At 40.2% G+C, this 57,810-nt stretch overlaps 2 protein-coding genes across 3 annotated transcripts; one reads left to right on the top strand and one right to left on the bottom strand.

Annotated features, from left to right (window-relative positions):
- Positions 1 to 2,558: 2,558 nt before the first annotated feature.
- foxj1b (forkhead box J1b) lies at positions 2,559 to 7,459 on the bottom strand. 2 transcript variants are annotated; one of them, XM_084740939.1, is made up of 3 exons: positions 6,615 to 7,459; positions 5,801 to 6,457; positions 2,559 to 4,002 (listed from the first exon to the last, which is right to left on the bottom strand). In XM_084740939.1, exons 2-3 carry the CDS (start codon positions 6,380 to 6,382, stop codon positions 3,115 to 3,117), a joined length of 1,470 nt encoding a protein of 489 aa, XP_084597065.1. In that variant the 5' UTR covers positions 6,383 to 6,457; positions 6,615 to 7,459; the 3' UTR covers positions 2,559 to 3,114. The 2 variants fall into 2 exon arrangements, with proteins under 2 accessions (XP_084597065.1, XP_084597066.1); XM_084740940.1 differs by lacking the exon at positions 6,615 to 7,459 and having other exon boundaries at positions 5,801 to 6,459.
- Positions 7,460 to 15,389: 7,930 nt separating this feature from the next.
- On the top strand, positions 15,390 to 40,714 carry ubald1a (UBA-like domain containing 1a). The gene is made up of 3 exons (XM_084740848.1): positions 15,390 to 15,688; positions 16,391 to 16,450; positions 39,272 to 40,714. The coding sequence occupies exons 1-3, from the start codon at positions 15,581 to 15,583 to the stop codon at positions 39,593 to 39,595; spliced, it is 492 nt and encodes a 163-aa protein (XP_084596974.1). The 5' UTR covers positions 15,390 to 15,580; the 3' UTR covers positions 39,596 to 40,714.
- The last annotated feature ends 17,096 nt before the right edge of the window (positions 40,715 to 57,810 follow it).

Genomic DNA, 57,810 nt, shown 5'->3' with positions numbered 1-57,810 from the left:
GTGCATTCAGAGCAGTCTGAAAGTGCTTTGCTCTCAGGGATCACTTCTTCATACATTTACCTCAATCTTTTAACACTTTGGCACTGGTAAATATCTATGTTTGACAGAAAATAAGGAAAAGCATTATATATGATGCATCAAGACGTGTTGATTATCATTTTATAGTTGAATTATAGTCCTTTGAAACAGAATCAAATCGTGATGTGTCAAGAGATTCCCACCTTTAATTGTGTTTATATCACAATGTATTGTCTCAAAACTGACTAGAGTTGAATACACAGTTTCATCAAACATGTTTAATGTTAGAGCTAGAATTGGCTATTGTGTAATGCATTAGGCTAAATTATATTGTCCAGCTGTTATGCTATTATATCTGCCCCCTGTATGGTTCAAATACCAAGCAAGTCCAGGCCTGCCTGTGCTGATTAATGATAAACCCTGATAGACCTTTTTATCTCTTGATTGCACACACTGAGCTCTAAGTCAAACAATAATCCTGAGCCCAGCTGTATACTGCTCTCCAACATGTGTTGGTGCTTCCCAATGACAACAAGTGAATGCAACATGTTTTTGTTATTGTTCTTTCTTTAATTGACACCATTTATTGCATCAAGGCATGATTGCATTTTTAAACAGCCTTAAAAAAGTACAAATGAAAATAACATGGTAAGATTAAAGAGTTCGTATCAAACTTGATCAATATGATACAATAAGAAAATCTGGCCTTTAACAGTTGAATTTTTCTGCTCATCAATCATTTGTCCCCTCAAACCAACAGTTATTATATTCTCAAACATATTTTGAAATTCAGATTTGTGAAAACAAACGATACAAATAAAAAAAAAGACACCAAAGTAATCAATAAGGACAAAGGGAAATCCATCACCCAGTGATAGAAAACAGAGCTCTTTTTTCTTAATAATCAACACAGAAACACCAATGAACTGCATATTCCTTATCAACAAATTTGGCGAAATATAATCAAAAAATGCCCAGTTTTGCGTACAGTATATTTTGAAAGAAAAACAGTATTTTTAAACAAAGAAAAAAAAAATTATTGCAGTGTTCATTGTTCAAAAAGAATCTGATATGGAAAATTACAGCATATGCATCACTTTCATTACGGTCAGTAAACTTTAGAAAACATCATTTTAATACGATAAAAAATAAAACTAAACATCCTGAAAAAAAGCCGTCTTGCTTTCCTAAAACTGCTGCTGCCTATCAAAGTGCATAATGTTTGATTTTCATGACTGACGACAAGAAGGTGATCGATTTCCTCCTCTTTTTGCTTTGCAATACATAACTGTAGACAAAATGGCAAATGTTCCTGCCTAGCTTCATGCTATATACTTTAGTGAATATATATTAAATTGACTATATAACAGAGTCATAAATGACTGATTTCTAATCTCAGACTATGAATTTAAAGTTTTCTCGTTATCCATCCTGATCTGATAGCTTCAATGAGATGAATGGCTGATTTCACTGCATGTTAGTAAAAAAAAGGTTTAATGCTAATGTAGCAAAATAGAATTCTGCATGTCTTCTCGGTCCAGTGCTTGTTTGTGGAGAGTGCTTTGAAGGAGGGTGGTTGGGTTTTATGCACTTTTCTTCTGTCATCATTTCATCAAAAGCCCCGGAGCGACTATAGCTGCAGTGCAGTCCAGTTCAGCACTCATCTCAACACATTCTCTCATTATCAGCTGCCTGACATTTGAGCAGTTCCAGAAAATCCAACTGAAAGGATGATCATTTGTCGTGTTTCCCTTGCTGCCATTCATTCTACAGAGTGCCATAATTCCCCACAGTCCACACGAAACTTTAATTTAGTTTATAAAAGTTTCTCTGCTGTATTGTCACTTCACTGTGCCTGATGGATCGGTGTTGCGTCATGTTACCCACTGCTTCATGTCAATCACCTGACACCCTTAGGAAGAAATGGGCATCTATGCCAGGAATTAATCTCAAATTTTTCAGTCAGCTCAATCTCTTTTTTTTTAAGGGAATCGTTGTTAGCTGGGTTCACAGCTCCAGTTCATGATAGGTTTGACATGATCATGTTTGTATTTTGACAAAAAGGACAATAAATGTTACAAAAAATAAATTACAGATGCAGGGACCCTTCCTACGGCCCTGGTTTTCTTTGTGCACCAATAACAGTTAGCAAACCTGACACCTTGGTCAACTTTCTCCTTTCCTATAAAAGAAAACATATTTGTTGGCAAAATGGTGGCTAACTAGCTGGCTAACGAGTGATGTAGATTTGTTAGCTAGTTTTGCTAACATTAGCTAACTTAAAATGTGTATGTATGTAACCAAGGTCAATCATGACCCTTTCTATGATTAATTATTATTGTATATATCCTTGAGCCAAGACAAGCTATTTAAAAATCTGTGATGTCACCAGAATGTGAAGTCAATGGGCAGAGTGAGAACTCGCGGGCAGTGACCAGGGGGGAAACTGCTACTATATTCAGTGGCCCGTAAAACCAGGAATTCAACCCGGAAGATAGAAAATGTTTTTGGAGTTTGTTCCATGCAAGCAGCTTGACTGAATGGGCACTATCTTTGTGTATTTTATCTAGTTCATTATTATACATCTATGGTTACCCAGGAACATACTGCTAAATGATAGCTAACTAGCTACCTAAAGACTGATATATTTGAGGTAGCTAGTTAGTTGACACTAAATAACTCACTAATAATTGATGTAGAGTAGCTAGCTATTAAGCTAGCATTTTGCTAACATTAGCTAATATAAGACATGAATGTATGTGGCTTTTACAGGTCTCCAAGCAATATCTTTTAACCACATTCAGAAAGTGGTTTTCTTTCAACATAGATGAGCTCATAGCATATCTAAGCACAGGAAACCGGAAAGGAAAGGAGGAAAGGAAAGGGGAAAGTTGACCGAGGTACTGCACTATCGCAACTGCTATTGGAACACAGAAGAAAACAGGTCAGGACTTAGGAAGGGCCAATTGCAGAATGATTGGAGGGAATGCAGAAGTTCTAGCTGATGTCCTTTTTGGGGTAACGTAGGGCTGGACAAGTAATCAGAGATGTTCAGGTCACTGGGGCTAAATAATTAGGAGTCAATGAGGTCAAAGGTCACAGATAGGCTTCCACTCGCTCCCATGGCTGCATCTCTGTGAAGAAGCCCTCACACAGGCCAAAGCCTTGATCCAGAGTCAGAGGAATGGCCTGTGCCTCTTCTTTGATCTCCTCCCAGGGCTGCAGCACCGCCTCCTCGGGCTGCTCCGGGAACAACGCAGAGGGCTCGTCGAACTGCTGCAGGTGGTGGTGGTGGCTGTGGAGCATCTGATCCTGCTCCAACTGTTGCGGATGCGGCTGCTGCGGCACGTGGAGCTCCCCCATACTGACCGTGCAGTCCATGGTGGTGGCGTTCAGGTCCATGTAACCGTAGGATTGATGGTGGTTGAGGTGCTGGCCCTGACCCATGATGTCCCCTCCTCCTGTGCACCACCTCCCCAGCCCCGCCGAGTGCTGCCTCCCCTGCATGGACACCTCCATCTCGCAGCCCAGGGAGCTCAGCGCTGTGTTGATGTCCAGATCCTCGAAGGTGCTACAGTTCCCGCTGAGAACGTCATCGAACACAGACGCCAGGTCAAAATCCCCTCTCAGGATGTCTGCTTTGTGGGCCTCCGTTGCCAAAAGAGGAGACTCGGTTGCCCTCATTGCCTTGCTGCTGTTCTTAGATGGCGCGTGCTTCCGTTTGACGCCCACCTCTGGGTAAGGGTAGCCATTTTGGGTGCTGTGATACCCTTGAACCAGTTTGCTCTGTCTGTGGGTGCTGCTGCTGCTGTTATTGTTGTTGTAGTGGTTAGCAGACATCCTCCTGCGTTTGAAGATGCCGTTGACGAACATGTCGGCGTACTGCGGATCAATCTGCCAGAAGCCCCCCTTCCCCGGCTCGTCCTTCTGTCGGGGGACCTTCTTGAAACACTTGTTGAGGGACAGGTTGTGACGAATCGAATTCTGTGACAAAGACAAAAAAAGAAAAGGATAATTAGCAGGATCCCATTGGCTCTCAGCAAATTTGAGTTAGTCATGCAAAAACTGAATGTTGCCAGTTTGTCTTTTTAAGGGAGACGAGAGGAGGAGGAGGAGGAGGAGGAGGAGGAGGAGGGTGTATTGTTGTTGTTTGTATAGGAAAGCAAATGTACCTAATGAGGCTTTCTAGTAGCAGGCAGCTCTGTGCATTTCAAACATGATCAGCTGTGCTTAGCTGCCATCTCTCTCAGGAGCCCTCATTAACACACACACACACACACACACACACACACACACACACACACACACACATTAGAGTGCTTTCTTCCATTCCCCTCAGACAAAAACCCTGTATGAGCACTCTCTTGGAAGATGGAAATTTGTCAGACCCTTGTCATGGAAATCATCAAGGACTGAAATTAGTAGAACCCGACTGATATATCTGTCGACCGATGTCATTGGCCCGATATCGGACTGTCACACCTATATCGGTCTATATCAGCATTTAAGTTATCCAATATGAAAACTTTTTCAGAGAAAATAAGGCAGATTGTTTTAATTTTTTTGGTGTTAGAGACAGCATTTATATACAGGCCTATCATGGTAGACATCACCACAGTCCCGTACAGTATCGGGATATTTCTTTTATTGCAATATTCAATGTATTGTTACATCCCTGTTTACTGAAACTGTAAACTTTCTCTGAGGGATGTAAAAATATTAGGGCCTGACAAATACTGGATTTTTGGGGCTGATACCAGTATTAAGGGGTAAAAAATTCTGATATCAATATATTGGCTGATATTCTTCATACATAATATACACAATATAGAATATATACATGAACACATTTTTGCAATGATCCCTCAAAAGTGGTTTACACTTGTGACAAAGACATATTTTACAGTTTTACAATAAACTTTACTGCTCATGAATGATATCAGGGCACTGAAACACTGAACTTTCACCAGTATTTTTAGTAATTATAAATAACTATGAATAAAAAAAACTGTAGAGCTGAAGTGATGAATCAATTAAGAGATTAGTCATCAAATATTAATTTAATTGCCAACTCTCTGATTCCAGATTCTTAAATGTGAATATTCTGAATGCTATCATGGGCTTTGAGAAACACTGATCAACCTTTTTCACAATTTTCTGACATTTTATAGACCAAACAACAAATTGATTGTTTGAGAAAATGATTGATAGATTAATCGATATAAAACAATAGTTGCAGCCCTAAAACAACACAAATAGAGCAAAAAAAATATCAAACCTGAATTAAGAGAAAGGGTCAGATAGATATACATGCTGCCAGTATTACGATCTGTTACAAAATTCATACAGGTGCATATCAGACAACATACATACCGATGCCGCTGTGATAGGCCAGTATCGGGCTGATGATATCGGTCAACCAATATATCGGTTGGATTCAAATATCAAATATGGTGATGTGAAAGTTTACTGGTTTAGTTCCCTGCTGTCAGTATCTTTGTCACAAGTTTCTGGTAACAACATTTTATCATTGCAAAAAATGTATATATTCTACATTCTGTCTATTATATACTGCATAAAGAACATCGGCTGCTACATTTATGTCAGACTTATTTACTCCTTTAAATCGTCATCAGCCCCCAAAATCCAGTATCGTCAGGCCTTGCTGTCTTGTGGTGTCTGATGGTAACACCGGGATCAATTGCTCCCCCCTCTCCCCCTCACCTCGCCATTTATCTGACTCATCAATAATAGAGGGAGAGTTAAAGCCGGGCTCGGTTACCTGCCAGCTGGGCTCCGCGTGTCTGTAGTAGCAAAAATTCTCTGTTATCCAGTTATAGATGGTGGACAGAGTCACTTTGGGCTGTTTGCTGGCCTGCATGGCCATGCAGATGAGAGAGGCGTATGAGTAGGGCGGTTTGACTTTAGGGTTGGTTTTGTAGTCGACCTCCACAGGCGGGCTGGCCTGGATTGGGATCTGCGGGTAGCCGCCGCTCCCCGGATGTGCGCAGCTGGCGAACGTGGAGTCGCTGCCGGAGGTGACCGGGCTCCCGAGGTACTGAGGCATCCCCGTGCTGGCTGTATCCCCGGCTGGAGGGCTGGACGGAGAGTCGGTGCCACCTCTGGGGAAGCCGAGCCGCTTGAGATAGAGGTGCTGCTGGGAGGAGGGGCAGCCCGGGCCGGCACCGCCGCTGGGTCGCTCCGGGTCCGCGCTGAGGATGGAGAAATTCTGGAGCCAGTGGAGGCTGGTGAGACTGTCGTCCATGGGGGCAGAGTCCGACCCGGTGAGTTGATCCTCCGGGTAAACCGCCAGCCATTTCTCCTTAAACTTGTTGGCGATGTCGGGGCTCGTCAGGACAGGCATCCTGGCTTTTTGCGCACGGAGAGGGCTGAAGATGTCCAAAAGATCTTCAAATCCGCATTTAAAGTTTTGCTTTATCTTGAAGGCAAAGAAAAAAGTCAGAAAACGGAGTTAATTAAATTAATCACAAGAATGTTGATAAAATCAAATCATATTATCAAAATATCTCCCTAAAAACAAGTGTTAATCCCAAAAATCGCCAAATGATGCGTAATTTGATGCGTAATTTCCCTACCTCCGCTCCGCTGCAGCCTTTTTGGAGGAGACTCTCTGTGTGCACCTGTTGCAGTCCGTCCCTGCCTCTCCTCTCTCCTCTCTCCTCTCCTCTTCTCTCCTCTCCAAGGACTCAGCCGCGCATCTAGTCTCTGCGCAACAAGTGCGGCAGGGGGAGGGTGAGGAACATCCAGCAGCAGCCGCAGCTCATATGGAGGAAAAAAGAGAGAAAACGCCACTCAGGACAGATCCATGCCAACTCAGACGGACCAGGCTATTACTCATCCAAACGCTGGGCTCAGTTTTTTGGTGTCTGTGGGAGGTCAAGACGTGAGAATGTGTGGAGGATGAAGCAAAATAAGTCGCTCATAAAGCCCGAGAGACTGCCCACCATCCCTTTAAACGCCCGAGGGAGTTTCTGATTGGCTGGCTGTCCTCGCTTCTCCAGGTTTCACTTTAACTCTCTCTCTCTCTGCACTCACACACAAAAGGAGGGGCACTCCATGTGGACTGAGTGCACTACAGGTTCACTGCAGTAAGAACAGCCAGTTTGCCGTTTCTCTGCCTTTAATCTTTGTCTTCAGCCCGGAACAGGCTGAAATGTGACCTCTGTGGCGCGCGTCACGGCCCCCCCTCCATCCCCGCGCCTGGCGCTGACAAAGGCGCGCCACAGGTCCCGCTTGTAGCGCACTTCTGCACCTGCAAGAAAGGCAGAACACTTAAACTGATAAGCCTGTATTTACCTGTTCACTGTGGACAATCAATGGATTACAACCTAATCCTTTTTTCAAATGTGCACTGTTAAAAAAACCCCGAATAGACCTCAGGATAAACATACAGTACGCGTTTTGGCTGAGACATAAGATAGTGGAGACTGGGGATGTAGTGACACTCTTTGCTTGAACATCAAGAAGTCAATGGTTGTTCAAGACAGATCTCTCAAACTTTGATATGCAGTAATTTATTTTTTGAGGAATGCCTTCACAAGATTTTTGAGTATTTAAATAAAACTAAAACTCTTAAATTTTGAAATTAACTAAACAACATTTTCCCAAACTATATATATGTTTTTGTTGAGATAATTTATTTTTCTTCTTTAAATAAACTTAAAGTTTTAGACCCCCCAGAGGGATGCTTGAAAATGAAATGGTTTGAGTAGACTCAAAATCTGTTTAAGTAAGCTGCTGTGAAATTTTGAGTTTTCTCAAGTTTTCACTTTTACAGTGTACATAATCACAATTATGTGAGTTCATGTTAAATACAAAGAGTTCTGTTGTTACAATCTAAACCACTACAGGGGTGAGTTGTAACGCTAGCTGGGGATACAGCGAGACAGCATTTTCTGATTTAAGAGAGACATGGTCCAATTTTTGAAATATGTATATTGGACAATAACTAGCAATCAGTTTGCGAAGTGAACAATTTAAAGTGACAAAAACACTTTATATATGTATGTGTGTGTGTGTGTGTGTGTGTGTGTGTGTGTGTGTGTGTGTGTGTGTGTGTGTGTGGACTGTGATGCCACATGAGGGTTTGATCACTGTCACAGTTAAGGCAAATGTAGATGGCTGTTCCTGGGGTGTGGGCTTTGTCAGCCATGAACATCTACTTACATGACCCTCACTTATTTTTGCTCTGAGTTTTCAATGTGTTCTATGCACACAATTCAGAAATTGACATAATTTTACTGAACTGTTACAACTGTCCCCACCCCAAACAGCCACTAACTGTTTTACCATGTGTACCAGTTTTACATGATATAAGTGAAACACTTAATACAATACCATGAATGTGAGGCAAGAAACTTTTTCACATGAAAAACATTTTTTTGCTCTTAAAATCTACAATGTTGCTCATAATGATACCATAAACATACCACTTCTCCTGTGGTCACCTATATTCCCGTAAGTATAAACAAGTCAGTTCAGTGATATTGTGCAAAATCTAACAGCAGAGCAATCAAATATGTAATGAAACAAAGTGATTAAATAATACACAAGTTAAGGGAGATCAGTAGATGCATCACATTAGGCAGAGTTTAGACAGCGTGTCTACATAAAATGAAGTTAAGCTATCATACATTAAACAAATGTCTGAGCACAGTCATCTGATGCAAGTATCACAGTGTTTATAGCTGAGTTAAAGTGGCAATTAAAGTAAGAAATTGAAACAATTAGGTAAAACTGAGTGCAGCAAGATATCATACAGCTGAATAAAAACAGTGTACAACAGGATACAATAAAGCTCACAGTTGAAGACATGACTTGTTCTGCTGCCAGCGCTGCAAAAGCCACATAGTTAAATTTGATTTTAATTTTAAGAATAGAAATAAGAGTAAAAGCTTGTTTGCAATCAGAATTCATCCATGTTTGGTATAAACCCAACATTTAGGCCTCATCAGTTACTATTGTCAGTGTCAGAGGCAATGTGAATTATCAAGAAACACTGCCACTCAGTGGATAAATTCTGTATTGCAGCTACACCAAACTGACAGACCTCAAACCGAACTACTGGTATTAACAGTCAATATGGAGGCACTGAAGGTGAGAGAGATGTCCTACAACCCGCAGAAAACAATGACTGGCTTATGTAGGGGTGTGCTTAAACATATCAGGCTGAATGACATATGAGAACCAGTGTTTATTATCATTTTTCCATGGGGGGCCACCAGAGAAACTGATGAGTCTGCCATGGTCCAGACAAAAATGTGATAGAATTAGTTGCCTCCTCACTCAGTGGGACGAATTTACAGACAACTTAAGTGAAAAAATACTTTGGGGCTTCTATGTCTTGTTAAATATCCTACATTTGCTCTTTACCACTCATATTTACCACTCAGCAACTGTACAGTACTATTCTTAGCACTGAGCCAATAGCTTGCTAACACTTCTGCTATTTGTCATCTTTTCTCAATTGCCATGTGAAGCAATAATTATTTTTGTTGGCAGCTCCAACATTTCAGCGGTAACAGTAGAGGAACAACAATGTAAACAACATGGATATAAGGCATCGAGTGGATAAAGTTACAGTTTAATATAGAGGATATAGTTAATTATTATTACCAATGAACACAGCACTGAGGCCTTTCAGGCCTGATAACAGTGTAACAGTAAGCAAAATGCAGTTGTAACTGCAATGATCATGATCGTATCGGGGGCCACATAGAACCATTTAGTGGGCCAGAACTGATCTGCAGGCTGTATTTTGCCTATGTCAGATATAAGGGGTGCACCATACTTACAGTACCATGGGTAATGTATGTTTTCACTCCAAAACTCATAAATCAGCTTGACTAATCAAACAATTGCAGCCAACTCTTTAGAGTAGTTCATGTAAACTTTTTACAATAATATCCTATTATGTCTTTAAGTGGGAACTAAATCATGCAGGAAATGTCTTTTACAAAATTGTGTGAACTTTGATCAAAACAATTACTACAGGTTTATAGGAGGCATTCAATGTAATGTGTGAAAGAGGGGAAACAGCGCTGGCAAAGCCCTTACTCTTAATTCCTTGGGTGCAAAGTTTCCTGGTTTCTTCAAATATCAAATCAAAATTTTCTTTCTCGTTCCTCATGTTTTCTCTATTTTCTGGTTGAATTTAACCATTTCAGACAAACAAAACATCGACCCTCCTCCAATTATATCTGTACCATATGCCCTGTCATAACTTTGATAATCTGACAACCAAAAACACTTGAGATGCCTCGACTCCACCAGGCACCTGTTTGAAAATTTGTGGATTTGTGACCTGATGATCACCTGATCATGTGGTCTTCAGTGCTCCCTGTGGGATACACAAAGCTGCCCTTCCTTAAAGAAAGCGTAGATCTGGGCAAGTCGATCACTGCGATCATGGCCACTTATGAACTGGTGTGGAAGGAGAATGACCTTACAGAAGTTAAGAGCTGTGGCCCACACACATAAGCCTGGGAATAATTCATACAGTATGCAGTGCCAGCCATCTCTGCTCCTCCCTAAACAGATTTTGTCAACACATCTGCTGAGGTTAAAGATTTGGATTGCGGAGGCTGACAAGGGCTGGCATTCCGTGTAGGGCACCGAGGATGGATGAGTGGGCAAAATCGATGTTGAGACACTTGAAGAACGTGGCTGCGTCAGGCCAGCTGTTGCATCCTGTCAAGGAGGCTTGATTTTTAAAATGTCTCCAGGTTTGTTCAGGTTCTTGACAAAGGGCTCGCTGGTGAGACAGGCAAATGTTTGGACAGCTGTTCTTATTGTTGCCAGGCTGTCCCACAGTAGGAACTAAGCACACACACAATATGGCTACAGTACATCTGACGGTTGAAAGAGGTTGCTGAGGAGGACGGTTACACCAGTATGTATTTCTTGTTAATAGCACAGTAACCTTTGGAGGGGTTGTCATTTACAAAACTAACATATGGGAAACTCTCTTAATTTAATTCCTCTGGCTACTAAACTGTGAAGCTCACAACTACATTTCTGGGGAAGGCTGGAGAACCAATTGACAAACAAAAGATATTAGACATACTGGACGTAGGTCCCTAAACACCAATGGGATATATTAGTTTTCAGCACTTTCTACCAGAAAGCCCTGGCAGAACAGCTTTAGGAAGTCAGGTGATGAGGATCTGACTGTGGTTGATGAATGTACATCTAAGCACAGGACTTCCATAGACAGTTAACCATGTGTTAAAAAGGCTTTCTGACAGAAAACCCTAAGATTAACTTCATGTGCTCACTTCTGCAGAGATTAGAAGTCCTGAATACTCCTCTTGTAAGTTTTAAATTTAGTTTTTGCCACATTTTAGTTTATTTTTGCTCTACAACTCTAAAATTTTGCAGATTAAAGTTTGACACACCAGATTAAAACAAGGGAAACCTAAGGCCGGATGTATACTTGCTTTTAACTAGGCATTTGCATATGCACCCCTATGCATCATGGCTGCCTTGCATATCTTGCGCCCATTTGGAGTGATGGCTGCGCACGTCCTCAGAAATTAACATGTACGTGAATGCAAAAGTGTGGTTAATCAGCAAGTATACCTCCAGCCTAAATTATATCCAATGGAATACTCTGTCTGTCAGGATGGCGGTTTAGCAGCTGGACTTTAAAAGCAGGAGGCTTGAGGTAGAGATTAAGTTCAGGCAATTTGCTCACAATGAAGACATATTAAAGTATTCGGACGTAGGTTTTAGTGGCATCTAGTGGTGAGCTTCCACCCTGCATGTACCTTATCTCACCTTCCCCTTCCAAGCATGTGGTGGCTGCAAAACTTGCCACAAAACATTAAAGAATGTATCTGTCAAGGGCCAATGTTTGGTTTGTCCGTACTGGCCTACTGTAGAAACTTGGTAGTTTAGTATCAGATTAAATTACACAAGCACCCCTACACTAATTACCACGCGGCATCTCTAGGAACCTTTAAATTGGTGCTTATAGAGGAGACACAACAGAGGTGAGTGACCTGAACACAAACGTTACACATTATATTGTTGCACAATCAACAGTGAAAGGGACACTTCACTATGAAATAATGTAGGAACGATTTTGTCCACTATAAAAATTAGTTCTGACATGAAACTGCTCACAGGAGACTATCTATCAGGACTATCTTCAATAACTGTGTCATGATTTATGGAAAGAGTTTGACTTTAAAATATGTTTTTTGGTGTTTTGTGCACCACAAGCCAAGTGTCATATAGTTCCATTATTTTTGAGAGAAGGCAGACATCTCCATGGCTGATATTGCCAAAACTCGGCAAATCACACCAAAACTATCTAGATGGATAAATTGCACTAAAGGCCAGAGGGAAACTGTTGTAAACTGTCCCCTAACACTGTCTTCAGTCCATTTCAGCTAAGGTTATACCGCAATGAGCACATTATGCCAGACTAAGTATTTGTCTGTATAGAGGGCCGACCCTCAATCAGATCCAGCAGAGAGGCAGCTGCAATATCTGAAAACACCGCCGCAATTTCAATAAAAACATTCAAACCTTCAAGTCTACGCCCATTTCTGCTATTTATGCTGTATGCAAATAGACCTTTTTCAGAGCAGCCATTTTGGCATGAAATAGCACAGGTGTTATCAATGACGCTAATTAAGGTTCAGCTTCATTCAGGTCAAACTGAGTCAGAGTGCTGCTATTTTGAATGCTGACTCACTGGAAAGGCTCTGCCACACTTAATTAGTATCATCGGTAACACCTGTGTTTACCCTATTTCATATAAGTGTAGCGGCCGTGAAAAAGGTCTTTTGTGCTAGAAAATGTCAGTAATGAAGAGAATCTTTGTGCCACACACTTTCATTTCAGACACTTTAGAAAATATGCCTATTCGTTTTCTTGCTGAGAGTTAGACGAGAACTCTCAGCATGTTCTCCAAACTCTAAACTATTCCTTTAAATTATCCACGGTGGCTGCTTTGGTAGCACATTTGTTTAATTTTTTTATTCTGAACAAACCTGAATGTGACCCTGTGGGATATGGTTATGGAAATATGAAAAATGCAGTTTGCTTGTATGGATGTGTAAAAAAAAACTTAAAGGGACAATCACCCCAAAGTCAAAAATGTACACCCCCCCCCTGCCCTGTAGTGCCACTTATTCGTGTAGTTGAAATGTCATGAATTTTGGAGATATTGACTGTACAGACGTCTGCCTTCCCTCCAGTACAAAGGGACTAAATGGCACTGGACTTGTGGTGTTAAAAGTACCAAAAAAGGTTTGTCAACAGCAATGCCTCTTTCCAGAAATATCCCATTTCTGAGTGAGCAGTTTCATGTAGGAAACTGATGAAACTTCTCATAATGACTAATTTTTTTCTATGGTAGAAAGTAGTTATTTCCACAACAGAACATCATACAGGATTTTAGTGGAATCAGCTAATATTTTCATTAACTTCACACAAAGATGTAGGTTTTTATTAAGTTAATGTCAACTTGACATTTCTAGCTATTTTCAGACCACTTCATAACTTATAAGCACGAGTTATTCCAGCTTGGAATGATGAGCTGAATAAATGCACTGCTGTGAGTTCACTCACTCATCACATTTTAAAAGAAACTCTATCGTTAGACAACTTTGAAATAATTGTTTGAAATATTTTAAGTCAACTCATATTTAAGGCAGCAGGGGAATGTTTGTTAAACTGAACCTGCTTAAAATGATTTGTATTGTACACCCATTCTGTTCTAGTGAATGAATGTCTGTGACCAACATCTCCAAAACTCTGCAAAAACTATGGGATAAACAAGATTTTGACCTGGGTAAAAATGCCTTTTGGGGTGAACTGTCCCTTTCACGTTTGATGCTGTCAAGTCTCTTCCCCGAGTTCAAGGGTCTTCCATTGTGTTCCTGGTTGTTGCGATAAGAGCCCATGAATGACACCAAGGAAAATGAAGTAACAAAGAACTGTAGATTGTTAACGAGAGTTAGTCACACCAAGGTCACACTAGAGTGTAAACATGAACTGGAAAACCTTCAAGTTTCTGTACAACGTAATAAAAACATGCTTTTATTACTGTGGATGTCACTGACCTCAACTTCACCCAGTCTTACTGTAAACGCTGTTGTTCAGGTGCGTCCTTTCACCAGCAGGTGTCAGTATTTCCAAAAATTACCTCCATCCTCTCTCACTCACACAGCTGTAGCTGCTACAAACATGCCATTGATAAAAGAATGTTTACAGTTTACAGTTACCCACAATTCTGAGCGGTGTGTGTTGATATCAGACGGCCTGCACTAAAACTGCTGCTTTAGTAGCCTAGATATTTCCTGTTCTGACCCTAATCCATGCACATCAGTAGTTGCAAGCAGGGGATAATGAACTAAGGGGGTGTATCAAGAATTACATAATTCAAGTGTAACTCTATTGTATTCTATTGTTTATTAACTGTCTTAGCGATGCCACCTTTAAGAGATCACAAAGACAGCATTCTTTTTTTTTTTTTATCGCAGAGGCAACTGACTGCCAGTCAACATAATAGATGGCCCTATTTTGTTTAATGATTCATCATAATATGCTCATTAATTTCAGAAATTTATAGTTACGGGGTAATTAAGTCGTTAATATGCGTCCTTATGGCCATCTGGATGAAACTGGGTGTTTTAAGGTACCATTTATCTTCCCTGTGTCTGTCGCCTATCATCTATCCTGCTGTAGTGTCCTTGGGCAAGCCTCAAATCTGCCCTGCAGCTCATAGATGACAATACATGCTCGCTCTGTTATTACAACAAAGGAGAAATGGGTATGTAATACCGCCGCAGTCCGCACTGATGTGTGCAGATAAGCTGCGGCACTGATGCTTACACACACACTCAAAGAAGAGAAGATGTGGTTTATTATGAGCAGAAGTGCGCAGAGCAGACACACACGACGCTTCTGAGTATGCACCCATGACTGTCGGCTGTCCCTAATTTAACTCCGAGCGATGTAATTGGCGATGGTGGATTTGTTTACCATATTTGGCAAGATAGTGACACAGCGCGCCTGGGAATTGGACGAGAGCGGCCGTCATTCACAAAAGTCTGCCTTCTGGAGCTTTACAAACAAAGCGAGTGCTCACGGGAGTTGTAGTCCAAAACAAACCCTTTGAGTGGATATTTCCTTCCTCTGCCGTGATTTCTATGCAAAATGCATACTGTAATTTAAATTGCACTCACTGCAATGTATTATTTTGCGTTGTGTGTATGTTTAAGTGCACATATAAGTCCGTATCAAACGGTTAAAGACACACCGAGACGAGCCCCTCCGCTTGCGGCATACAAATCCCACCGGCGACGCTCTCCTCTGATTGGCTGCGCCCATCTGTCAATCACGCAATGCTCCTTCCACTACCGCTCCTACAGTAAATATTTGTGTTTGCTCAACCGGCTGTAATGGTGGACGACTGAGGAGGCAGAGAAACGGAATACAACTAGAGTGAAGAAGAAAGAGAGGAAAAACGGTCGAAAGTCTGTTTCAGAGCCGAGTCGCCGCGAGTAGGACACAGGCTTCGTCGAAAATGGATGAACTCAAACATCAAGTCATGATTAACCAGTTCGTCCTGACGGCGGGTTGTGCGGCAGACCAGGCGAAGCAGCTTTTGCAAGCGGCACATTGGCAGTTCGAGGTAAAAAAAAAAAAAAAAAAAAAAAAAAAAAAAGATGAAGAAAAAGAGAAAACGATAAGCCGTCAACGGTCAGAGTCGTCAGGGTAACAGTAGCTACGCGACCTACGGTTTTAACGGCCAGAACAGAACTAACGGTTAGTTCTTACCGTTAGTAACGACTAGTTCTGTTCTGACTTTTTCGCCTCTTGAAAATGAACACAAAACAAAGCCGTAGTGTTAGCTTTTAGGTGGTCAATGATCGCCCCACTTTCAAGCCAGAACTTTTGTAGTATTTAAAGTAGATATATGTGCTTTAGCCAGACTAAATCTGTAGGGAATACACAGTAGGGCACAGCGTACAGCTAGCATATCCAATTAGACTTTACTCTAGATTAAGTACTATAATCCGACACATGACAGCAGCGGCAGTGTACATGCAGGCGAGGCCAGCGAGTGCTATTACGCAATAAAGATGACCGCCGTCCCTCCGTGTTGTATCGACTAGCCTACTAAAGAGTAGTTTTATGTTTAGTCTGCAGTGAACCCAATATAGATTCAGCTTGTACATATTTCCTCGCCGCAAGCTCCTTGTATTGTTTGGGTTCGCTTTAATCAACACAAAATGAGCGATGTTTGGTCGAAGCAGCTATTTTTAGTTTCATTTTCCTGAAGCATAAAACAGTGCCACCAAATCTCATTAATTTTCTGTGTTTTTTGTTTTAGACTGCCCTCAGTGCCTTTTTTCAAGAAACAAATATTCCATATGGCCATCATCATCAAATGGTGAGTGAGAATGAGGAGGGTGGTTATTATAATAACATACCTTTTACACTATTTATTGTTCTGTTTATGTAATTATAACGACCCAAATTTAATGCTAGTATATCTTTAAGGCTGCTGTGTTGTTTTGGGTGGGATGTGGGGGCGATAAACAGCCCTTATAGGCCAAGAGGGATGATGTTGTACTAACAATAACAAAGCACATGTCGGCCATGTTGTGAGCTTCCAGAAATAAACACAGGCAGGCATGCAGCCGCAGCAGCCACACTGACAGAGAAAAAGAGTGTATATGTATGAGAGAAAGAGGGGGCGAGGAGGATAGGTGCAGATGTAAGAAATTACACATTTTTCATTGTTTCAGTTGAGATGCATAATGATAGGAAGGGCCTCTCAGTTTCTAGGTAAGACAGGAAAAAAAAAAAAAGACTCCTTCCAGGAAGAGGACAGCTGCCTCTCACAAATAGACCCTTGTGTAGTTGCGTTTGTCTTGGGTAATTTGGCTGTTTCCCCCTGATTGGATTGCAGCTTCTGCCCCCCCCATACACAAGACACATGGGTGACTTTTTGGGGCAGAAATATTGGAGCTGAGTAAACTGGAAGGCGTTAGGGCTGTAGGAGATTCCGCACATGCACGCACACACACTCACAGGGGTTGAACATTATGAAACACTAGCAGTATTTGGGCTTTTAGCAGCAGCAGCAGCAGCAGCAGCCCACTTTGGCAGCACACAAGCCTTTGTTTGCAGCTGCTTGCATGGCAGCATCCAGCAACAGCTGCCCTCTGGAAGAGCCTGACATGGATGTAGAGGGAAGGTTTTGGATGAAAACTGTTGATCATTTTTAAAGGAGAAATCCATAATGTATTTACCAAAGTGAATCATAAAATGTCCATGATATTTCATTAGAAATTACGGAAACAGTAAGATGAAATACTCCTTGAAATTTCCATAAAATTAATGCCATCATATACTCATCGCAGGATGAGTTGGTCTCTGTTATTGAGCTGTAAGAAATAATCAATAATCTTTTAAAATGAGTCAGTTTTTATGACTGTAAAATTGAGCAATATGTTAATAGAATTCCAACCCCAGAGTGTGTATTTTCAGTGTGCTTTTGTCTTAAGGGTTTTGTCAGATTAAAATGTTACGCTCATCTTGCACTCCTGCAGTGTTACCGCAGCCTGCCCGAGCTTCCTCAAGTCTGCAACCATAGATTGCATATTAAATATCATTTCAACCTATTTAATCTGCTATCTGTGCCTCAAATTCACTATTTGGACTGCAGTAGTCACTTTTGAATGCACTTTTGTTAAACATTGCCCCTTTAAGCCCACATTCTGTGTGTGGACAAAGACATTTATCAAAATACTAAACATTTTTAGTAAACATTTCTAGACGAAAGGGCCAGAAAGCCATAGTGACTAGGGCTGCACAGTGTGGTTGCAATTATTTTTTCACACAAAGAAAATGAAAATACACAGCGATGTGACATTTGTTAGGGTCTGTACCAAACAAACATATTTTGTTACATTTAGAATACAAGATTTGTTGGCCAGGGCATCTCTGCAGCTCTACATTATCATCATTATAATGCTGTTCGGTCACATTCTGTTCCTTTATTAAGAAATTGCACTTTCTGTGATTTGGCTAATATTTTGATGAACTGTGCAGCCCTTTTTTGTGGCAAAGACAGTCATTAAACTGCTGGACATTTTAGCATTGCATTTCTAGAAGAAAGAGAGCATTATTGGGATAAAAGAGGTTTTTATTGCATTGTGTGTGTACATTTATAGCCACAGAGTAGTGCAATATTGCCAGTTCACACTGAGCTGAATCATATTTATCACAGCTTTATTGTAAGAAAGAAAGCCAGACCTCCTTTATTGTCTGATCAGTAAATAAGAGCATCTCACTCCTGTATTTAGCTCATGAAATGTCTCACTTTAATTTAGAGAGTAAACAATCTGCCAAGAGCTGTCCTCTTCTGTCTGCCAAATAGGGCTGAGCTTGATTGCTGCAGACACTGGATAATGGCAGTCAGAATGCAGAGCACCTACGTGTGTTTGTGGTGTTGCTGTTACGGACTGGTTCTTGCATAATCGCAAGTTCACGTTCCCCCTTTGTTGCATACACCAGCATGTGTGTCTTTACTTATGTACTTTACATGCATGCATTTAGTATTTGGTGCATGCACAGAGTGGGTGTTTGTGTGTTGCGTGTGAGTCACAACAGTACTACAGTAGGGCAGCGTGTCCAACCTTCCTGCAGCTTATCAGGCCACAGTGTTCATTGGTATACAAATCTAATCCACTTTGCTCTCGCTCTCACTCTTAACTCCCCGTCTGTCTGTCGCCCTCTCTTCAGTTTAGCGTAAGCATGAACATTAAGTTACATTTTCTGTTGCACATGCTATTGCGTCAGTGTTTTGTGTTACAACATGAGTTGAACTCATCCTTGAGATTGCTATTTTGGCTCCCCAGCCCTGTTGGCCCCAACAGACAGCCCCGCAGACATGCAGTTCTTGGCAGTGTAGCAGGTTAGGGGACATCATGTAGGTCAGCTAGTTTTCACTGAGCTGGTTTATGCTATTGTATTTGAGGCCCCGCAAACTATGTATGAGTCCGAATGTAATGTGCCAAATCATTTTCCCATCTAAATTTGGCAGCATGGGAGCGCAGCCATCTTGGATACAAAAGCACTGTTGTTTAAGAGATACATTTGTATCTCTAAACAAAGCGTGTCTGCTGAGGATTTGTAGCCATGTCGAGCCTGATTTTGTTTACATGTGCTTTGCTAATGCATCATTTGTGCATTCTTGTATGTCAGAGGTTTATACACCGTATCAAATATCAAATAGTGAGGTGAGTTAGCTAACTCGTCAGCACAGTCTTGTATAATGCTGTGAATGGTAGAGGATTTAGCTAAAGCTCCTGTCAGTACTGTTTCCTTTTACTAGCAATCCCAGAGCTATGGGAGTGCCAGTGTTAAAAGAGTTACAATCTCTGCACAGGCACGCATTTAAGTCTTTGTTTGTTGTTGCGTGCATGAGTGTATGTAAAGTCTGCCTCGGTGCAAGCAGTGCAGCCACATGATGGATCTTGCACAGATTGTCCATTCCTCTCTGTGTTTTTAAATGAAGCCATCAAAGCTTACGCCTGTGTTCCACGATGGACATCCAGGCCCTAAGCTCACTCCAACCAACCCCTCCCAGTCTACTCCCAGTCTCACACACCCTGCCTTTACAAACATTGCCACCGCACTGCATTCCTGCAGGATGCAGCGTTCATGCTGGCCCAAAATGGACCCTTTCAAAGCAGAGGGGGCTGCTATGACTAAAAACATAGCACCCTGTCTCCCTTTTTAGTTTATACTAGGGATACTCAACTTGCTTTGCCCAGGGGCCTCTTGGGCAAAATGACAGGAGGTTAATCATAGTTCTGAGAGCAAATTAATACACATTAAAAGGCACATATTCATCTTTCTTTAAATTTATTAAATTGTACAAGGACACTAGGCCTGTATGACAAATAAATCAGATATTTTACTTCATTTGATAACTGCAACTAAATTTTAGTTGTAGATGCTGCAGTAACATTGAAAGAGTTTATATAACATTAAACATAGCTGAAACTTCGTCCATCATGCAATGACTAAAATGTTTGAATGATTCATGAACAATAACCATTAATTGCTCCTACCAGGGACAGAATGAATGACTTATATAAACTCTTAGTATGTGTAGTCTGATTGGCATCTTCCCAAACAACACCCAGTGGACATTATTGAACCTCTATTAATTGGTATACAGTAAACAAAGAAAGATTCTTGGTGTGAACCAGTTTATTTTCACTGTGAATCAGAAAATGGTCGCCAGCCCTCCCAGCACCCTGTTGTGAGGCAGATTTAACCCACAATCTTCAAGTTGAATATCACTGGTTTGTACTGTCTCACTCTTCTTGCCTCCCTCTTTAGCTTGCTTTCTTTCTGTGTACAGACGCAAAAGGCTCCATAATTCAATCAGCCATTTATGTTTCCTGTTTGAGAATTTTATAATCATGCCCTGTCCTCATCATTGTCTTTTAGCATCATTCTCAAAGCAGTTTCCTCCAGAACAACCTATCCTCATGTTTGTTCACACTTGGCATGCATGATGTGGGAGTTGTATTTTTATTGCTTATGGCTGTTTGATGCTCTATAATCAAATATTAAGCACTTATTCTTGTATCCCTGCCTTTTTGGTTTCCATACATAGTCTAGACAAGTCTCAACCTCAATTTAAGGCATTTTAAATCAGTTGCCTAGCCTTTCTCATACTTGTTATACAGCTGAAACACCAGCTTTCAAAAATCATCACCCACATCTGCATTATCACCTCAATACAGACTAATTATAGACAGAAAATCATTGGTCATTTATAAGAAAAACGACCTTCCCCCCCTTCCTTGGGACTACAGTTTCTTGTGCTCATAAGCAATGTTGGGAAATATTTTCTCAGTTGTCATGGTTTTTGAATGCTCTTGGGTCTTGGGTATTACAGAAACTATCCTACCTAACTTGCAGATCATAACTGGTTATTGGGATAAGGTTCTGATTTAGAGAAAAAAAAAAGCCATTGCGGGTGAACATTTCTTAAGTCAGTGTTCGTACTCTAAAGTAAGATAGAAAAAGTGTATTATTCTAAGCATCCTAACTTCCCAAATTCCTATGTTTGGAAAAACTATTAAGTTTTCCTAACTTTTACTTTTCTACCCTGTAGTGTAAGATAACTTGTTAAATCCATATGGCTGCTTTTTTCATTGCTTCCACGCAATGGATACTGAAAATGGTGGAAACATTCCTTCTCCTTTTTTTTTATCATGAGTTAGCGTTGTTGTAAGTTTCCCAAAAAGACCATCATAGGATTTCTCCAGCTATATTAGGAACACCTTTAATTCATCTGTCTTGAAGTTATATATGGCCCCGGATGTAGACAGTGTAATCACTGTCTGTCTTTGAGTTGCTCATCATGTGTCTTTATGAATTTGGAAGGGAAAAACGCTGACGCTTGACTGTATGTTCACACTAATATCAGCATTTCCATGATTAATATCTCTATGTGGCGCACGTACTGCCACAGTAAAGTCAATGAATGAATCCTCATGTGACCACAGAGGAGGAAGTAGCCCAGCTGGATGGTTCCACCACCGTCTGGGAACATGTGACCTCCATCATGTGACTAAGCGGGGAAATGAACAAACTAAAGCCACAAAGCCTGTTTCACATGTGTGTAATTTCTGCCTGCGTCACGGCTGTTACAAAGAATATAGCAAGGTCCTCGTGTAGCAGCCCTGCAGTAAAAGTCAGGACTCTGTGGTGTTGAACAGTATGCTGTCTTTAGTAGGTCAAGCTAATAAAAATAATCTCCTCAAGAAGTATTTCACATTCTGCTTTTCCTTGTGAATCATATCTGCACTCTTACACTATATCCACCTCTTGTTCTCACTCTGATATGCTTTTATATTGATGTAAAAACAAAGAAACACTTTTAGTTCTTGTTTTAGCTTCTGTTTCTTTTTCCTTTAGTGCTCTCTTGCAAAGTCCTGTTATACTGTAATGATATTGTCTGGGTTCTCTGGATCTGGCTTTCTTCTTTCTTTATTATTTAAGTGAACTTATTAGCTAAATATAAGCAGTAGGTTATCTTTAACTGCTTCCTTCTACTGCTGAGTACTACCCAGCCTTGTCTACATACTGCAACCATGAGAGTCATGACCAAACAGCTCCTTGGTTTGAACGACCACCTTTTTTTATTGCACTGTAATTGTTGTTCGTCACTGGCATCACGCACAAGGTGAGTGAAACTAGCATTTTATGAAGGCCAACGTTCAGCGCCAACTGATCGGGCGCAGTGACGTAGCAGAATAGTATTGGGCACTGCAGGGCAGTGATAAAAGTGGGCGTGAGGTTGTTTAAAGGCTGTTTCCTGGCAGTATAAACACCCAGTAGGAGAAAGGAGGAGGGTTTTGTGTATGTATGTGTGTATGAGGGGGTGTTTCTGGTAACTACAAACATTTGGTTTTGGTGTCTGGGTGTGGCTTAAAAAAAGGATTTTTTAGAAATCCTAACTTTTCTCATCTATGTAAGATCTCTTCTCCCTGAGATTTGAAGTGTGTGGTGTGCCCATGCAGAAGAGCAGAGGTATAATTACCTTCATAAATCACGATGTGACAACACGGACGACTGTCTGCTGCTATTTCTCTCTCTGGCTCAGCCTCTATCCGTTTGTCATCACACTGCAAGAGATGGAAGAAGGCTAGCTCAAGTATTCAAAGCATACTTATAATTGTTTCTTAAATAGCACCGAGCAATCAAGGAGAACAAGCAAGCAAGGAAGGATGTTTGACTAGTACTTAAAGGGATAGTTTGGATTATTTGAAGTGGGCTTCTTTGAGGTACTAATTGACTACTGTGGACAGGGTCGGTCACAAAAGGTATTTTAGCCAATTACAGGTCCACCTAAAAAAATCAATCAGTTTAAGCGTACGCTATATTTAGAATATTTTCACCATTTCACCTTGCAGTCAGACAGCCTTTTCCAATAGGAAACGGTTGCTAAATAAGCCAACTGTCGCTCTCTTTAAACCAACCAAACTCCATAGGCAAAAACAGTATGTGAAAACAGTGTGTTCTGTGAGGTAAAATTACTAACTTCACCTATGGAGTTTGGGTGGTCTGAAGAGAGGGATGTTTGGCTTATTTAATGGCAGTTTCCTGTCAAAAAAAAGTTTTCTTATGGTGAAATGAAGCAGTGAAAATATTCTAAATATAGCATACACTGCTATTGTTTTTTTTTGTTTTGTTTTAAAGGTAGGTCTTCTTTTTACCTGTTGTTGTTAACCCTTTCTATGGCAGTACATTACCGTCTCTTTTTCTACAAACCAGTGGTGTGTCAACCACCATTTACTGTGGATAATTCAGTGACTGTCAATAAGTACATTATACAACCTCTCTTTCCAAAATGCGAACTTTCCCTTTAAGATAACATAGGCTAATAGAAAGTTATAGTGCCAGATATTTTGGTAGAAGATACAACAACACAGAGCTGTTTTGTGTTTCTGCCACAAAAGAAACAAGGTGAAACAAGGCAGCATTAGTGACAGACGTATATTAAATGCAGAATGAGCTGAAATCCAGTTTATTTTGTCCCATTGTTTGTGTATTTAAGTGTGATTTTGTGTGTGTGAGTGCACACTATAATTCCTTGTGTATGCATGCAGCAGCATCTCAGGTTTCAAAGTTAATCATGTCTAGATCTGTTAATGTTTGTCAATGGGTGTGCATGTATCTGTGCCTGGATATCTGTGTGTGTGTTTGTGTGTGTGTGTGGTTGTCTCTATCCGTATGCCGTACAGCCATGCCAAGCAGTTAGCCACATCTGAAGAGGCTTGGCCTGTGCTTTGCATGTTCCAGCGTGTTGCCCTGCATGTTTCCAGGAGCACGACTTCCCAGAACCCTAACCACACACACAAAGGCGTGTGCACACTACACACACACACACACACACACACACACACACACACACACACACACACACACACACACACACACACACAGACACATACAGGAACTTTGGCTCAAGGGACTTTGGGAATGGGAATCCATGTGGGATGGCTGCGAGGACCAGATGTGTTTATGAGCGGTGGAGTTAGATTGTGTTTCACACTGATTCTAGGAGTCACAGAGTACACACACACACACACACACACACACTCACACACACACAGACACACACAGACAGGGGTTTGTCCTATGGCTGAGGAAACACAAGCAGCACATGGGACCCTTGTCTGTTGCATAAAGAGAGTGTTGTCACATTGCGTCTCCCTGGCCTGTTTTCTCAGGTTAGCTGCAGCCAGGCTCAGGTCAGCAGACTTCTCTGCACCAGTCCACAGCTAGCAAGTCCAACTATTCCTCTGTTGTCACCTCCCCTAGCCTTGTCCATCCCTTTCCTGTTTCACCGGTCCACATTCATGACCACTGACACCTCTGTCATCTCTGATTTTTGGACCTTCTCTCTTTTAGCTCTGCTCTTCAGTTCTTACATTAAATCTTCAGTATACTGGCAGTGCAGCTCACTTCAGTGGCACCCAAGGGGCCCAAGTATTTATAATACCTCCTTACAAAATCACACTAATTTTGCAATGTAAAGTTGCAAAATTGAACAGAGTGTCCAAGTTAGTAGCTGCCAGTCTCAGACTTAAAGGGACGGTTCACCCAAAAATTAAAATTCTATTACCATCTGCTCACCATGCTGACTGAAAGCTGGGTTTAGTTTTTTAGTTCACAAAACACAGGTAAATCAGAGGAAAATCCCTTAATGAAAAACTCAGTTTCAGGGTTAAAGGAGAAATATATAAGACCCCAGTGTTCAAAATCAGTATTTAATGTATGTTTGAAGCAAGCTGTCCCCGCCTCCCCCCAGGTTCGAAGACAAGCACAACATTATACTTTGACAACAACAAGCAACGACAGTTCCTACACTGGAAGTTGATCAGCTGTTTATAACTGTCAACTGTCTGTCAGTGTAAAGCTAAGCCTGTTAAACTGAAAGCAAAAGCCCACTGCTCCAAAAATACACCTGGAGCTGGCGTTCAGTGACTGTCTGCCTTACTACCTGCCAGACTACATTAACATTTTGCTCAATTTAACCATAATAAACATGTACTCCTTCTAAAAGATCATTAATGATTTCTTACGACTCCTAAAGAGATACATACTCATTCGGTGAGCATTTGGCATTTATTTTAACTTTATGTAAAGTGAACAAAAGCGCAGTGGGCAAACTAAAACAGATGCTCCAATGGAAATTTCTAAGGGGGACATGCTGACTTTAGTGTGAGAAGCCAGTATTTCAACTGTCAATTTCAATTTCAAGCTTGTTTCCATAATATCTGATGACATATCATGGTCAGTTTATGATTTAGTGCAGTAAATATATTACTTATTTCTCCTTTAAGATGGTTTAATGCTCTGTTTAGTCTTATTGCTTTTTTAAAAATGGCATTCTGCCTTTGAGTCTTGAACTGAGATTGATCTCTTGGAGAAACCAGCTTTAGTAGTCTGTTTGTCTTACTTGTCATCTGGGCTTCAGTCAAGCATCTGTATGCTGCTGCTCTCTAGGTTTCAAATAATTAATAGTGTTTAGTGGTCCAGATTGAACCTGCGATCTGACACTGATTAGAAAACCTTATGCATGAGGTCAGTGTTATGTGAAAGTAAACTATATACTTTACAGTGTATGCGTAGCCTTGAGAAAAATATCCTAGGGCAAGTTGAACCTGAGTGTTTGCATCATAATCATGTTTTGTTTTTCCTCATGATGACCTTTGGCCCAGTAGTTTCTCTTGCCAGACTGTTACCAGTCGACAGGCCAAACTCCTTTTTCTAGATACGAGCGAGCCACTGAACACCTATTGTTAGCCTGTTAGCTTTTGTTGTGTGCAGTGCAGTGTGTGCAGTTGGTCAGAACAGAACACATGCTCCACTCTGTGCCAGTTCTCCTGCTTTTTGTCAGTTGCTGCTTTCTTTTTCTTTCTGTTTCTGTTCTTTTTCTGTCATTGATCCAGTCCTTTTTGTTTTTCTTCTTACTTTCTATATTACACACAGGGTCATAATACACATAAAAACAGAGCACACCCTGGCTAATGATCAACGGAGTCCCTTGTGAGCACAAATCCAACCGTGTCCTGGTGTGTGTGAGTGTTGTGTATGTGTATGTATATATTATTAACTCAGACGTACACAGACAGAGGCCTCAGCTGCTGGAAGCTGGGTGAGGTTGAAGGAGCGAGGGGTCATGGGTGAGGAGGGGAGGGGAAGGGGCGGTCACTTGAAATGTTCAGCAGCACCTGTCAGCCTCCTTTATTTAGTTTGGGAAAGAAACATGTATTTCTGACATCCAGCCACTCCCATAAACCCCTGAAATAACACGTCCTGTTCTTGAGCTATGTGATGGGATAATAAAAACTGTTCCTTGTCCGGTTCAGATATGCGTCTGGTTTACATGTTTAAAGGAGTGACAGCTTGTAGAGGATGCTGGCAAACAGATGGATGAAGGTGTTATTGTTTAGTCTTTTTCCCTCAGTCAGTACCTGTAATTAAGCGTGAGCTCTCTCTGAAATAAATAAGTATTTGTAGCGTTTATAGAGGCTTTATCAATTTGTCGACATATTAACCTAGTAACTCTTTTCTTTGTTTTCATTTTAAATTAGTGTTCTTCAATTACCTTTTTAGAAGATTAGGACTATTGATATTATATGGATTTTGTGATATGAGACTGGATATCAACTTAGATTGTGGATATAGTTATCATGATATGGCATAAGTGTTTTCCTGGTTTTAAAGGCTGCATTACAGTAAAGGGGTTTAATTTTCTTAATTTATCAGACTGTTCTAGCTGTCTTATTATTTGCCTTTACCCACTTAGTCATTATATCCATATTACCGATGATTATCTATCAACAATCTAATATTGTTAACATCTTGCAAGGATGTTAATGAGTTTTGACTTTTTAATGAGGAAACTTAAACTTGAACTTAAGATGAGAAAAAATGGAAATGAGAAAAATGGAAGAAAACATTTTGTAAGCACCAATAGTCATCCCCATAGTCATTGCTGTAATATTAATATGGACGGATCTGGTCAAAAATACTGTGGAGTTTACTTTTTCCAAATCTGGCATAGGGCTGGGCAATATGGACAAAATCAAAGTGCCAGATGTTTATATGTCTGACCTGGAAAGTTTTGAATTTACATGTGTACAACAATGCAGCTTTTTATTTTTTCTCCACTTTTTTAGTTTTCACAATTGGAAAACAAACTATGTATAAATGTACAGGAAAAACAATAACCTTTGTAATTTTTTGTTTAGAAGTACCTTACTGTTTTAATAAACGCAATGTTGCATTTAACATATTTTTTTCATTCAGTTTGACTCTCCTAAATTCCTTCAGTTTAAACAGCCTGAGCAAAAAGTTTTTAATAAAATAAGTGTCTCTGTGCTTAACAACAGACATAACTATAAATGATCAAAGTGCCAGATTGAAGGGCCTGATTCTGCCCTCAAGCTCCCAACTGTTTTATATAATCACTTGTTTCACAGAATTCAGTTCAGTTTCATGAATCATGAAAACATGTTGCCTGTGCATATAAATACACATACAATTAATCGATCATTATGTATATCTAAGTATTATTGTAATAAATAGTATTATTAATTACTCATTATCCTTGCTATGTTTAGCATAGTCATTTGGCATACTTGTTAGTAGGTCATGGTTGCATTGGCTCCAACTGCAGAGCTGCAGCTCCAAAGCATAAAAAAAACAGCACTGTGGTACATATACACCATAAGATCTCTCCTATTTAAACATTTAAAATCAAAATTATGCACAGTTAATGCAGCAATGGTCTGCCTGCCTTCTTTCCTTTATTTGCCCCCTCTGCCCTCTTCTTTTCCATCCCATGTTTCGCCTGTTTTTCACCTTCTAACCCTTTTATCTAACCCTTTGATTTGTCTTGCCCCTCCATTTAAGCCCCATTTTACAGTCCCAACAAAGAATCAGTCAGAATTAGTCTCACCATTACACAAATGACTACACAGCAACAGTAAAATCAGACTGTAGTCACATCAGTATATCCTTTGTATAACCCATAAATGGAAAAGTTTAATTTAATGGCATTTTGGCTTGTGGTTTATTGAGGTTTTCACTGTCGGTTTATAAGTAAATTAGGCCTGTTGTGAGTTGCTTGTTTATTGGACAGAGTTTTGGTAAGCTGTCATCTGTTGAGGTTACATATTTGGGAAGCATGTTGTCAAAACATCCAATTCCAGTTCCCGTAACCTTAACAAAACCCTGATGGACTTGTCTTTGCTCTTTGGCAGTAATTTAATATATCAAGAGGAGGCATTTCATATCGTCTGGAGGCCAAGTTTGACCTCTGTTTATCCTGTTAATCTTTGCTTGGTCAACATTCATCCTCCTTTTCTCATCTTGGGGTTCATGTCAGTGGTTCAGATTGCGTCGTCTGGTCTAACGTACTGTACTGCAGAACTCTTCCAAGTGGACAGAGACACGCTTTGTCAGAGTTGCCAGGTTTGGATGCCATTGTTCTTCTCACATGCCCAAACAAACCAAACAAAAGGAGTGGATGTTTCAGAATGCATGTAAACTGCTTTGCACACAACGTGAATGAACCTAAGACTAGTTCAGACCTGATGCTGGTGGAAACTAAGCATCCTCCCACACGTCCAGCACTTAACACCAGAGGTGCAGTCCATATCTTGCTACTCAGTCGCCCTTAATTGATTTAGAGACTCCATGTCCTTTTCCACTATTGTACAGCTTTACACCCCTAAACCTATTAATAGTCCTTTACTGCAGTTTCAGTGGACCAGTTGGATTAAGGTTAAGTGTCTTCCTGACTTTGTCCAGTGTTAAGAGGCCAGTTCCAATAACCTCGCTGGAAGACAACTTCAACATCGAGTGAAAGGCTCCATAGTTGAGGGTTGTAACATGGCCTGTCATTGTTTAGCCAAGTAGAAGAATGCTAAAATGTAAAACCCACTGTGGAGCTGTGATACCGGGGATTCTACACATTCATTCTCTAATAAAAGTGGAAATGAAACACCTATAATAACCATTGTTACTGAATGGTAAATTGATTGTAGAGCTGAACAGTTAAACAAAATTTTATTGAATTGAGCTTTCGCTAATCATAGCTTAGCAACCGTAACTAGAGCTGTCAAGTTTTTCATTTCTCTGCGTGATGAAGGTTTGGAGGGGGCTGTGAGGAGAGCAATATTTTTTTTTTTTTTTTTTTTTGTAGGCGATGAAACGCAAGAGCACACATGTAGTGAATGGATTAAACCCCGACTTCACCTGCTCTAAAATAAGCTGTGAACTTTAGCATGTCTGGCTAACTAATGCTAGCTTACTAGCTGCAGTAACTTTACCTCCAGCCAAACTTCTGAGATGTCACTGCATCTGCATTTGCTCTGTTGAGGTTTGACGAGGAGGGTTTGGGCTGCTGCAGAATCAACCTAACTGCTATGTAACTTTACATAACACTCTCACATGGTCCTTGTTGTAAAACGTGTCAGATAGAAACATTTAAAACATCAGCTGGAGGCTTTTCAGCTGGCTTAAGTCAAGGTAGCAATCACTAACATCATCCAGCTACACTTTTGAAATCTACTTGAGTCATTATTTTAGCCGACAAAATCTATGGTCGTCAGCTAGAAATGAGAAGCTGGTTTTGTTTACTTCGCTAAGGAATCACAGACCCTGTGTTTCAACAATTACTCCCAGTTTTGATGGTAAATGTGCCACTTCTATCAACGTAAACTACATAAATGCAGTGCGAGAATGGAAAACTTGGCAGACTTTGCAACATTGCAACAGCAACTACGGAGGGCGGTGCTTAGCAAAGGGTCAATATGGTCTACTGCAAGTTTCAAATCGCAATATTTGTTACAGGTGAAATGTGTGTCAAAGTACCATTTGAAATTAAATATTGTGGTGCTGCAGAGGTGTCCTGCCAAACACCTCATTCTCTAGACTTCAGAAAACATCTTTGTTTAGGAAGCAGCCCAGACTGACAGTAAATTAAACTTCTTCTATTTCGATGAAATAATAATGTAAACTACTTATTAGTAATGCTTCATGACATCGTTTGAGATGTTTGTTGCATGTATGCAACAAAAAAAAGTTTACTAATGTCATCACAACATAATTTATCAGCTGACACAAATACAGTATTTATCTTATATTATACAAACTAATGATAAAATAAGGTGTTAAATACATTTTGCCTTTTCATCAACTTAGATTATATTAACTGGCAAACAGGAGAAACTTAATGTTGAAACGAGAGATTGCAGCAAGATGTCTAGAAAACTAGACCTTATTTTAGTTATGTGTAACTAAAATTTTTAGGCTAAGCACAACACCATACATGGCCTCAGGGTTTAACAAATTACCAAAATAAGATTCTGAAGCGAGCATGTCTGGTGGCTCAGCCACTGCAGTGAAGCCATCAATGCAGAGACCTCGTCTTTGTTTTTGCAGTTGTACGCCATGTCCTCTCTTTCAAGACTATTTTTTAGTGAGGAAACGTTTTCTGACAGTTACAGGATAATAATTTGAATAATACACAAAATCAAATTTTATTATTTTCTTAATGTATAATTTGACTTCAAATAAGCCTGAAAATTGTCTGAAAACTCATTTTTATTTTTAGTGTGAGACAAGTGTCACTTTGTGTTGAAGTGTGACTTTTCTTTCAGTAGTATGTCCTGTTGAGTCATTATATGTATAGATTATACTGCAACAACAAGTTAAATTCAGTAATCCAGTCAGAAAATATAATTCCAGTAAGATGGAGACATGAGGCTGCATGCTTCGCCGTGATTCTCATGTCTCACAGATCTCTCAGCACAGTTTGCTGCAAGTGCTGACAAAAAGTGTGTGAACTGTATGCAACAAGCCACAGACTGGAGGGAGAGGAAGACAGGGAGTGGGAAGTGAGAGAAAGACAGAGAAGGGAGAGAAAACAGACACGTCACAGGTTCATATTAATGTTCACGGCAGAGGGAATGATGGAAAAAGTATGGTTAGTTAGTATTGTTTTGCCAATTGTGACAAATGTAAGTAAGTGATTGATATAGGCTTGACCAGATTTGGCTTTAGACCTTGTGAAAAATCACTGACATTAATATGAAAATGTCCCCCGTGTTTAGCTGTGTCTGCATATTTCTTTGTTGTTCATTTGTCAAAGCCAACATTGGCTGGAACTTGACGACAGCTTGCTCAGGACAGGTCTGCAGCAAACAGTTATTTTCATTATCAGTTAAGCTGCAAGTTATTTTCTAGACTAATTATTTGGTCTATGAAATGTCTGAGGTGATGTCCTCAGTCATTCATCATGTCATCATGTCATCAAGTATTTTGTTTTGTTCACAACCTAAAAATATTCAGTTTATTATCATAGAAAACTGAAGCTACCACAAAATAGTCACACTGAGAAGCTGAAATCAGAGAATCATTAAACTTTTTTTCTTCTTAAAAAGTGACTCACAGTGGTTAAGCAAGTATCAAAATAGTTTGTGATTAATTTAATAGATGACAAATAATTAAATAATTGATTCACTGATGCAACTGAAAAGGAAAGTTCCATATTTGAGAAGCTGAAAAAAAGCATTGTCTGCTATTTTTGTATGAGAAATTAATTTAACTATTAATCAATTATTTAAAAAGTTTAGAAAAGGCAGTTATTTTGTCTCGATCGACAAATTGTTACAACTCTGGCTCAACTTTACTTGAATTTGACATATTTAGTTCAATAAGGAAGTCTGTTTATTTGCTTTAACCAAGTCAATGGGAACAAGCAGATCACATTTCATTTATTGCAAAAACAAATTGGCTCCTAATGTCTGTGACAGCTGGACGGAAACATCCAGAGAGACTGAAATGAGTTGAATGTGAGTGTGTCTGTTGTGGTGCGGGGCAGAAACACAGGGGTAAATGTTACAGGGAGGAGGTCAGCTGGGGTCACGAGACGTAACTGGACCCTCTGCACAAGTATGCAGGAGGATAGAAAAGCTTCTCTTTTCAGCCTGGCACATACACACACTTGATATGTCTGAGGAATGTGGTCGGTCAGTCTGGAAATAACTGCAGCTCATCAGTGTTTGTGGACAAACACACACACACACACACACACATAAACGGAGGAGTGTTTAAGTTTTGCGGCCCGGGCCAGGCATGTTTAGAGTGGTCGATGCCTGTCAGCCATGCGTTCCTCCTGCCGGGCTCAGCAAACACACTTGAAGAGCGGGCGGACAGGGCCGGGGCCGCTGCGACCACAGAGCCAGTCCTGCCTCGGCCCTGTCCCGTCAACAGCAGATCTGTAACTGCTTCCTCATAACAACCGTCCCCATGGCAACCCCTCTCTGTTGGCTCTGTTTTGAACACAAACTCGCTCTGGCTGTCTGTTATTCCCCCTGTCCCTCCATCTGTATGTCTTGAATAAATGACTAGACCTCCCTGCTGTAGCACACTTTCTGTTGTATGTGCTGCTACATGCACGTACACAGACACACACACAGACACACACACACACAGTCTGTCGCACTGAAGATCCTCACCTTGATACGGCTTTTAACATCTGCTTGTGTTTTTAAACATGCAGTTTTGTCTCAACAGGAACAGCATGCCAGTAAATGTCTGTGCTGTTCCTGTTCTTGTTCTGAGTGGGAGTTGATCTTTTTTTTTTTTTTTTTAATATTTGATCCTGCTGGATTGTTAAGTAGCTAACAAAGGCCACAGACGACCGTTTGTTTGGGTTAACTGAGCTGACTCCTCTTAAATTACAACATATACTGTTCTGCAGACGAGACAGACAATTAACTGTCACAGTAACCTCAATTTGAAATTTACCTTACTAGACCTCTCTTGTTGTCTTTTATCATTACTGAACTTAAACGCCCCATCATGGTAATTACATTATCAGTTTATCACACAATATATGGACATGACCTCAATCATTTTTGTTGACCTCGATATCCCCCAGATTTCGTCTTTAACGGAGTAGTATACTTGCATTGTTATGCTATTACGTTATCATTATTATTAGTGACATAAAATGGTCTTAAAATGACAGTAATATAGTTTAAGGCAAACATTTCTGGGGCAATACATTGTCTAACAACAGAGTAGGCAGGCCTATGTGCACCCACAGAATATACAGTAGTTGCATATAATGTAACTTTATCTTTCTTTCTTTCTTCCCTACTTTCTGTATATTTAGCCAGCACAGTACTTGCACACAGATGATTCACTGCTGATGTCCACAAAGGGTGGAGGTGGTTGCTGATTTACAGTTTTTAGATTTTAATTTCTGTGCAATGAAAAACATTTGGCCCTTGCACATGATACAAGCCACTGCTCAGAAACATATAACATGCATGTTAAAATACCAGTTACAACATTACATGTACTTCTGTGTGCTTTAACCACATTTACCTTTAAGAGAATGGATTAAGATAAATATACTGAACACTGAATAGCCAAAGACAGAAAAGAGAGGCTACAAATTTCTTATGTTCATGTCTTTTCCTCATCTTCAGTCTCTCTCCAAGTAACTGGCCCATTTAAATGTGTTCATATTTGAACAGCCACTCGCTCATTGTGCATCATCTGTATTTATTTCTCCATTTTAGTTTTTTTCTCACTAAACAAAGTGTTACATAGTTCCTAGTTAAAAGGAGATAATAAAATTGCATTGAACTTCCCGTTTTACTGTGAACTACATAACAGAACTTAAACATTTTCTGTCCACACAGTCCAGTTTCATCATTAAGTGCTAAAATACTAGATCTTAACTGGACATATGAATATGATTTTCATGATTTTTTTAGCCCAGGTTTTGTCTTTATATGATTAGCCTAAAGCTCACATTAATTCAACAGATGAATGTTGATCTTTTTATTATTAGAAAATTCCTCACAAACCCACAGTTGTAGAATAATGTCCTCCCGCCTTTTGACATACATCCATTAATTTGTTTATCCCAAATAAATTGTTAACCTGCCTTCTTCTATATCAGATAACCCATTCTATAACTGAGCTAAACCTCACATGGTTTTCATCCCATGTTGTGTGTGTGTGTGTGTGTGTGATCCAACTGCAGACTGTCTGTAGACACAATTTTTATCTGTGTGTGTGTCTTTGTACTGTATGTATACGAGCACACAGGTCGTGATTCTCTCCGATAAAATATTAACCCTCCTGCTGCAGCCCACGTGCCCCGTCAGTTGTCTGAGAGCCAATTGGATTTGAACCTCAGTCTGCTCACACCGGTCTCAGCAGCTCTTGCAGTATTTTTCTGTCCTTGCCTCAGTGCAGCGAGAGTTAATCTGCTACTAGGCTGCTTAATACGCACAAAGGGAAAACGCACAGTAACCTGCTTCCTCAGTCTGCTGCACCAGAGCACCGGGTTTAATCTCCATGTAGGAAACCATGTGGAGTTATTCTTTGCTTTGACAATAGACAGGTCATGTGATTATATATCCCATATTTGTGCCTCATTTTTTGGGAGTGGAAAATATGTTGTTTCTTTGTTCTGTATGTGGATAATCAGTAAATTCACGCTGATAGATCTGTCAGTGAGAAAGAGTCTGATAAGCAGTCAGATCCACACTCAGACAGCCTGGCAGAGAAAGACAGCTGCTGTGTCTCTGGACCAGATCCTCTTCCCTGTGGGTCAATACCGTCTGAGTCTCGAACTCTGTCCAAGGTCCCCTGCAAAGACAGACACACGCTCACATGCCGACACTTGGAGGTGTGTTGTGTTTATTGTATGAGTGGAGGAGTGTTAGGTGGGCAGTTGTGAGCCGCTGACATGGTGCTTAAAACTGGTCTTTGTTGTCAGCCTCCTTCTCTCATTTCACTTGTTTTTGTCTTTTGTTAAATATGAAGCAAAAATGAATATGTACAAGTGAAAAGTACAAACTATACTAGATCACAGAGGTCTCATGTCTGTCTGCGCCCAGTTGAGATGTTTCCTGGAGGCTTCACTTCAAATCTTCAAATAGTGGAGTGGCATAGCTAACCTATTGTTCATTTTATAATAAGAGCGCCAAATTTGGCATATATATTGCTTTAAATATTTAGAAGAAACATGGATATAGGCTGTTGCACATTGGCATACTGATGACCATGGCAGCCATTTTTCAAAATAAGTTTTCCAAAGCGGTTACTGGCATAGAACGCTTTGGCCACCCTCATGCTACCATTTTCAGCACCACAAATATCATTTAAATGCAAATTAAAGAGAAAAATGTTTTTTCACAATATGAAACTAACTGAAAGAAAATGCCACAAAATGGTGAGTCTCTTCATGTTGTACTCCTAGAACTGTTTTTATAAACTGTTTTTTAAAAAAAACACATTCTGTAAAAAAAGAAAAAGAAAAAAGTTTTCATATTAGCTCATATCAAACAACATATATGGATATAAATGTTTGTGATGGCCAAATATCCAGTTTTGTTCCCAATGTATCAATCAACACATCTGCCAAATTTGGTGCTTTTGCCACAAAATGGACATTTGTGAGGTTATTTATTGAGCGATGCTACCCCACTAAGAGGAGAATAGAAAGTGTCACCCGTGTGACCTGGAAGAGGTTGAAAATTAAATGCACTTTTTGTTCTTTTGTCTAAGATTTCATAACCTTAGATCCAGGCTTTTCCTTGAAATGTCTGCAGAATGTCCTGATTTGTCTGCTGAATGTAGACTTCAGTATGTGTTTACAGACAGAGTGTTTCACCTTGCTCAGTCTGTGTTAAATGCCTACCAACAGCGTAGGAGGGCACTTGATGTTTGATGTGTTAAAGGAACAGTCTGTACCTCAGATGTGCCTAAGTTAAGTTTTATAGCCCTAATGTCTAAGGACCTGGATTGTGTTCTCTGTTTGTTTGACATGTATGGAGGTGTTTTAGGTATTTATTATTTTTCTCCCATATGTTATTGCTTGTTTGCTGTGTTAGCAGTGTAAGTGCATGCAGCTGCATGACAATAATAGAAACAGATTACAACTATTTGATCCTTTTTTACATCCAAGCTGTTCTATTTTTTTTAATTATTATTTAAATATTAATTTCTAATTATAAGAAATCCCAGTGAATGTTTACTGTTTTGATTCCCTGATGTGATTTTTCTATATAATTATGACCTTACTGAATCTAAATTTCTGGAGCCAATGTTAATACTGCTATTAGGGATTTTAAAGAATTCCAATATCAATATATTTTGGGCTATAGTCTTTGTACAGACTATAATTTGATTGATTGATTGATTGATTGATTTCCTTTTCTTTCCATGTCATGCCCAAAAATTGTGTGTTTATATAGAGTATAAACTCTTTTTTTTCTTTGCAAAGATCCCCTAAATGTGGTTATCAAACAGGAGGCAGGTTATTTTACAGTTTAGCAATAAAGTTAGTTGTCAAAAATGAACATCAGGGCACTTAAACAGTAACCTTTCACTGGTATTTTTTAATAATTATCAATACGTATTTTTAAAAAAAAACAAACAACAACCTAAAAGTTCATGTGTCAGCATTTTTGTGTCATTTTCTAAGCAGGCAGGAGACCTTGTCTATTGTTTCTACATGAGCACAAGTCACACAGACCCTCCACAGATCACGAGGTTTAACAAATCCAACCAGTCGCCTCTGCCGCCAAGAACAGGAAGGATCACAGAGGTCACTTCAGCATTCCAGGGTGTCTCTTTACTGCAGGAAATGGCCTCAGAGACATGAGCCAGCGTTTCCTGTCAGAGTGCACGCACTCACCTTTCATAACAGCGTGCCACTCTGAGAGCCTCTAACTCGGCCTGGGCTCCAGCTTGGCCCCATACTGTACATTTGCGGGGCCAACCTGCAAGCCACAGCACTTTTAGGGGGCAAAGTGGTCCGGTTACACCGCCAAGGGAGGAGCAGTGTTCCTGTCACTCTGTTGTTTTTCTGAAGGCTGCTTGTGCGCTAAGGCTGCGTGTCACAATCTGAGCATCCTGGGTGATGGAGCCAAGGGTAGATTAGATACCACGGGTCAGCCTGAGTTCTGCTCGTCAGTGAGGGGAATGTTGTTTTCCAGCTTTTTTCGCTCTCTTTTCAGCATGTTAACATTCTTCGTCCAATATTCATGTGTGACTGCAGCTGCTGTTCCTCATGGTTGATTCATGGAGCCTATGACTCTCAGTTCCAGAAAATTCATCCCCTTAAACAAACAACAGACCTTTTGACCTGCAGAACATGTTATCTGGAGACTGTTGCATAGAAAAAGTTCCAGCTTTGAAAATGATCAGGGGAAATTTAGGGGTGTATATACGGCTGGATATTGTATGAAGAGTTATGACATCAGAACCGATATCAGCAGCCTTTAAGTGACACCGACACCAATAGAGTACTTCGATTGATATCACTTTTCTAGATCTCAGTACAAAAACGATTGAATGCAGGTATTGTTTGACTGGAGTTTCAATACTGTTGGCACTATGCAGTCTATAGTTGAAGCGAGTTGTTTCCCTCCACCCCAAGATGGCATGTTAAATAGAGATTCAATCTATTTATTATACAGTCTATGGTTCTAAATCATTATTTGGACGGCAGTGCTCATTTTTTAAGGCTTGAGTTTTACATATTGCTCCTTTAAAGGTATCCAGTTCTTCTTCCCAGCTCTTGGCATAATCACAAGGGACCGTGGCGATATTTATAGTGATATTACATGGTTCATTATTTTATTTTTCATTTTATTTTGTGAAAAGCAGTTTTGTTAAAGAAGGAAACTAGAAGCACTTTAAGTTAAAAGGAAAAAAACTATTTCATTTGAACAAAAAGTGCTGTACACACAAGCTTGAATGAAGGGCATTTTTTCAAGTTGTCATTTTCTTTGTTGTTTAATATCGGCATAATTATTGTAAGGTGGACTTTTATAGCTTTGGTGTTGTTACATCCTAATAATCACAGGTAGGCCTAATAAATGAGATTTCAGGTGTGCTTAAACCACAAGTAAATTACATTTTATATCATCCTAATGCAGGGAGTTGCAGAGCTGTTTTCTTCCATTGTTGATGCCTGGTTAGGAGGGTTATTTTGTCATGTAGGTGCCTGCCCTGTTAGCCTCTCAGCCCAGGCTCTTATTTTTAGATGACAAGCCTCCTGGCTGAACATGGCTCCACCTCTGCTTCCCCTGAGGAATACGGCAGGTTGTTGTTTTCCTGGTCACAAATGGACGGGGACACGGAGGAGGAAGCAGGCTGAGGAGCTGTGTTAGTGAGGAGGACGATGATGATGATGAAGGCTTGCTATTTCTGACCAGCTAAACATGTTGTTTACATGCTGTGTTAGCTGCAAGGTGATAGGTTCAGTGTTGTTTTTGGCTTGTGTGTGTGTGTGTGTCACTAAAGGAACTCCTGGCAGCAGAACAATAACAGTGCTGGCACAAGGGAGGGTCGGAGCAGGTTAGAGCACAGGGGGATATATTACAGCCAAAGAGACTTGGTGGTGTGTGTGTTTGCTTGGTATGTGCATGTCCACGAAGCAAGATGAACTGTTATTCTCAGTCTGACCAAGTTTATCTAGTCTGCTAAATCAGATTAGACACCATATTACCGTTGAAACAGGAAATGGATGTAAACAAAGGACTGTAATATCATCATGAGGACCCTCTGGGGAAGCAAAGAGTGGCTGGGATTCCCCTAACTTTCCCTTCAGTTATACAAAACAGTTTGCCTCCTTTACAGTAATATCCGCTTTTAAACTGCTGCAAACTACCCTTTGTGATGTGCCCCATAATGTACAGTACTGCAGTGATATTGTTTGTTGGTATTTGTCCATTTTTCTTGACTGTAACTGGACAGCATAACCTTATATTTCTACCACAGCATTATTGGAGTTTGTCACTCTGTTGTAATAAAAGAGCAAAAACCTCTTTAAAGCTTCATTATTTTATGGTGAATGCCAACAGTCATACTGGGAGAAATCCATTATATAAGACCAAAAGATACCAATTACTCCACTGATGGTAGTCTCAATAAAACAGAGTGTGATGCAGCTACAAGACAAGTGCTATTTTTCTCTGTTGTCGTCCACGTACACTATAACCCACAGCAGCCAGTTCACTATATGGTGACTGTGAAGTCATTCTCCTTACTACCACTTATTCTCATTACTGATTAATTTTTGGACATGCTTTAATTCTTCTCTTTCCCTCCTCATCCTCAGATGTGCACCCCAGCCAACACACCAGCGACGCCCCCCAACTTCCCGGACGCGTTGACCATGTTCTCCAGGCTGAAGGCGTCAGAGAGCTTCAACAGCGGCAGCGCCGGCAGCCCTATGACCGCCTCCATGGCCACCTCACCCCCGCCCCCCCAGGTCGGCGGCTGGGGGGTTTCACCAAACGTACCTAATGTGCCGCAGCCTCCACAGGGACTCTGGACTCAGGGGCAACCCCCCACGCAGCCCTGCCCCGCCTGGCCCACAGGCGTGAACCCTCACGCGGGCACGGAGCAGAAGGCTAGTGTAGCGATGGAGGCTGAGAGATGAAGGGCAGCACGGGACTGAGAACCCCCCCCCTTCCACTTGGGGAGGGAGAGAAAACGAGGAGGGGGGGGTGAATATGGGGAGGGTGGGAGGTGATTATGGGTAGAAATGGGTTTTTGGTCTTTTTTCCCAAAAAGGATAAGAGGATATGGAAAGAGGCAGAAACTACGCAAACCAAGAAAAACTCAACGTGGACAATTAAAGAAGAGGAGAAAACCAATGCAAATATCAATACAAAAATAGAAAAAAAAGATACGCACACACATAGTAATAAGAGAGCAACTGAAATCTTTGTTAGTTTTTCCTAAGTAAATGCATAGATAAGAGAAATATTATTGAACTAAAAAAAACAGAAATTTAAAAAAAATTGTCACGCCCAAGGATTCTATGTGATGTTCAAGGACATTCAAGGCAGCAAACTTAATTTTCAGTTTTTTTGTTTAGTTTTTCTTTTTCTTTTTTTTTTTTCCTCCATCGTTTCTGCCAGTGTTTTTTTTGCCACTGGTGTTCTGTGTTTCTGCAACTGTCTGTGCTGCATGAGGAGAGAGGGACTTGCAATGCAGTGTTTGAGATTGACTCAAAAATCAACACGCACTTGAGTGTGAGTGTGTACGCATGTGAGCGGGTGGTCAGTTTGTAATCAAAAATGTATACACACGCACACACACACACACACACACAAACATACACATATACACACACATTAGCGTTTAGAGGAAAACACCTCCATACTGTCATCCCCATCGTCAAAGGTGGGACTTTTCTTACCTCACCTGGTGGTCACCTGACTTCTTTCAGCCAATCAGGGATTCTTCTTAAACCAACCGTTGCCGCCGCCGCAGGACATGTTTTTAAGGTTTTTTCTTAAAGGCAGCAGCCCCTCTGGTTTATGCTAACTGATCCTTGCTGCGATGGCTTTTCCTGACAGTTTTAAACCTGGACTCAGACTACAAGCTGTCCACTGTATACTTTTTCTGGAGATTTGGGTTATTACAAGAAAAATGAGAAAACATGGTTTAATATAATATCGTTTATAAATGCTAATTGTTCTTCTTTTTTTTTTCGTTAAGGTTAAGGGCGATGGCTTTGACAGTGGGTGGGACTTCAGGTTGATTTTTTTTTTTTTTTTTTTGAAAGAATGAATCAAATGCAGCTAAAATGGCTACAGATTTAAAAAAAAAAAAAAAAATCACGACTACTCCATCTTTGTAAACAGAATTGCCACTTTGCATGATGTGTTCATAATGTGTAACATCTTTTGTAGCAAACATACATGAGGTCGAGACATGTTTGTGGGGTGGGGGTTATGGAGTTAAAGATGAGGGTGGGGTGGTGGGTCTCATTCCCAAAGCTTAATAGAAATGCAATAGATGAGCGTTTCTCGGCAAAGCTACAGTCAAATCATATGGAGCATGTTGCTGTCACGCCAGAAAAAGAAAAATGGATCAGTATCACGTTATGACGTGAGAAGTTTGTTAAAACAAGACGTTTTTCACGTTATAACAAGATGTTGCGTTACTACAATATACAAGCTTTTTAAGTTGTAACAAGAAACTTTATTGATATAAAAATATACGATTTATCGTGATGTGACGCGAGTACTTATTGTTATAACAAAACATTTCACATTATGTTATAACATTGTTTTAACTGAAACTTTTCTTGTTATAACAATATACTATTTATCTTGTTATACTGTGAAAAGTTTCATGTTGAAACGTGATAAACTTAAAAAGTTATAACATGGCTTTATCAATATGTATCAGTTTATATCATTACATCATTTTATAACAAGTTATTGCATCATAATGTGAAACTTTGTTATAATGTAATAACATTTTGCTTAAAAAATATTGTATCACATTGGAACAAAAATTGTTACGTTATAAATGTTATAATGAGAAAACTTCTATTCCTATAATGTGACGCTATGAAAATGTTGTCACATTATAACAATGTAAGTCTTTATGTTATAACATTAAAAATGAGCGTTATTGCATTATGACAACTTTTACAGTTATTACATGACACTATAAAAATGTTATTGCATTGTAACATTGCAAGTTATGTTATAATGTGAAATGTTTCATGTTGTATTGTTTCACGTTCTAAAAACATAAAGAGTATATTATAACTAATGTTTCTTGTTATAATGTGTCATATGTTGTAGTAACGTGAAAATATTTTACTATAACAAACTTTGATACTGGTCTGTTCCTTTTTCGGTGTTGCAGCTGTAAAATCAGCAGCGTCTCACTGCAAAGGCAAAGTGTGACAAACTGTCTTGTTAGATTTGAGAAACAGAGAAGAAAATGGGTGTGCGGCAGCTTCAGGAAGCCCACCACAGGCTATTTGGGGACACTACAGACTACTTTCAGATATACAGTATATATATATGTATCCTCAGATACTCTACTACAGAGGGGTTTTTACAACATTTAGATCTCTAGTTTCGACCGGTTCCTGGTCCGTTGATAATGCTGAGGGACAGTTCAGGGATGACCCTGATATACGGCAATATTTTAAATGCAGGGTCTGCCCCTTTTTTTAGTTTCTCCTGTTTGGATTATTTTTTCATTCGATGAAAGAAGAGAGAGTACGAAGAGATATTTTGAATAACTGAGGGTCTTTTTTTAAAAAGATTTAAAAAAAAAAGATAATTTGGGAAATTATGGATATAAATAAGCAACTTCCTTTTTTGTTATTTAGACTAAACTAATGTTTGAGTTCATCCTCTTCATGCTTCATACTTTATTTGGTTAAATCAGAGCGTCTCTGGGTGGGCCTGTTCCTAAATGGTTTCTCATGTATGTTTCCCCACTTGTATGACTGTATGAGACCATTCCCACAATATTTGTGGACTACCTGATAATTAACTTATCATTTTTGTGAACCTAAATAAATATTGTATGTCAACCTAATCAGCACTGCAGTGTGTGTGAATATTGGCTCTACATTTAATTGAATATGAGTGTTTTTTTAAAGGAAGAAGCCTACATTAATTTTACAGTCCCACTCCTTTTCGCTCTGTGCTCCAATAGCAGTTGGGCAAGCTTGGTACCTGACCTCAGTCAATGCTCTCCTTTCCTGTATTTAGATATGTCATATGCTTGAAAATCTAATATGACCATGGTACACAGATGTTGCTTGGGAACCTGCAAAACAGCCCAGGGTATATAGCCAGATGTTATATGAGCTAGTTTTAACAAAATGTTAGTGAACTAGCTAGCTAATGATTAATATAGATTAGCTAGCATTTTGCAAACATTTGCTATCAAATGTAACTAGCTAACTAATGATTCATGTAGATTACCTGGCTACCTAGCTAGCTAATAAATGATGAAGATTAGCTAGCTAGTTGGCTGGTGTTTTGCTAACATTAGCTGACTTAAGACATTACTTTGCGGCTACTACAGGTCCCTCAGCAACATCTTTTAACCACATTCAAAATTTGGTTTTCTTGTCTACATAGACACGCTTAGCACATACCATATCTAAGTATAGGAAACAGAAGAGGAGACTGAGAAGCTCTGCTGGAGCACAGAGTGAAAAAGGGCAGGATTTAGGAAGGGTCAATTGTCTTTTGGCCTCCTGGGGCCATACTACATCAATTGTTAAATCCTAAATAACTTTAGGAATCCTATCTTATCCCACTTCATCCCACCTTATCTCAGATTGGGAAATCCTAAATACCCAATCTAACATAACTTCTTAACATTAATGTGTGTTATCCGACTGTACTTTTCTCATTTCCTCGAGTTAAATGACTTTGTAAACATCTTTTCTCACTGAAACATCAAACAAATGAGGGAAGATGATTGGAATTTCGAGAAGTATGAGTTAGAAGTTTTGGGAAACTGCGAAATTTGAAATTTACAATAAAAATTTAAAATAAAGTTTACAGCAGTAACTTGGGAGATAAAAGAGAGTTGGATAGAATAGGAGACACGTCTGTCATATGTGGCATCTGTTGGGTAAAAGCAACAAAAGAGCAGCCATGCTATCAAGTTAGCTAACTAGACTTGCACCAATTTCAACTTTCTTAGCCGATTCCGATTTCCGATTTTTGAGGGGTCCGACCTACCGATTCCGATTTTGGCCGGTTCCGATTTTCAGTCTTTCTAAGAACTGTAATTGACAGCATTCACAAACATTTTAGCAACTTTTCTTGTAAATATGTTCATAATAAGACACTGACTATTAAATATTCATTTAATACTTTCTCCAAAATCATCCAGATTACAACCAGGCCTTGTTATAATTTTATATTAAGATTATGAATTGGGTGAACGTGATCTCGCGATATCATCTCGCGGGATTTCGTGGGATGCAATTTCACGTGATCTTTTGTCGAAGCGGATGTAAACAAACCGGAGACTAACACAGTGCAACAGTTTGAAGTAAAACTTTGCCGTGAGAAAAACAAACACAGAAGTTAAAGGAGTCTGGATGAGAAAATGTTTGAGGAGACACATCAACACAGGTTGTTTATTCTTCAGCCAGAACAGGAGGTGAGATTTTAACTGTCCCTCTGTGAACAGCAGTCTGCTGCTAGCATTGGCCTGAAGTGCGAGAGAGTTTACGGCTGTTCTGCGTCATTGTCAGCTGCTCTGTCTCGTTGTAGACTGTCTGTCTTCTCTTTATCCTGTTCTTTGAATCTGTCGCTGACACCAGCTTCAAGCAGACGTGTGTCAGAGTGTGTAGCTGTTATCAGCGCTGTGTTGACGTCACGGTCAGTTTGTCTGCTGCGCGCATGACGTGACCATCGTGCGGAACGTGTGTGACAGTAGGTGCGTTCGAGATGAGCCAGGCCTGCGCAGAATCGATCAGCGGCGGTCAGCGCACAATGCATGCCGGTTAGATTTGTGTCCGACTTGATCCCGACTTGCTCTGACGTCATGCACACGTGGGCAACGATAACCTCACGAGATCGAGGCGGCCGCAGTTTGTAGAGCCAGGCGCCGCAGCTGCCCTCCACCGACTGCAAACGCCTGGCTGTTACCTGATCGACAAGCTGACAGGCTCTGATTGGATCTTAACTTTGACTACAAACACCACGTGTTGTATAAAATACTAATTTTCTGTGTAATTGTAATATTTAATGCTCGACATATCCGTCTTCTGTTCTGCAAAGAAGTTTTAATCTGTCAGCAAGCAGATATTTAGTGTCTGATAATAATAAAGGTTTTATATATATATATATCTATATATATATATATATATATATATATATATATGACTTATCAAAAGAACAGTTTAGTGCTTTACAAGGCAGATAAAAGAACAGATGTTACATGCGTCAAAAGGAGGATCTCTTCTATTTTAACTTAAATCAACGATCAAGAACGCACTTTATTTCTTCAGCTATGAGCGTGATCTGCAGACTACAGGTAACCTACAGGTGATCTAACAGGATGTTTGCAGTTCATCTCGAACGTACCTAATGACGGGCACAGAACCGGATTTGTGACGCTGACCGGCCGGTCACCGGTCAAGGCCAGTCACGTGAAAACCGGCCCGATTCCGAGCATTGCCGATTAATCGGTGCAAGTCTATAGCTAACACTACCATTAGCCACCATTGGCTAGTTAGTAAGTTAGCTAATGCTACAAGTGAAAAGGGAAAATTTGGACATCTTAACAGTTATCCTAAAATTAGGAGAGTTTATGATTGATGATCAACATTGACTCAGGAAATGTTTTTTTTCCTAAGGGCCTGACCCTATGGTTACCAAACAAGACAGGATCGGCCCCTGATCAAGATGTATAGATGTGTGTGATGAGTGTGAAACTAGAGACACCATAGCTGTGTGTTAAATAATGACAGAGGGAAGATGGATGCATCATAATCTCATGGTTGGCTACCTCTCAGCCAGGCGGATTTAATACAGTCACCCAGCCAGACTACAAAGAGACAGACCTCTGTCTTCTTCTGCTTCTCTGTCTGTGTGTGTGAGAACTAAGAAATCTGTCTGATGTTTCGGAGTGAGAAGGGCTGGAGATGAAAGCCAAAATGGAGGAGAAAAAGCTTTTGAAAGAGGGAGTTCAGCTCTGCGGCCAGTCGCTATCTTCGCCTCCCTGAATCCACGGCTCTTTAGATGTAAACACAAACACCAGCTGTCCACACGTACTCAATCGCCATACATAAACACCCACACCACACATGCCAGTGGTGTGGTGGTGGTGGTAAAGGAGGGGTCACAGAGTTCTCCATGTCCTCAGCTCACCTCCTTACCGCTTCCTCCTCTGCAGGAAATAAAGGGAGATTGCCTCTGCTGATTGTGTGTGCCACTTTGCCAATTCTGGAGCTGCTGTGAGTGTGTCAGTGAGGTCGGCCGAATGCCGACAACTTGGCATTGGCCGCTGCAGTAGTCAGATGAGCATGTGGAGACAGGAATAGCAATAAACACACAGGGCTTGTCCACCAGCGGCACAGCATGATCCAGTATGATTCCCCCTATTTTCATTCATCGCTTCTTTAAACGGACAATCTCAGCAATTTGGCTTGATTTCAGTGACGTCTTCAGCTCTTTTTTGTCCCAGAAACCACCTCTTTGTACTGTGATTGATCCCTCCTAAGCCTGTGCCTTTTTGCTGTGTGCTCCAATAACAGTTGAGTAAACTTGGTACCTCAATCAGCTTTCTGTTCATGCTCAGTGTTTCCCACCAAACAAAATTTATATCCTTTAAAATCATACATACTAAATCATACATTCCATCTATGTTTGCTTGCTAGCTGTTGTCTTCTTCACTGCTTTTATGGGCACATTGCAAGGCATTACTGCCACCAACAGTCAATCAGCAGAATAGTGTAGCAGGATGTTAATCAACCTTTTTAAAGTCCATCCTTTTCTGCTCTGTGCCCCAATAACAACTGAGCAAACTTGGTACCTTGGTCAACTTTCTCCTTGCAAAAGCAACATCAAGTGTCACATCTTGCTAGCTAACTATCTAGTTAATGTCAGCAAAACACAAGCTAACTAGCCAGGTGGTGCTTAGCTACCTAGTCAGCTCAGGTTTTGCTAACATTAGCTAACATATTATGTGAATATATTCTGATTTTACAGGTCCCTAGCAACGTCTTTCCATCTTTAAAATTTTGTTTTCTTTTCAACATAGCACATAGCATATCTAAGAACAAGTTGACTGAGGTACCAAGCTAGCTCAACTGCTGCTAATGCTAAGTACCCAGTTCTTGTCTTTACTCCAAACACATTGCTGATGTACACAAAACATAAATCACAAACTAATATTCTGATCTCAAAGCTTTGCTGAGAAGACACCACATGAAACATCCATCTATTTATCTACAGATCTTTAAATCAGATTACATGACAGAACCTGCTTGTATTATAGGATGAAAAAATGCAGCACTTAACATGAACATGCAGTTTCTCTTATTGTCAGTGTACTGTGTATGAGTGATACTGCTCTGTTCAGTTCATCTATCCTTCACACAAAAGCAGGACATGTTTTCTGGGTCAGTGGACGGTGTGGACACAACACAGCCCTCACAGATGGCACACCGTCAGTACACCTGTCTCGCTTCATGTGTAAACTATATTAGCCAGCTACTGTAGGCCACTTTGGTGTTTACCACTGCTGAATTTGTTTGACCTTAATTTTTATGTTCACTGTATATTCACTTAATTTTCTCTCCAATTCATTTAATATTCATTTTCAACTACCAAATTAGATCTTAAGCACTCTTAATGCTACATTACAAAACAAAAACAACATGAAAGGTACTCTGTGGACTTTGGGACCACTAGTGGCACCATGGAGCAATGTTTTTATTCTTGGGTCCATGTTTTATTTGTACAGTAGGACACACAGTCAGCAAGGTCACCCTTTCCAATGTCCTGCCTCTTTTTGCTCTGTGCTGCAGAAACAGACCAGCATGGTTCCTCTGTCAACTTTCTCCTTGTCCTGTAAAAGCAACACATAAGGTGACATCAAGTTACCTAGTACTGCAAAACATTAGCTAACTACTGTTATGTCCCGGTCTAGGGGAACCCTGGACACAACAGATAATGCGCTCCCTCCGTCTTCCCACACCAAAGAAGGCCAGCAACCACATTTACAGGTTCAAAAAAATGAGCAGTTTTTATTTTGCTTCAGGGGGAAACACAGGCCAAAACAATAAACAAAACAATCTAAGGAAAACCCTAAACTTACCTAACGAAGAAAAACAAAAGGGAAAAGAATGACAAAATACTAACCTGATCTCCTAACAAAAACATAAACAGGAGAAAACAGGTTCACCAAAATAAAGGCTGCTCCCCCCCTACTAAACTGCCCTGCTATTTACACGTATTTACAAAAGGTTTCAAGGGTTCGAGGCTTACTCGAAAAATGCTCAGAGTGCTAACAACAAATTACTCGAAGCTACTACAGTCATCTACTGATCTACAAAGATTACCAAAACTAAACAACTCGTAACACCGTGCTGGCAGTTCTTTGCAGTGGGGAGGCTGGAGGAGGAGGAGAATGCAGGCCGTCCGCGCTCATGTAGGCCTAGGGCTCCGCCCCCTGACCAATCGCGCGGCAGCAATCGTCGTCATCATCATCATCATCATCATCATCCAGCACCACCTGTTCCCAATTCACACTGGAGCAGCAACACACCCACACACACACACACACACACACACTAGGGAGAGGAGACACTATAGCAAAAGGAAAAAACAAGAACAAATTCACAAATGACCCACAGGGTCATAACACTACTTAGCTAAAGTTACCAAAATTCTTGCTAATGAGCTAGGAAATGATTCATGTGGATTACCTAACCTGTTAGCAAGCATTTTGCTAACATTAGCTAGCTTAACTTAAAATACGATTTTCTTTTCAACACAAGCATGTAGCATATTTAAGTCCAGAAAAGAGGAAAGGAGAATGCTACCTAAAAAGTCATTGGTGCACAGAGCAAAAAGGGGTGGGACTTAAGTTAATCCGCAGTAATGCAGTAATGCAGTAATGTGTAGTGATGTGCCAATAAAAGCAGTGAAGAAGGAAACTGCTAGCAAGAAAACATGGATGTAAACTTTTAAAACTTAGAGCCCAGTTTCAGTTGTTTTCTTTTGTTTTCTTTTTTTTTCTCATTGGTAGCAACTTGAATGTGAATCTCAACACTAAGTAAAATTCTTATTAGAGAAATTATTTTCATTGATTACAAACTTCACATTTTAAAAAGTTTAGCACATAGAAAAGGTTTGTGTGGCTCATGAGCTAAGCTAAAATATGTTAGTAAATGTCAACAAAAGAAACAACTTTATCTTTGTTAATATGATGAGGTGATCATATGTTGCTGTTCAGTGGGCTAGTAGATATGGACAGAAAACCCCAGGATTATGTTTCAGCTTTTTAAAAAAAACAGATGAAAGAGGAAGAGAAAATACAACGTTTCAGCAGGGCTATAGGGAACAGAAGTCAGTTTACAAAGTGCCAATGAACACCATGTAAAATGTACTTTAGAAGCCATTAGAGCCTGTCTGGAATGGATGGTCCTGTTTGTACCACATTTTAATTATTAAAAAACTAGGCTTGCAAGAAGTAGGAATCACTGGCATGAGGCAACACAATGCTCGTAGGCGTTAGATTAGCAGGTAGCTACACTGCCTGAGAACTGGACATGGTGCTGGTGGTGAGGTATGCAGGCAGGGAGAAGACAGAGGACACTGCACACTGTGTGGAGGTGGGCAGGGGAGCAGAACGGACACAGTGACATTGGGTGCGTTTGTAACCGAGCACCTCACCTTCCCCTGTTCTCTCTACAGGTGGAGGCTCCGGCTCTGCACTGGACAAGCTGCAGCTAGCAGCAGGAAGTGGGAGAAAGGTGACACACGCACACACACACACACACACACACACACACACACACACACTGTACATACATAGACAAAGGGTCTGGCAGACGTGAGGTGGAGACACAGACAGTCAGAGTATGAGTCAGACTGAGAAAAAGTTATCGGAAGAACGAAACAACTGCAATACTTAATGACGTGAGTGTGCCGTTACAAGCCAACTCAATAAGGTTTCAATTCATGGAAAAATGTTACCTTAAATTTATCGCCAGATGTGAAAAACAAACAAACAAACAAACAAACAAAAAAACAAATTCGAAAGAATACTGAGAATAAACATAAAAAATGGCCTTTACCTGTCAGTCAAATAAGTGTTGGAGACGACAAACAAATATAAATCCCTAAATTCAACGAGGGGATGATGCATCGTGTCCGGTCAGCAGCAGTAAAAGTTCAGAGCCGGTAGAAATGAGTCGGAAAATGAGCAGCTGTGTGTGTTGATGATGCCACATCAATCACTCAACCCGTCTTAAGCTGTGGGTTCTCTGTTCTCAGAGTCTCGTTTGTTCTCTCTGAGATAAACAGACGATGTGAGGAAGCTAAATGAGGCATTGTTGGATCTGAAAGTCACCTTTAAACTGTTCAATCTCCTAATAAGATATATTATAATGGCATTAATGGCATTAATTTCCTCATTCATTGGTGTATTTGTCCATTAGGCTACACCTCTCTCAGATTCCACTAACACACAATATTGATAACATGACACTGAGAATAAAATACTTTGGTCCAGTCTTGTGGTGGCAAACAACTAATTTTGGCTTGAAGTTCTTAAACTCAGTATTTGGCTTAACTGCAGTGAAGTAAATTAAAAGCACAATGCAGCATAATGCTTAAAGGTGTAGCATTTAAACACTAAGATATTGCTAATGCTTAGCCACAGTTTATCATGAACAAATATCTGTGTGGTTAAGATGATTGTAGTCATTTATTTATGCCTGTGGTTTTGTTTAAGACTTTTCCCACAAACCCACCATCTTCCTGTTCTAAGAGACTGTTGCTAACAAAACAGATAACAGGCTGTGAGAGCTAAAATTCAGCCCAGTGTTCAAGGTTAGCTTGTTTCGGTAGCTTCAATTGCTCTTTGAAAAGATGGGATGTAATACTGAGGTTAAACAAGTTGAATTTTAATTTCAAAACATTATTGTGCTTTCTAATAAATTTAAACCCAACATATTTTGTCAGCATTCAAAAACTTCAGCTTTTAGCCAGTAGTCTTTAATGGGGCTTCTGTGAGTAACATGGGTTTGTTGTTGTTAAATGCTAAGAGAATAATCATTGCTTTGTCTTTGCACAAATTTTACTACCCTGTCTGGTAAATATTCATGTCACTCATTTAATATCCACAGAAAAGTGCTGCATTTCAACTTTTAAGAAAGACCACTGAGAAAACATTGTCTGGCTGAGGCTAATGGAGCAGCTGGCTAGCTTAAAATGGGGTCAGGACTTTGGATTGCTGTTTGGCCTCACTTCACATGTTACTTGAGAAGAAAAGGACCTTGAACGAGATTTTTTTTACTAACCTTTACACATTCAACCTCTACCACTGTTAAACATTAAAGCTGCAATTATCAATATTTTATATTAGCAGTAAATTAAATAGTTTTAATATGAAATGTGTTGCTCATACTGATGAAGGACCTTCTTCACATCAGTTATTTGAGAGCTGAAATAGCAGAGTAAAGAGAGGTAGCACCAGTGATACTGATTAAAGTTCAACTCCACTCAGGTCAAACAGGTACTATATTTGCACCAAAATTAGCTGACTCTTTTTCCAATTGCCAGTTTCTGTTTTTATTTCCTAATGTGCGCTGAAAGCCCTGACTGAACCCATGTTTGTGCTGGAGAAGTCTCTCAGTACTTTTGCAGGTTCTAACAGAATCTCTGTGGATTGAAGTTTAGTTTCTCTCTGAAGACCCTGTTTGTACTTTGGAGGTTCTGCTTTATTTTACTGTTTCATGTTCACTTTCAGACGTGTACAATTCATGTTGAGGTACTGCTGATGAAAACATTTCCTGATTTTGTTGCCTCATAATAAAACAAAATCACAGGAACTTCTATTGTTATTCACTGTTTTACAGCGACTCAAGACGACCGTGCATCAGTTAAATGCACACCTTCAAGTCAGTGCAAACTCTGCTCAGATAAACTCACCACCTGCGCAGCACCACGTTGTCAGTGGAGCAGCTTAAAAGACAGATATTTTCCTTAAAAGGTGGTAGAGACCAAATCTGAGCAAAAGGGAAGTTTCAGACTGGTCGGAAACACACCTCTACATGAACGCTAGTGTTGCTCCGTATCTGCTGGGTGTGTAAATAACAGTTTGCTAACACATTTGCTATATCAACTTCACAAGGTGATAAGATGTCAGTGGTGTGTGTTTACAGCTTGTTACTTGTTTTGCCCTCATGTGTCCTCAAAATCAGTCAATACAGCTTTAAGCATGAATGTCTGTGGAAGAATAGAACTCTTTGTGTTTTGTTTTATCACATTTCCTGTGAAATGAGCTCCAGTGGCACACAATATAAAAGAAGGCTGCCAGTCGGCCTGGATGGATGATGATGTTTGTTTACAGTAATTATATCAATGTCTCAAAATAATATGGCAGTGATTCACTGATGTTAAACAGTGTTGCAACTGCACTTTAATATCTGTGGTTTCAGTCAGCGGTGGTGTCACCAGCTCGCTTTCTCTTCTATGTGTGTGTGTGTGTGTGTGTGTGTGTGTGTGTGTGTGTGTGTATGACCGCAGTGAACCTGTGACAATGGCTGTGTGCCATTTCAGCCACTCTGTGGCCGAGATCCTGAGTTGGACACAAAGCCGGCTTTATCTCTGCTCTCACTGTTGTATCAGTGCTGCCTGGCTGGACGCATTAGCACCGGACTTAGCAGACACACACACACACACACACACACACACACACACACACACACACACACACACACATACGCACGCACACACACACGCACACACAAGTACTAAAACAATACATTACACTTAGACTGTAAGCAGGGGAAGTTATGTGTGTGTGTGTGTGTGCATACAAGAGTATGTGTGTGTGTGTGTGTGTGTGTGTGTGTGTGTGTGTGTGTGTGTGTGTGTGTGTGTGTGTGTGTGTGACCATAAAGAGACCACTGACCAGCAGGGGAAGTGACAGAGACAGACACATGCTGTTTCTGTTCCCATGTCTTGTGATGCTGTTGGGAAGAAAGTCATATAAGCAACATGTACAGTCTGTCAGTGTGTGTGTGTGTGGAGACCATTTGTCAAGACAACTTCACTGCGTGCATGTGTGTGTGTCTGTGTGATCACGCAGGAATTTAGTGGAATCCAGTGGTCTTTTGTCCTTAACTTATTTCATGCGGGGATTTTTTGTTTTGTTTTGTTTAGGTTTTTTTTTTTTTGGTAATTGCTGCAACCTAAAATGCCTGATTTCACAGCAGCTTTAAAAAAAATTGATGATTGTTGCTGTGTCAGTCATTTCTTTTTACAATGGAACTGCAGGAGCAAGTGGAAAAAAAGGTGTAATGTTTTTTTTATTCATCAAAAACTCAAAGGCAACTTGTTCCACAGAGAATAAAACCACAATCTGTTATTAGTGTTCCTAGAAACTTTACCTACAAGGCTCAGCATGATAAAAATTCTGACGAGATATGCTTTATTTGTAAATGAAGAAGTCACCAGGGAAGTTTTCCACAAAGTGTTCAACATTAAAAAATCCGAGAGAGCACAGAGCATTTATTAATGCCAATTTGTGCTCAAATAATTGGTCAAATATGTAAAAAGGTTGCGGTGATTGGACAGAAGAGCAAGGCCATTCAAAAGGATTGATTGAATTTGCTTTAATTGTTGCGATCACAACTTCCTGGAGGGACTGAATGAAGAAACTGAGACAGTGTTGAAGGAAATCAGATTTGTTTGTAATGTTTGTGGGTGTGACTGAACATGGTTTCTCAAGTGCAACTGAATTACTATCAAGTTTGTTTGATTACAAAACTTTGTATTTGTTTTGAATCCATACAAAATTACCTCATTTGTTTTTTCAAATTGAGTCAACTTAAAATTTTAAGGCAGCCTGGACACTAACTCTTTTAAGTTCAAACAAATAGTTTACTTTAACAGTGTGTGGACTAACCCAACAGCTCAGACTGGCCTTTAAAAAAAAAAGCATCATCAAATGTTCCTTTCTCTTTCTTTCTTTTTCACTTCCCTTTCTCTTTCTCCTCCTTCTTCTTCTTCCTTCTTTCTGTCTCTCTTGGACACTCCTCCGTGTCTCTAACTCCACTGAGGGGGACACAGAGCGAGGAATGTGGAGTAAAAGATTTTCAAAAGACACAAAGGAGAAACGAGCCATAAAACACGTTCACAGGTGAATTAGCAGGTTGTTACACTGCAGGACGTCACAGCAGCAGACGTCCTCACAGGAACAGAGAATGTGCCTGTTAACCCTTTGTGCCACAGATGCCATCCAGTATTCATGAGCAGAAAAGCCTCAAAGTTAATCACCAGCTGCTTTGCTGCTCGGTCATATTTTCATGCTCCTCGCTGCATTCAGTTTAATTTTTATGACCCTGGTTTGAGCTCGTGGCTGTCTGCTTTATATCAAACAGGATTTTCTATTACAATCCCGCTCTGCAGCTCTGCTCTGTTGTCTTGACTGTGCGGCGGCTCTGTGGTGACAGCAGGGGTTCGATTAGATTAGATGAAACATTAATGATCCCCGTGGGGAATCAGGCCATTGCAGCAAACAAGCACCAGCAGTATACATCAAAGAAAAATGGGATGCAAATAAGAAGACAGCGCGAGGAGTGTATGCAAACATGCAGTTAACATTTTCAACACTTAGATGTACAGTATAAATATATGCATAACTATGTATAAATTAGCAGCTGCAGACTGTTTGAGCAGACAGTTATAAAAGAGTGGAATATATTAACAGGGGAAATGGTGACTTTTCAAAACAAGCAGAATATTTTTATGTTTTAATGATCCAGTGAGCATTTTCTGTTTAAAAGACTTTTATACAAAACAACTACTTTCATTGGAGAAAAGACATCAGTTCAAAAGTGAAAGTTTTCTGAAGATGATATAAAGACGATGAATGAACGCTCACATCTACATCATATTTCAAAGTGAAAAATCCACCACATCTGGACACTAAAATGTCTCTGTTCCTCTTTATACTACCTCCTGATGCACATATCCTGGAGTAGTCAAAGCTGTAACCATAACTGTAACCAAAGAACTTTGCGCATCACAACGTCCTGGAAACGTCTGGTTGGCAGCATACAGCCTATATAGTCCATTTTTATGGCATTTTATATGAAACATTAAATCTGTTGAGATTTTGTCTGTGTGTAGGCCACATTTTACATGGACATCAACATCATCTCTCTTTCAACCTACAATTGAACAAATGATCAAAATTTGTTTAATTCAGTTAAACTAATTTGTGTTTGTTTGTTTTGACACGATGTTGTAACCATGTTTTAGCAATACAGACCGAATATCAACCACTTTTCGACTACTTCCACTTCCACTTTCAACTTTTTTCAATGTTGGGATCCCGGTCGGTGCTCACAGGGGAGTTTTGTGGAACAAACAGTAGCAAGACTACAAATGTACAGCCATGCTAGTGCCTGAGGGTCACATATGTTTATGAACTTTATAAATGCACATGAACATTTTATCTATGCAAACACACTTACTGAACACATAACTGAACACTTCAGAAGTAATTGCGCATAGGCACTTTGATTAGTGTACTACTATTTGTGCCCTTTACTTTTGAGCTGGGGTGTTAGACTTCTCTATGCACGGCATTTGGTTTGTTTCTCCTTTTCCTTTTATTCTGTATTTCATTATGAATGTTTTTTGTTTTTTTTTACTTAAATGCTGTCTGAGTGATGTATGTGTTTTTTTGCATGTTTTTTTATGGGTTCTATTACCCTCATTTCCAGTGTAGTACCTACTGCAAATGGCATATAAATTGACCCTGACTCTGACTTTATGACCAGGTAGAAGAGTCTCACAGTCTCTCACCTACTTAACAACCAACAATAACTGATGTTTTGGCCAACTGGGGACAGCAAATCTGTGAACGTGACGTTGACATATTATCAGATAAAAATAAGGTGTCATAAAGTAACTTTTTTACATTAGGCTACCGGCAGACTTGGCTCAGCTTTAGCATTAATTTTGCCTCATGTCTTTGGCCACATAGCAAATATAAATCTAAGATTCACCTTTAGCTCTGTTTTGGTCTCCACCAATTTCTGAGAAAAATATCTGGCCCTTCAGCTGCTACATGCTATACTACGGTCACTAGCTAACATTTTCGGTTGTAATGTGCTGGGCAGGTAGCTAACAGTGGTCTTATCAGATGATAAAATGCTCCGTATAGGTAACCAAACAACAGACTGACATTTCCATTCGCAGAGTAAAATCCGCTAACATTTCTAAAAATATACAATAGTGCTCGTCTCATCCCTTAGGACTGACATTTACACTGTAAGAGAGGAACCTCGGACAGTCTCTCACCTACATACCAACCTACAGTAACTGATGTTTTGGTTAACTGGGGGCAGTACAGCAAGCTCTGAATATGTATCTCATCTTATAAAGATAACGTGTCAAACATGTAGGCAAACAGTGACTTGGTGAAACATTAACATTCATTTTTAGTCATGTCTGTTGCTTCTTATCAAATATAAGGCTAACATTCACTCTCTTTTAGCTCTGTTTTGGTCTCCGCCAATTTCTGTGAAAACTAACTAGTCCTTTAGCTGCTAAATGCTACACTATAGTCTCTAGCGAACATTTTCTGCTGTAAATTGCTGAGCAGGTAGCAAACAGTGGGCTTTTCAGATGCTAACACGCTCTGTATAGTCAACCAACTACCAGGCAGACATTGCCGTCCTGACAGCAATGCTGTTAGCATTGAGCAGAACCACGTGTTTTATATCACAAATCACTTTATGATCAAGTGAAAGTGTCTCATGCAGCCCTCTCAGTAATAGTCTTGTTCATTGTAGAGGTAGTGTAAATCTCAAGATTACATGTCAGTGACCCACACATGTTGAAACGCTGCATATATTTTGTTGAACAGCGTCTGCAGGCGACCATGTGAACACAAGAGAGTGCAGATCTGTTGACAAGTCAATCCACCTGAGAAAAATGAGCCTGCACCCTGCGGGGAGGCACACTGTGGTAACACCCCGGGAAACTCTTGTGATTTGTCACCGTGATTTATCTTTGTTGTTACACGTTCAAGGCATAACAATGAGGTGCCATGCGGTTTTAATCTCTGAATTTTACTGCTGAACCATGCTGCTGCACGGAGATTTTAAGGGAAGCTCTGTTACATAACCCTCTTGTTGCAACAGATGATTTACAGCAGCGATATGTGTGTGAACATAACTCGTGTGCAGATAGGCGTCTATAGGGAATGTGATGTAGTGCGTCTGATGCAGAACTGGATCCATCCTCACTCGCCTGTCCCTGCAGCCGCAGACATCGTTTTTCATATTCAACCTGCATGCTGGCAGCGTGCCTGACATCCTCTCTCGTCCTGTTTTCTCCCTCCTCTCCTCCCCCTCCTCTCCCCTTCTCTTTATGTTTCTCTCCCCTCGTCCCCTTACGCAAACACACTTCTCCTCCCTCCACTCCTCGCCTCTGATCTGCCTGAGTGGTGCAGTGATCTCGCCTGTCTGCCCTGCCTGGCAAAAAAAAAAAAAAAAAACAAATATTAAAACAAAAAAATTACAATACACTGTCCCAGCTTGATGACATCATCTTTGCCACTCACGTTCAGTCAACATGTTTGAGACCATGACTGGAAACAACTGCTGAGACTGTTTGTCTATTCAAATTCTCCTCCTATTAGTCAGTATGAGAGTCCAGCTGCAAGCTGCTGCACAGGAAGTGGTTCTGACAATGGTTTTGTTCAGACAAGAGAACAGGAACATACACACACACACTCACACACCCACAGTGTCATACCACACTCGTGAGTATCCTCTCCAATGACGGCATTCATTACTGGCACCCCTGTCTATACCTGATGACAATCCTGAACACAAGTCTTAACCTTAATGTAGGGGAGACCAGGGGCAACTGTAACATTTGTTTCCTTCATAACTCAAAAAACACTTGAAATACACAAGTCACTAATTAATAAAACAACTGATATATTTTCACTAATGAGGACAAGGTTATAATAATAATGCAAGAAGTCAGACTGCTGCAACTGACCCTGCAGGTTCCGCCCCTTTGTGCCCTGTGCTCTAGTTGCAACAGTTGAGGAACCTTGGTGCCTTGGACAACTTTCTCCTTTTCCTGTAAAATAATATAC

The sequence above is a fragment of the Lutjanus erythropterus genome, chromosome 17 (genome assembly GCF_056507025.1).
Source record: "Lutjanus erythropterus isolate fLutEry1 chromosome 17, fLutEry1.hap2, whole genome shotgun sequence".
NCBI lineage: Eukaryota > Metazoa > Chordata > Actinopteri > Lutjaniformes > Lutjanidae > Lutjanus > Lutjanus erythropterus.
This window is presented reverse-complemented; position numbering and strand designations above follow the sequence as displayed.

Bases quoted from the DNA above. Each gene is read 5' to 3' on its own strand.
- foxj1b (XM_084740939.1), bottom strand. From the start codon at position 6,382: ATGCCTGTCCTGACGAGCCCCGACATCGCCAACAAGTTTAAGGAGAAA. The intron at 4,003-5,800 runs GTAACCGAGCCC...TCTTTGTCACAG, and splicing joins ACGCGGAGCCCAGCTGGCAG to AATTCGATTCGTCACAACCT.
- ubald1a (XM_084740848.1), top strand. From the start codon at position 15,581: ATGGATGAACTCAAACATCAAGTCATGATTAACCAGTTCGTCCTGACG. The intron at 15,689-16,390 runs GTAAAAAAAAAA...TTTTTGTTTTAG, and splicing joins CGGCACATTGGCAGTTCGAG to ACTGCCCTCAGTGCCTTTTT. The intron at 16,451-39,271 runs GTGAGTGAGAAT...CCTCATCCTCAG, and splicing joins ATGGCCATCATCATCAAATG to ATGTGCACCCCAGCCAACAC.